The following is a 72,089-nucleotide window of genomic DNA, read 5'->3' as shown; positions in this document are numbered from 1 at the left end:
TGAGTTTCCCACCAGTAATTACCAGTTGAGGGGGTGTTCAAGTGGATTTTTCCCAGTCGTATGTTGGTATTTACGAAATCACGAGATGTTGTGAATGCAGCATTAGACCTGGGTTATCAGCAGTAACCAGCAGTACTTCGAACCTTTAATGTACTGTAATGTAGCAAGTGTCAAAGCTGTGTCCTGGAAAACCTTGGTAGTGCATGGGTGAAGAGCTGTGTCGCTTGTTTGAATTTCTTGGCTTTTTCTGCTTTTAACTTCTCAATTAATTGTATTCAATAACTTGTGTTATTGATTATGAAAATGGTGAACAAATGTGAACGGCAAAAGTTTCCTTGACCAATTAGTTTGTTTAATAATAACGTTATACTTACCTTTAATAAAAAAAAATATATATTTTAAAAAATTGACTAATACATTAAGAAACAACAAGCTAATATTTATTCTGTGCTACACGTCCGACAGCAAGGGTGAAAATACAGGTAGTGTTACATGACCCCATGGGCTGCTAACTCAGAATGTTCTCCCTGTATTTCCCACATTGTCCACTTGGGCAAGGTAGAAAATAAGCTGTACCATTCCCCACCTCTGTACTGGCTTCTCCTGCCACATCTGTTAAGTTATCAGAGCTCACAACAAATTATCTACACCAAAAATGATCTACTGCGTAAAATCAATGCTATTCTCTCATTCTTACAGATACAGACCATGAGACTCACTAATTTGCTAAATGTTAATAATACCCACACTAATTTCTTTAAAGATCATATCCTTGCACCTGCACATTGAATACTGCATGCTGACAAATCAGTAGGAGTTAAAGATAATGTCACTGACCTTGGTCAGTGCTGATTCTGTTGCTAGAGGAAGATTTGTGGAGGCTACTCCTGCATCACTAACCTAGCCTACATCTTTCTTTCACCCCCTGTCAGGGAGCCCACGTGCCTTGGTGAGGGAAGATATGGTCTTAGCCTGGGGGAGCAGTGGAGATGGCCTGGCAGTCTGTCAATCTATGGTGACAAAGGATGACAGGTGAATAGGTTAAGGTGAATGGGTACCTTTAATTGAAGGGGATGGTATGTTCAGCTTTGGAAGCTAATTCCAGAACCTAAAGGCTGAAGCGAGGTGCAAGGTGTGAAGCTGTAGGAATCAAAATGGCTCCAATATACAGTATACTATACAGGGGTCATATGCACAGGTCTTGAAGGAGGTAACACTCTTTCCAGCTATGTCACCAGTACATCATCACCTTGTTAACAGCGCCCTGACAGATATATTGATCTTTAACAGTGTGACACTTACAAATCCAAGATCTCATGCCCCTTGTCTCTGTATCACCTTATCAGATGTTCTCTCATTCTAATGGAGAAATACACAGGGGCTATGCATGGTTTTTTTGTGAATTCAATATACTAAGACTGAGTTGATGCAAACTTTACACAGAGGACGCTAATAAATATGAGGTAAAAACAATGATAAAAGGCTTTTCACCGAGGTTTCAATATGATATTGTCTTTGAAAGTGAAAGTGTTACCAGTATCTAACATGCCGGACGATTACAAACGTCATGCACCCATTTTTATTTTTGAAGGAGCACTGATAGTGAATTGGATATCTTTGAATTAATTATGGGTAAAATAAACAACATCTTCTACATTTCCAACTCAGGCATGATGCGCCTGGGTGTACGTTTTCTTAACAACTCATAAGGTAAATGGATTCCCCCTTCTTAAAAGACTAAAATTAGTTGCTTGAGGAAGGTGACAAGTGTTCTTCCATTTGTGGCCTGGAATTATTTATGTAAGAAGGGTGCAGCTAGTACAATGTCAGATGGTGAGGCTCAGACATTCAAGCACATTGAAGTGCCTCATGGTCAGTTGAAGGAATCCAAGAACAATTTCACAGGTTTATATTTGTCCTCAATGATAAAAAGGAGACAATGCCACGTCAACAAGATGTGGCCTAGGGTTATGCTTACAGTAGCTGGGACTCTTGGTGACAATGGAAAGGAAAGTGACCTTGCCTTGGTGAACAACTGAGGACAGCTGCAGTTGTCTTTCAATGATTTCAGACCATGCGAGAAGACTTTCTCATGTAAAAAGAATGTACTGCACTACTTATGGATTCACTATATCATGAGAACTCCTTCTTATAGGCTGACAGATATTGCACAAACATACTCAATTCAAGGGATTTCCAATGTAGCTCAGCTGGTAGAGCACGGCGCTTGTAACGCCAAGGTAGTGGGTTCGATCCCCGGGACCACCCATACACAAAAAAAAAAAAAAAAATTATGATCCAAGCACAACTATAATCCAGCTCTCCAAAAGAATGGCATATACTTTGTAGAGCATGGCTGCAACGCCAGGGTTTTTTATGTACTGTAAGTCGCTCTGGATAAGAGCTTTTTTATTAAAGCGTCTGCTAAATGGCATATTATTATATTATTAAACATACAAGATTGATATTTGTTGGAAACTGACCTATAAAGCAGGGTGCTAAAAAGGGCTCAAACTTTTCAAAATGTCGTCATATAGCCATCTCATAAAGTGACACTCCAAAAAGGAGTTATAGCAAAGGGTGATGCTCTAAATGCACCCTGGGTTTTTGCTCCCCGCCGTCCTCATCGATAGCCTGTTGTTACAACAAGGCTGATAGGTCTGAGGTACACACCTCTACTTCCAAATACAGATCTTCTAAAATAATTGGACTAATTTATTACAATAAATGGTCCATCTCCATATAGGGCTGAGCAACTCTCTTTATAAAGAGTGATGGAGACCAGGGGGAGACACAAGGCACCGGACATCCTGAAGGTAAGCACATAGAGGCAGTCTGCTGAGGATGGCAAAGATAATCATTACAGGACCTAACAATAGTCATAACCACACATAGCTGGTCAGTTGACTGATATTGGTATTGGTATGTCAGTTTCATTTTCAGTAGAGATTCTTTCTACCAAATGTATCCAAGGGGTGACCAACAACGGGTAAGAAACATAATCTTCTAAAATAAAGCTTCTACAACACGCCTCCTAGTGGTTTGCGTGAAGTCTTTAAATGCGTTTCATTAAAACTTTAACAACTTGCCAAATGTGTATACTAATGTGTTTCATTTTCTTGTCTGTACTCATTAATCTAGTCAACTTGTTTATGTTGCATAACACCTCTTTCCTATATAGTAATTACATGTAAATATTATGTTGTCGGTGTCGTCACTATCACAAGCTGTAGATTTCAGCTACAGTGGACCCAGAAACTTTTGGTCTGCTGTGAACCTCACGTTTTGGTTTATTTTCAATGTTCTTTCGGTTTACTGACCTTTATATTGTTCAGATAAACTCTTATTAATCTATGACTCTAAATCTGGTAGCCTACTGGTGTTCTGCTTTGACTCATGTATTTTTACTACCATACCCCGTTCAAAGGCATTTAAATCTTTTACTACCATACCCCGTTCAAAGGCGCTTAAACCTTTTGTCTTGCCCATTCACCCTCTGAATGGCACACATACACAATCCATGTCTCAATTGGCTTAAAAATCCTTCTTTAACCTGTCTCCTCCCCTTCATCTACACGGATTGAAGTGGATTTAACAAGTGACATCAACAAGGGATCATAGCTTTCACCTGGATTCACCTGGTCAGTCTATGTCATGGAAAAAGCAGTTCATAATGTTTTTTAAACTCAGTGTATATGGAGCATTTTCGGGTACTCGAATACTCAAACAAATAATAATAAGAGTACTCGAACAGTCAAAAAATGTCAAATGCCAATGCATCTCAAACCTGATACTTTGTGTAATATGCACATGTATGTATTCAATGTTCTGATCCACAGATTTAAGAATGGGGGACGTGTTGATGGCAGAGTTTGGGGTGGCATTAACTCAAACCTGGCACTGTGTGTAAATGATGTACATAAGTATGTATTAAATGCTCTGTTCAGTACAGATTTAAGAATGGGGGACAGTTTGATGGCAGAGTTTGGCGCTGCAGCTTCCTATCTGCGCAAGTCAGACAAGGAGCGTATGGAATGCCAGACTAGATGTTTATACAAGGATAACAATTATTTATAAACTAAATTGAGTTATACGCTTTACTGTTTACTATTATAATCCTTCTAACAAGAGACAACAAAGAGCAGAATCCTAACTTGAGATCTTTAACTTTCATGCAAATCTGGCATTACCTGTAAATAGTTGATTTGTTAAAATTCAACATTGTGTGCAATCTCACATTAAGATTGGTCTCAAAGTGAATACCTCTGCACCTTGAAAATGATACACATTTTTTTTATTTCCTCTTCTTTCCGACTATTACTGTGAAGGAGGACGACGTCCACGCTCAGAACCTGCCAAAGTTCGTTAAAATTGAGGACATGGTGATGTTCGCCTTCCTGCACGAGCCCCCTGTACTGTTTGACCTCAAAGAGCGTTACGCAGCCTGGATGATCTACAAAAGTAATGACCTGCCTGCTGATATCTCCATTAAATTAAACTCCCTCGTCTTCCACAGACCTACTCAGGGCCGTTCTGTGTTACTGTCAACCTATACAAGTGGCTGCCAGTGTATGATCAGTCTGTTGTCAATGCATACAGAGGCAAGAAGAGGACAGAAGCTCCTCCTCACATATTCTCTATCTCTGACAATGCCTACCAGTACTTGTTGTCAGGTAAAATATCACTTTTCCTTTTCATCTACAGAAATCAAATGATATTTGGATAATGTCACATTTACTGATACTTCTATTTCAACAGACAGGGAAAATCAGTCTGTCCTTATCACGTAAGTACATCAACCAAAGGTTATATCCATTTGAGACTATTTCAAATCAAGAGGAATTCTGATACGTCAACATTTGTATTTTCAATCCCAGTGGAGAATCCGGTGCTGGAAAGACTGTTAACACCAAGAGAGTCATCCAGTACTTCGCCAGCATTGCTGCTGTTAGTGGAAAGAAAAGTGCAGCAGAAGAAAAAAAGGTCAAATAGAATGCAAATGTTCATTATTATCGATCCAAAATTAAACATTCTTCATGGCTGGATGAGCATATGTTGACAAAATGTAATTTTTGTTCATAGAGTATTGATTTTCATTGCAGCATTTTAACACTGTATGGTTGTTGGTTTATAGGGGACCCTGGAAGATCAAATCATCCAGGCCAATCCTGCCCTGGAGGCTTTTGGTAATGCCAAGACCATCAGGAATGACAACTCCTCCCGATTCGTAAGTTTTGTCTTTGTTTGCAGTCAAATATCATTCAAATCTTATCATAAAGGTTAATCTTATCTGTTAACTTCAGTATTATAATTTTATTAGGATCTGCATTTTATTAGGATCCCCATTAGTTGATGTCATTACATTTTACATTGTAGTTATTTAGTAGACACTCTTATTTAGAGCGACTTACAGTTAGTGCATTTATCTTAAGATAGCTAGGTGAGACAACCATATTTCACAGTCGTTGTACATTTTTCCTCAATGAAAAGTTGTCACTCATGACGTCAGCTATTCTTTCTCAGGTCCATCAGCTAATCTCCCCTTTGGGAGTATGTGTGCAAAATAACTGGGTTTAGAAAGTATTTGTTTTATTTATAATACTTTCAGTGCCTGATTGAGCCTAACAGATATGGTTCCATTACACTATACGAGCTCAATCAAGCACACCTAAGGTATTCAAAAAGAAAACAAATACTTATTGGACCCAGATCTTGGGTGCTCCAGTGGAGGCTCTTGTCACGTTCGTTAAGGAACGGGTCAGACCAAGGCGCAGCGTGATATGCATACATGTTTATTTGACATGAATACACAACGACAAAACAACAAACGAAACGTGAAGTCCAAGGTACACAAACAACATACCTAACACGGAACAAGATCCCACCACCCACTAGTGCCAATAGGCTGCCTAAGTATGGTCCCCAATCAGAGACAACAAGCTACAGCTGCCTCTGATTGGGAACCACACCGGCCAACATAGATCTACACATAATAGAAACCCAACATAGAAATACACAACATAGAACATACACACCCTGACTCAACATATACGAGTCCCCAGAGTCAGGGCATGACAGCTCTTCAGAGGAGGAAGGGGAGGACCATCTTCTTCAGTGAATTTCATAAAAATACAAATTGTAAAACATTAAAAAAGTTATCCTTTTTAGATAAAACTATATTAAATATATTCACATCACCAAATAATTGATTGAGGTCCACAGTAGCCTCAATAGCACTCTGTAGGGTCGCACCATGGTGTAGCCGGAGGACAGCTAGCTTCCGTCCTCCTCTGGGTACATTGACTTCAATACAATACCTAGGAGGCTCATGGTTCTCACACCCTTCCATAGACTTACACAGTAATTATAACAACTTCCGGACGATGTCCTCCAAACAATCAGAGCTTTTGCAGCATGAAGTGACATATTGTCCACCCAATCAAAGGATCGGAGAATGTACTGAAAGCATAAGATACAGCTAGCTAGCACTGCAGTGCATAAAATGTGGTGAGTAGTTGACTCAAAGAGAGAGCAAGACAAAAGTTGAACAGTTTTGAACAAATTAATTTCTTCCAAAATGAAGGAGAAGCGAGAGCGAGAGAGAGAGAGAGAGATTTCATAATTTTTTATTCACTTTCAGTTTCACTTACTTAGCTAGCAAATACAGATAGCTAGTTTAACCTACTTAAAAAAATGTAAATGTAAATGTACTCAAACACCCTGCTCGAACAGAGGGATGCTATGTTAGCTAGCTGGCTATGACTATCCAACACAACACTGGAACTCTTCCAAGTCAAGGTAAGCTTTTTGTTTTACAAATGTATTGCCACCGGGGCCCACCGGTGTAAGTGCTAAACTGCTTACTGACTGTACACTGTAATGTTACTGCATGATTGTAGCTGGTTTACTAACGCGTTAGTTCTATTACCTATGTTGACTATGACTTTACTTTAGCTAATATGGTGACAACAATGTAGGCTGTGTGTAGCAGTTATGATATGGTTTGGCTTGGATTTTTTTTCCGCCTTGGTCACATACTGCTGATGTGTTGTGCATTGCGAATGGGAAAGGTGAGAGGAGGAGAGCGCATAGATGCGAGAAGGAATACAAAGTGGCTGCTATAAAAGTGAACTGTGTTTACGCTTGAACAGGGGTGTATTCATTCCCCCGATTCTGTTGAAAAACATTTCTAAAACAGAAGCAAACGAAATGGGGATAAACATACCTGAATTTGTCGAATATAAACTCTCGTTTGCAACTGTTGGACTAATGATTACACCCTAGATCAGCTAGATGCAGGCAAGAGTGTGCAAGGCATTATTGAATGTGTCACTGTCTGTCCGTGTCACCTCTAAGTTTTCTCTCCACCTGTGTACACCTACGTTGTAAACTTCCATTCATAGGCTAGGTTGTAACAACCTCATGATGGGTATAGGGAAAATTTGAGTATCATGTAGTAGCCTAAACCTATTGCTGTTACATTGAACTGGGTGAATAGAATATGAATGACAGTCATCCATAATGCTGTAATAGAAATAAGGCCATGCTCATAATATATATATATATATATTTTAAAATTGTCCTCCCTCATCTTAAACGGCACCGGCCACCACTGGAGTGCTCATTAATTTCTGCTTTGACAATACCTTACAGGGTCAATTCATCCGAATTCATTTTGGAGTCAGTGGGAAGCTTTCGTCTGCTGACATTGAGACTTGTGAGTACAATACTCAATTTGCTCAGCATTGAACAGATCTATTTGACAGGGAACACATTAATACCAAAACAACTTTTCCATACTTCTCAGATCTTCTGGAGAAGTCACGTGTAACTTTCCAGCTCAAGGCTGAGAGAGACTATCACATCTTCTACCAGATCCTGTCCCAACAGAAACCAGAACTGCTGGGTGAGTATTGAAACATCGAACTGATTAGGTTGCGGTTGATTCTGAATGAAACTTTTGTAGTTTCCAATTCAATTCTGATGATTCAGTGCAGCCAGCCCAGGCAGTGTGCTACCCCCATCCCCCACCGTAAACCACACAACACAATATAGAGTGATTTATGGCGTAACATTTCCTTTGAGACACATTCCAAAGTAAAGCCTTACGTAAGGCTAAGTTTGTCCATGATAAAGTTGCAATTATTTAAATGCCACACTGAGATCCATTGCACACAAAACAATCTCCACATTTTCAAAACATGATCAGGACTAATTTGCCGTCCTGTCTATTTATAAATAACTGTTTATGTTATGACCTATACCACAGCCCAAACACAAATTAAACTGTGCTGTTCAATTATTTTCAGAGATGTTACTTATCACCAGCTATCCCTATGACTATGCCTTCATCTCCCAAGGAGAGATTGCTGTAACTTCCATTAATGATGCAGATGAGCTAATGGCTACTGATGTGAGTAAAATACCGTAATTTTCGGACTATAAGCCGCGCCTTTTTTCCCATTTTTCGACCCTGCGGCTTATATAACGGTGAGGCTAATCTATGGATTTTTACAGCTAACGGCCACTAGAAGACCTCCTAAATCTATGGATTTTACAGGTTACAGTCCACCAACTTTAACTCTATGGGCTCTATGACCGGTCCGCGCCTCCCACCTTTAAGCGGCGGGCTCCAGCAGGAAAAGCTGGAGGCCGGAAAAGAGTGAGACAGGTAGCGCGTAAAAGTGGAACCGAGAGTGGTACGAGAGACAGAACGAGAGACAGAACGAGAGCAAGACAGACATTACGAGAGCGAGACAGTTTGTCTCTTTCCCGACAATCCCCTCTGTGCACGAACCCTTACATATGGTAATTAAACATTAAAACACCTGCGGCTTATAGTCCAGTGCGGCTTATATGTACACATCATTCAATTTAGCTGCTGCGGCTTATACTCCGGTGCGCCTTATAGTGCGGAAAATACGGTATATACATACTGTACATACGATAATTTTCCACTTGTATCCAACTCTTTCTCCAATACAAAACAATGGCCTTTTTGGAACTAGGATGCCTTTGATGTGCTGGGCTTCTCCCAAGAGGAGAAGAATGGCATTTATAAGCTGACTGGTGCCATCATGCACTACGGCAACCCGAAGTTCAAGAATAAGCAGCGGGAGGAGCAAGCAGAGGCAGATGGCACTGAGGGTGAGTGCTGAGGATTTAAAACCTCTCACTTCAATATACAGTTGAATCTGAAAAATCCTAAATTAGTTAGCATGCCTCTTCCAATCATAAAACTTTCCCTTTCTAGATGTCGACAAAGTCGTATATCTGATGAGCCTGAACTCTGCTGACCTAATCAAGGGGCTGTGTCACCCAAGGGTCAAAGTAGGAAATGAGTGGGTCACCAAAGGTCAGAGTGTCAACCAGGTGACTCTTTAAAAGAAATGTGAACATAAAACTTCTGTATAGAGTTGCTAATATTTTCATGCCTGTGATTCCCCATTGAACATGCTTTTTAGGCCAGGACTATGTCCGATCTGTGTCTAGGAAACTGTCCCTATGCATTTCTGTTGAGGCTATGTTTTGGTAATTTATTTTCTCAATATTTTGTAGGTGTACTACTCTATTGGTGCACGTTCAAAGAACATTTCCGAGAACATGTTCCTCTGGATGGTGATAAGAATCAACCTTTCTCTGGACACCAAGAATGCTCGCCAGCTCTTCATTTGTGTGCTGGACATTGCTGGCTTTGAGATCTTTGATATGAGTGTTTGATGTAAATTTGTTTTAAAAAAGGACACATCATGAAACAAATAATCTAAAACATCACAGCTGACAAATTAAAGTACCTGTGAACTTCCCTTCCAGTTCAACACCTTTAAGCAGCTGTGCATCAACTTCACTAATGAGAAGCTGCAGCAGTTCTTCAACCACCACATGTTTGTGCTGGAGCAGGAAGAGTATAAGAAAGAGGGCATCGTCTGGGAGTTCATTGACTTTGGCATGGACTTGGCTGCCTGCATTGACCTCATTGAAAGGGTTGGTGTCTTCAGTTGTGCAGTAGTTTATATGATGTGTACAGAGTCTTCTTTGAGATTTCAAACATTACAAGAGCAATCTTTATAAATGTGCTTCAACCAGAAATTATTCTGATATTTATTCACTATGCTTTTCCCTTAGCACTAATTTATTTTAATATATTCCTTCCACTAGCCCATGGGTATCATGTCCATCCTTGAAGAGGAGTGCATGTTCCCCAAGGCCAGTGATTCTACATTCAAAGCTAAGCTGTATGATACGCATCTCTGCAAAAATGCATGCTTCCAGAAGCCTAGGATTGTTAAGGGTAGACCAGAGGCACATTATTCCCTGGTTCACTATGCTGGCATTGTTGACTACAACATTGGTAACTGGCTGGTGAAGAACGAGGACCCCCTGAATGAGACTGTGGTCGGACTGTTCCAGAAGTCAAGTCTTAAGTTCCTGGCCAACCTCTTTGTGGGCTATGCTGGTGCAGAAGGAGGTACTATGTGTTTCTATCTGTAAAGACTACAAACCACTAAAATAAATAACAATCGCCATGATAGTAGTAATATTAGTATATTTGAATTGTTATTTCATTATCAAACAGCACCTGAAGAAAAAGCAGCTGGAGGAAAAAAGAAGAAAGGCTCTTCCTTCCAGACTGTGTCTGCATTGCACAGGGTAAATCTGAGCTTAAATCAATATATTTCAGATGTTTTCACATGGAAGATTATTAACAAATGTATTATATTTGCACTATATTTGAGATGCCAGTATGTGCTGGATTGGCATGTTCGCATTAAATGCTGTGGTGAATCGTGAGGTACTTGGAGACTCATTCTCTGATGGAAAATTCTACATTTGTCATACTCACAGGAGAACTTGGGTAAACTCATGACCAATTTGAGGTCTACTCACCCCCACTTTGTGCGTTGCCTCATCCCCAACGAGAACAAGACTCCTGCCATCACTAGCACATTAGAGGCTGCTGCCTATAGTCATAGACTAGAAATCACTGGCCACTTTAAGAAATTGAACACTTACGTCATTTAGCAGACGCTCTTATCCAGAGCGACTTACAGTTAGTGAATACATTTTTTTTTTATACTGGCCCCCGTGGGAAACGAACCCACAACCCTGGCATTGCAAACACCATGCTCTATCAACTGAGCTACATCCCTGCCGGCCATTCCCTCCCCTACCCTGGACGACGGTGGGCCAATTGTGCGCCGCCCATGAGTCTCCCGGTCGCGGCCGGCTGCGACAGAGCCTGGATTCGAACCAGGATCTCTAGTGGCACAGTTAACACTGCGATGCAGTGCCTTAGACCACTGCGCCACTCAGGAGACATGTCATTTTATGAACACTAGTCATTTTAATATTTTTTACATATCTTGCATTACTCATCTCATATGTATATACTGTATTCTATAATATTCTACTGTATCTTACTCCATGCCGCTCTGTCACTGCTCGTCCATATATGTATATATTCTTAATTATATTCCTTACTTAGATTGTGTGTATTGGGTATATGTTGTGAAATTGTTAGATATTACTTGTTAGATATTACTGCACTGTCAGAGCTAGAAGCACAAGAATTTCGCTACACCCGCAATAATATCTGCTAAACACGTGTATGTGACAAATAAAATGTGATTTGTATTTGATTTGGGGCCATGGAGAATCCTCTGGTCATGCACCAGCTGCACTGTAACAGTGTGCTGGAAGGCATCAGGATCTGCAGAAAGGGCTTCCCCAACAGGATCCTGTATGCTGACTTCAAACAAAGGTAGAAACATGCATTTCCTTTTTTATTTAAATTTTTGTTAAGATACCACATCTTCAATCCAAATGCTACCCCTGATGGCCAGTTCATGGACAACATGAAGGCAGCTGAAAAACTCCTGGGCTCTCTGGACATTGACCACACCCATTACAGATTATAACACACTAAGGTCAATTATTTAAATAGATGAAAAGCAATAAGACCTGTTGGACCAGGATGGAAAAACAGCAGCAATTACCAGGTCCAAGCAGTATATTACCAAAACACCACTGTCACGCCCTGACTCAGGGGACGCTTATAAGTTGAGTCAGGGTGTGTATATTCTTTGTTGTGCGTTTTCTATGTTGTATTCTAGTATGTGTGGATCTATGTTGGCCGGTGTGGTTCCCAATCAGAGGCAGCTGTCGCTCGTTGTCTCTGATTGGGGACCATACTTTAGCAGCCTATTGGCACTGTCTAGTTGTGGGATCTTGTTCCTTGTAAGGTATGTTGTGTGTGCTACCTTGGACTTCACGTTTTTATTGTTTTGTCGAGTGTTTATTGGTTTAATAAACATGTACGTATATCACGCTGCGCCTTGTTCTGTCCCGTCCTTCAACGTACGTGACAACCACGATCAGGTCAACCTGAGCAATGCCTCTTGAAATAACTGCTGATATACCACTGAACATGCTTACTACATATCATCTGTCTTTAGGGCAAATGGGTCAAGTCAAGAGATACAAATGTGTACTTGGTATAGCGCCACCATGTAGTAGATCCAGATCTGGCTACTTTATTTATTTTTATTTCACCTTTATTTAACCATGTAAGCCAGTTGAGAACAAGTTCTCATTTATAACTGCGACCTGGCCAAGATAAAGCAAAGCAGTGCGATAAAAACAACACCACAGAGTTACATATGGGGTAAAACAAAACAAAGTCATAAATACAACAGAAAATATATATACAGTGTGTGCAAATGTAGCAAGTTATGGAGGTAAGGCAATAAATAGGCCATAGTGCAAAATAATTCCAATTAGTATTAACACTGGAATGATAGATACTTAAAAGCATTTTGGCCATATGTTCTGTACATGCTTTTACAGACCTTGCCAAATTGTGTAACTCTTGGTTAACATGCTGGGTCTGAAGTTGTAAAATCAATTGCTCATTACAGGGCCACCCTGTGGTCAATTTGTGCCATTTTCCTACAGAGGCTAGACATCAGCAATCTAAACATGACTGCCAAGTTTATTTTTTATCTGGGGGATACCACATTCAAGTTATTTATGGTCAACTGGAAGAAAAATGCAATCCTACCAAATACACAACAAGCCAAGCACCACATTATGGCCTTTGTGTATCTTTAGGTGTTCTTCAAGGCTGGTCTCCTGGTTACCCTTGAGGAGATGAGAAACAATCGTCTGGCTCTTATCATCACTGGCCTCCAGGCCTGATCACGTGGTCTACTTGCCAGAATTGAGTTCCAGAAAATAGTTGAACGCAGGATGGAATAAGAATAGATCAAACTTCTTCAGGCAATATGGTGAAGGTGGAAAAGGTTGTGTAAAAAGCTAATTCTATTCAATTTCACAGGGATGCCTTGCTTGTGATCCAATGGAACATTCGTGCCTTCATGGGTGTCAAGAATTGGCCCTGGATGAAGCTGTACTTCAAGATCAAACCTCTGCTGAAGTCAGCAAAGACTGATAAGGAGATGGCCAACATGAAGGAAGAATTCCTGAAGCTTAAAGAGGCTTATGCTAAATCTGAAGCCTGTAAAAAGGAGCTGGAAGAAAAGATGGTGTCCCTTCTCCAAGAGAAGAATGACCTGCAGCTCACTGTCCAAACTGTGAGTAACTTTAACTGCACTACAGTTACTTTGCTGCAGTCACATCTTTGGTCCAAATGGCCTTTCTAGTTAGCTTTTAGCTTAGAGCTAACAAGAGAGATGGAAAAACAGAGAGAAAAGAGACATGATTTGCTAAATAGATTGATAGAAGCATTTAAATGTTTAAAGTAATGACTAAAGTATTCCACCCCGAAACTGTATAACTGTGTGAAATGTGTTAGAATCATAAGAATATAATCTAATGATGTGTGTAGCTTAGTTAGAACATTTTTGTGGCCTCTGTTCTGGGGGTGGCTATAGCCTGCATGGGAATGTTGGTACTCTGTGGATGTTGTCTAATCCCTTGTGTGAGAGGTCTTGTTTCTAGGACTCTGGAGAAAGCTGTGTCCCAGCAGATGGTGAGATACAGTCCGCTCCCGAATTCAGACCAATGGGATGAACGATACATGCCTCCAGTTTTGGTTGATGATGCAGAAGATTTTAATCCTGATGAACCTGCATTGAATGAGACCATTTTTAATGTTTAGTATGCTATCCTTTCAATTAAGATCATAACGAAAATCCTAACAAGAAGAGTTATGATTGGAAGTAGAGTTTGTTAGCATGATATGATTTAATATGATGTATTTTATCAAGAAAGACATTTATTGTATGTGTGTATTATTTAGTCAAAGGGTGGATTGATAGAAGATTTTAAATGTTTAAAGTAATGACTAAAGTATTCCACCCCGAAACTGTATAACTGTGTGAAATGTGTTAGAATCATAAGACTATAATCTGATGATGTGTGTAGTTTAGTTAGACTTAGAAATAGGACATTGTGGTCTTTTGCAGCTATACATGCAGGGGTCGGATGGGAAACCAGATGTCCCCACCTAGGGAGGGGAAGCGAGAGACTTGTAGACGATATAACCATGTAGAGGCCTAATGGAAAAATACAGCCTGTCTAAGCATGGAGTAGCCTATGATAAGAATTTGTGTGTGTGAATAAAAGGACTTGCTCTGCACTTTGGGGGCAGAGCGCTCTCTGAATAAAGAACTGATCATTGTATGCTGGGATTCTGTCTGTTTTCATAACTAGAGCCTTACAACCTCTAGGATACAGATGGAGTTATAAAATAGTTCAGTTTGAACATTGAGATAGAAATTCTTGTGACATAGATACATACAATCAGTGGAGCATTTTTCGATCATTTGTAGTGTCCAAATATTTTTCCACCAAACAAACTTCGGAACTTTGGAGAATTGTATATACTTACAATATATTGACACATTGACAGCAAGAAGACACTATTGGTGATGCTGAAGAGAGATGTGAGGATCAAGAGCACAATCCAGCACATATCATTGCCAAGCTGACCAAGGAGAAGAAGGCTCTGCAGGAGGCTCATCAGCAAACGCTGGATGACCTGCAGAGTGAGGAGGACAAAGTCAACACGCTGACCAAAGCCAAAGCCAAACTGGAACAGCAAGTTGATGATGTGAGTATGAAATAGGAATTTATAAAAATTACAACAAAATGTGTTATGTCCTCAAAATAGGCTACAGTAAATTGGTTACTCCGAATATTGTTTTATACATATTTTATCAGCTTGAAGGGTCTCTGGAGCAAGAGAAGAAGGTGAGAATGGGCCTTGAGAGAGCCAAGAGAAAGCTGGAGGGAGACTTGAAGTTGACCCAGGAGAGTCTAATGGACCTGGAGAATGACAAGCAGCAGCTGGAGGAGAGAATGAAGAAGTAAGATCACAACCCACAAAAATCGAATGAATAATTATTTTACAGAAAGCGCTAAAATGTGTCCTTTACTCATCAGCAAGGACTTTGAGATGAGCAAACTCAACAGCAAGATTGAGGATGAGCAGGTCTTGGGTGCCCAGCTTCAGAAAAAACTGAAGGAGCTGCAGGTATTTCAATAGCATTGTTGAAAAGGGAATATTTCTGTTGCAACTGTTGTGTTCTTACCAGGAAATCTGAAATCCCTCAATTTCAGGCCCGCATTGAGGAGTTGGAGGAAGAGGTAGAGGCTGAGAGAGCTGCTCAAGCCAAGGTGGTGAAACAAAGGGCAGATTTGGCCAGAGAGGTGAGACAGTAATAGAGAGGAGCAATAGTAATGTCATCTTTTTGTAGGCACTAACTCCGTCATGGCTCGTTGGCCAAAGCCTATGGGAAAAGTAATGTTTTTTTTGGAGTGTTTTTGGATAAACTGCAAAATAAGGTCTGTAGTAAACACAGGCTTAGGAGATCTTATACGTTTTGTTCTCTGAGATAATCTTCATCAGCTAACGTCACCTTTTGTGACTTATTAAGCATTTATGTAATCAAAACAAATACATAAAGCACATAAAGGCTTCATAATTCATAAAGGGCAGGTTAACCGACTGACATTATCTCATGGAACAAAACATATAAGATCTCCTAAACCTGTCTTAACCTCAGACCTTATTTTCAGCTATCCCAAACCCCAATATCTTCCCATTCATTTTGCCCATAGGAATGGCTGAACGAACCAGAGGTAACTCATTTCCGTTTTTTAGGACTACAAACTGGCGAGCTCTATAGATAACAATTAAATACAGTATCTGCTACCTGAGGTATGTAGAGGTCATATTAAAAGTAATTTGTCATATGTGTAGAACACCAGCCTGTTGAGACAGAAGAAGAAGCTAGAGGGCGACACATCCCAACTTCAGAATGAAGTGGAGGAGGCTGTGCAGGAGTGCAGAAATGCTGAGGAAAAGGCCAAGAAGGCCATTACTGATGCTGCCATGATATTAACATCAATCATATCTTTCTAGGTGAGAGAGCTAGAGAGTGAAGTGGAAATGGAGCAAAGGAGGAGCAGTGATTCTGTGAAAGGAGTCTGTGAATATCAAGGAGCTCACCTACCAGGTACATTATATACTTTAATTTGACAGGGCACAATTAATGCTCAGAATCAAATGTAAGATACATATAATGTTGTTTCCCTTCTTTTTGTCTGCAGACTGAGGAAGACCGTAAAAATCTGAGCTGCCTGCAGGACCTGGTGGACAAACTGCAGCTGAAGGTCAAATCCTACAAGAGAACTGCAGAGGAGGCTGTAAGTAACCTTCTATCATCCCACGGATGCATCTGTAATTCTCAAATTGTTTTGTTTGCTAGAAACTTCATTTATATAAAAACAAATTCACAGGAGGAACAAGCCAATGCCTATTTGGGTAAGTTCCGCAAGATCTAGCATGAACTGGACGAGGCAGAGGAGAGGGCTGATATTGCTGAGTCTCAGGTCAACAAGATGAGAGCCAAGAGTTGTGATTCCGGCTCCAATGTCAGTAAAGACACTTTTTCAAGTGCCCTAAAGGATCATTTGCAGACTTCCCATGAACTTTTGTGTCCCCATGCAGATGGCAAAAGTTTCAACTTTGAATAGCTTTAAGGCACATTACATAAAATAGCTATTCATATCGTTATATATGGGCGCTTACAGCATTATGGACATTACATTTGCACTCAAAATTTCAACTTTCATCTCACAGAATGGACAAACAAAAATGGAAATGAAACTTTTGATTTGTGTGTCTATAATACCTCTTGGTGGGAGTGTATACCCCAAAAAGCGGACTTCTAAATATTGGCATGTTGGAGTAATCAAGCAAATTAGTAGAGTTGTCGATGTTGCATGAAATGGACAAGCTTTGTGGGGTGAAAATATTAGCAAATGTCTGTGAGTTTGTAAGCAAATGTCTGTGAGTTTCGAAGGAAAGGCTTGGCTGAACACAAAAATAATTATTTTAAAAAGATTGTCATTTCCATTCTTACTTTAGAAAGCAAAAACGACCGTTACCAATGTTTCAACCTCCGTTACGGACGTTAGAGTCTGAAATAGACATTCAAATCTTAAATATGTCTTGATCAAAATCTATCAGAACACAATTGTTTTAATTTGGAATGTTTTAAAAATGTCAGCACAAGGCATAGTACCTTAGGATTACATAATTACAGGTAGCCTGAATAGTATAGTACGCACCACACCCTAATAGGTCATTATAAAAAATCTTTATAGATATCAAAATGAACCTCTATCAGTTGAATGTAGACACAAATATATATATTTTTAATGTAGTACCATTTTTTTGTATTACAATTGTCCAAAATATGCAAATGAGATAATATACATGTGCCTATACTGCCAGTCCACTTTTCTGGACACTGAATGAGAAGAAACAAAAACACTCCAGGACTATTCACATTGTTGATGAATACTGTTCTCATCTATCTATCTGAAAATAGTACTGCCATGTATGAGAAATGCATTTCATCATAAATCAACAATAGCTTCAGTAAAAGTCTAAAGAATACATCGGAGAACAAGCACAATAAATGTGGTGAATGTACACGCTTCTGAAGCTAACATATGATCCATTATTATCCATCACATCCACCACCGTTATGATTGTTATGGATATCATAACGCTAGAAAAGGATACTGACAATGAAAAGAGAGAAACCAATTGAAGAGTTTATTTTCAAAACGCTACGTCCACCAATTTTTCACATTTGTGTTTTTTCATCAGAAATGATTGCTTACCTTCATGTGTGTGTAAAATATTACTGTTCTCACATTTTTAATTCAAACATTTTCGATGTGAATTAAAATATGTTTTGTTTTTTTGCTAAGCATTATACTATACTGTATATCCATTGTTTAGCTGGAATGGAATGGAAGTCTAAGTCGATCTGGATAAGAGCATCTAAAGGACTATAATGTCAAATGTAAATATTTTACATACAGATCTCATACTACTGTGTTTAATAATTATAGAAAAATATACACTACCGGTCAACTTTTAGAACACCTACCCATTCAAGGGTTTTTCTTTATTTTTACTATTTTCTACATTGTAGAATAATAGTGAAGACATCAAAACTAAGAAATAACACATATGGAATCATGTAGTAACCAAAAAAGTGTTAAACAAGTCAAAATATATTTTATATTTGAAATTCTTCAAATAGCCACCATTTGCCTTGATGACAGCTTTGCACACTATTGGTATTCTCTTAACCAGCTTCACCTGGAATACTTTTCCAAAAGTCTTTAAAGAGTTCCTACATATGCTGAGCACTTTTTGGCTGCTTTTCCTTCACTCTGCGGTCTGACTCATCCCAAACCATCTCAATTTGGTTGAGGTCGGGGGATTGTGGAGGCCAGGTCATCTGATGCAGCACTCCATCACTCTCCTTCTTGGTAAAATAGCCCTTACACAGCATGGAGGTGTGTTGGATCATTGTCCTTTTGGAAAACAAATGATAGTCCCACTAAGCCCAAACCAGATGGGATGGCGTAGTGCTGCAGAATGCTGTGGTAGCCATGCTGGTTAAGTGTGCCTTGAATTCTAAATAAATCACAGACAGTGTCACCAGCAAAGCACCCCCAAACCATAACATCTCCTCCTCCATGCTTTACGGTGGGAAATACACATGCAGAGATCATCCGTTCACCCACACGCGTCTCACAAAGACACGGCGGTTGGAACCAAAAATCTCAAATTTGGACTCCAGACCAAAGGACAACTTTCCACCGGTTTAATGTCCTTTGCTCATGTTTCTTGGCCCAAGCAAGCCTCTTCTTCTTATTGGTGTCCTTTAGTAGTGGTTTCTTTGCAACAATTTGACCATGAAGGCCTGATTCACACAGTCTCCTGTGAACAGTTGATGTTAAGATGTATCTGTTTGTAACGGTTGGTGTGAGGTGTGACCCAGGTGCGGTGCAGGATAGACAGTAGGCAGTAGGCAGAGATGGTGAAACAAGTATAGGATACAAAATAACGGACTGGTCATGATAAAATAAAGGAGGAGCAAATGTCCAAAAACAGGCTGACAGCAAACATACGAAATACTAACTATGACTGAAAACAACAATGAAACAAGGAGAACACTTCTCAAGTACCTGTACATACATCTCGCGATCAGACACTGATTAGTACTGTTTGGCATCGAGAAACTGGCAGAGAAAACAGAGCAAGGGAACACAGGGAAGTGAGGGCATAAATACACAGGTTAACAGGTAGAGACACAGGTGACACCAATAGGATAATGATAAAAAAATAAAATAAAATAAAAATTATGCCATTTAGCAGACGCTTTTATCCAAAGCGACTTACAGTCATGCGTGCATACATTTTTACGTATGGGTGGTCCCGGGGATCGAACCCACTACCTTGGCGTTACAAGCGCCGTGCTCTACCAGCTGAGCTACAGAGGACCGAGGATTAGTCCAGACTGTGAGTGAGGAGGTGCCTAAGGTTGTCGGACGTTGACACCTAGTGGGTCACTCCGGAACTGCGACCCCCTCCTGTAACATCTGTTACTTGAACTCTGAAAATGATTTATTTGGGCTGCAATTTCTGAGGCGGGTAACTCTAATGAACTTACCCTCTGCAGCAGAGGTAACTCTGGGTCTTCCATTCCTGTGGCAGTCCTCATGAGAGTCAGTTTCATCATAGCGCTTGATGGTTTTTGCGACTGCACTTGAAGAAACGTTTGAAGTTCTTGAAATGTTTCGTATTGACTGACCTTCATGTCTTAAAGTAATGATGGACTGTCGTTTCTCTTTGCTTATTTGAGCTGTTCTTGCCATAATATGGACTTAGGGCTATTTTCTGTATACGCCCCCTACCGTGTCACAACACAACTGATTGGCTCAAACGCATTAATAAGGAAAGAATTTCCACAAATTAACTTTTAAGAAAGCACATCTATTACTTGAAACGTATTCCAGGTGACTACCTCATGAAGCTGGTTGAGAGAATGCCAAGAGTGTGCAAAGCTGTCATCAAGGCGAAGGGTGGCTATTTGAAGAATATCAAATATATTTAGATCTTTTGGTTACTACATGATTCCATATGTGTTATTTCATAGTTTTGATGTCTTTACTATATTCTACAATGTAGAAAATAGTAAAATAAAGAAAAACCCTTGAATGAGTAGGTGTTCTAAAACTTTTGACCGTTAGTGTAATCTGTATATTGATGTCACAAATGTTTCATTAAACAGTTCTTTATTAAAAATGTAGTTATTTGTTACATTTTGTGTAAAACCTAGCAGTACTACTTATTTCTCTGAGAGTGAGGTGGATATATAGCGTTTAGCAAAAAAAAACTGAAACCATCAAGTGATAGATTTTAAACAAATACATGTCTGTCATTGAACTACCCCATGCCATGTAAAAACACAACAATCGCTTTCATAATTTCTTAAAACAATAAAAACTAATTTACCAACATTTCTGAAAATGTATATATAGTGTTTTGGAAATAAACTCTTAAATTATAGACCATTTAAAACCTTGATGAAAGTTACCTGTACAGATAACTTTTCAAGATGATCCCATGTAAGTTGCATGTTGTACAAAAACTTTTCCTAAAAACGGTATGATGTTACATTTCCTATCCCAGTCACCCCCCTATCATTACAATATTGTGAACCATGCAAGCAAAACTCAAGACACTTCAATTTGGTCTCTACTGCTTCCCTAACATGTCATCTTCGTAATGAACACTGGGGGACAGCTGTGAGTGGAAAAACAAGGTCTGTGAGCTCTTTCTAAAAGCCATGAAATACGATTGACTATAAAGCCTTTTTTAAGACTTGGCATCCTACTCTGTAATGGTCAAAATTCATAAAATTTCCTACTTACACATTTCAAATAAATCCTGAACTCCAACATATAGGCCTTAAGGATAATTATGAGCATGGTTTCATTCGGAAATGAATATTTGATTATTTATAATGAATATCAATGCATGTTTATTCATTTGCAGCCATCAATGGTGTTCTAAAACTGTACAGGACAAGATCCAGTGAATTGTTTATTTACTGCTTATAGTCAGAATGGCTTCATGGATTTATGATCCATGAAAAAGTGTGGAAAATCATTGTATTTAAAATATAGTCAAATGATGTCAATAATAGGATAGGATCAACATAGCTGATAATGTTTTTTGTGAGGACTTCCCCTTTAATTGTGGCTAAACCTAGAATATTTGATTACTCCTTGAATGTGTGCCGCTAACAGCTTTAACAGTTGTAACTAATTTCTGTAATACAAACTGTACTGAAGAGCAAAATGTTTTTAGTGTTCATTGGACAATATTGCTCTTAGTGTTGGCTATTACACAGTAAATAGAATCAGATACATGTTTAGTATCTGTATGGGGACATTATGATGTTCATAGTGTATTCCATACCATAATACACATAGCTGTTGAAGTTTCCCATCATATATTTTAAGGACACAGTAATTAGCAAATTCCTTCATTTCATGTATGACGACAGCCTCTACATCAATAGCTTTGCAAGTATTTGATGTCCAACAGCCATACTATTATTGACATGAGATCTTTTTTTTATAAAGAATATTGAATAGGACAGGATCAAATATGAATTGGATTATTGTTCACAAACATTATTTCAAAATAATATCTTCATTTCAAAGGTCACTAATTGCGCAATGGCAAACAAAACTGTTTTTATAAATGATTTATCGTAAAAATGTGATTGTAAAACTTGGGGCTGTATTCAGAGCGGTCAGCGTTACAACGGGATTGAAATTTAAAGGCAATGTTCCAGTGTTAGCGGAGACTGCATTCACGGTAAACGCTGCATATGTCGAGTCAATCGGAAATTACCTTTACATTTCTATTGTGCAATCTGTAACGCTTCAGTGATACATATTGAATACAGCCCTTAGACCTAATTGCTCCTTTAAATGAAGAACAGTATTTAATAAAAATGTTTCCAGAATACACAGAAGTACATTTTCTCAACCTTTATCTATCTTCTTTGTCACAGAAAGGACATGATGAAAAGTGAAGCTCTCAGATGAAAATCTCCTGACTGTAGTGCTTTAGTTTATCTCTATTCTCCAAATCAAATGACATTTTATTTGCCACATGCGCCGAATACAACAGGTGTAAACCTTACAGTGATATGCTTACTTACAAGCCCTTAACCAACAATGCAGTTTTTAAGAAAAAAAAGAAAGAAAAAAAGAAAATAAAAAGTGATAAGTAAAAAATAGATAAGTAAAAAAAAAAAAAAAAAAAGCTAATAATTAAAGAGCAGCAGTAAAATAAAATAACAGTAGGGAGGCTATATACAGGGGGTACCAGTACAGAGTCAATTTGCGGGGGCACCGGTTAGTCGAGGTAATTGAGGTAATATGTACATGTGGGTAGAGTTAAAGTGACTATGCATAAATAATAAACAGAGTAAGAGCAGCGTAAAAGAGGGGGTTGGGGGGCAATGCAAATAGTCAGGGTAGCCATTATTAGTTGTTCAGGAGTCTTATGGCTTGGGGGTAAAAGCTGTTCAGAAGCATTTTGGACCTAGACTTGGTGCTCCGGTACCGCTTGCCGTGCGGTATCAGTAGCAGAGAGAAGAGTCTATGACTAGGGTGGCTGGAGTCCTTGACAATTTTTAGGGCCTTCCTCTGACACCGCCTGGTATAGAGGTCCTGGATGGCAGGAAGCTTGGCCCCAGTGATGTACTGGGCTGTACGCACTACCCTATGTAGTGTCTTGCGGTCGGAGGTCGAGCAGTTGCCATACCAGGCGGTGATGCAACCAGTCAGGATGCTCTCAATGGTGCAGCTGTAGAACCTTTTGAGGATCTGAGGACCCATGCCAAATCTTTTCAGTCTCCCGAGGGGGAATAGGTTTTTTCATGCCCTCTTCACGTCTGTCTTGGTGTGTTTGGACCATGATAGTTTGTTGGTGATGTGGACACCAAGGAACTTGAAGCTCTCAACCTGTTCAACTACAGCCCCGTCGATGAGAATGGGGGCGTGCTCAGTCCTAGTTTTTTCCTGTAGTCCACAATCATCTCCTTTGTCTTGATCACGTTGAGGGAGAGGTTGTTATCCTGGCACCACACGGCCAGGTCGCTGACCTCCTCCCTATAGGCTGTCTCATCGTGGTTAGTCATTAGGTCTACCACTGTTGTGTCGTCGGCAAACTTAATGATGGTGTTGGAGTCGTGCCTGGCCATGCAGTCATGGGTGAACAGGGAATACAGGAGGGGACTGAGCATGCACCCCTGAGGGGCCCCCGTGTTTAGGATCAGCGTGGCAGATTTGTTGTTACCTACCCTTACCACCTGGGGGCGGCCCGTCAGGAAGTCCAGGATCCAGTTGCAAAGGGAGGTGTTTAGTCCCAGGGTCTGTAACTTTGTGTTGGTTGTAACATTACCTGTATGACAAAGGTTTTCCATGTCTGGTATAGACATCAGGGTTGTTGTTGATTCCAGAACAAACAGAAATTACATAACAAAAAGGACATTTAATGTTCCATAATCTAAATTGGTTATTTATCTCAAATTTACTTATAATCAGTGGAATGCTGGACAGAAAGTGACTTGTTTTTAATTACAGTTTTATGTGATTCTGAACAGTGGACAAAACAACCCAGGTAACAATCAAAATATGACATTTTCCCGGGCATCATGAAAAATACACTACCGTTCAAAAGTTTGGAGTCACTTAGAAATGTCCTTGTTTTCCATGAAAACATACATGAAATGAGTTTGAATAGGAAATATAGCAAAATGCATAGGAAATGTAGTCATTGACAAGGTTCTAAATAATTATTTTTAATTGAAATAACAATTGTGTCCTTCAAACTTTGCTTTCGTCAAAGAATCCTCCATTTGCAGCAATTACAGCCTTGCAGACCTTTGTCCTTTTAGTTGTCAATTTGTTGAGGTAATCTGAAGAGATTTCACCCCATGCTTCCTGAAGCACCTCCCACAAGTTGGATTGGCTTGATGGGCACTTCTTACGTACCATACGGTCAAGGTGCTCCCACAACAGCTCAATAGGGTTAAGATCCGGTGACTGTGCTGGCCACTCTATTATAGACAGAATACCAGCTGACTGCTTCTTCCCTAAATAGTTCTTGCATAGTTTGGAGCTGTGCTTTGGGACATTGTCCAGTTGTAGGAGGAAATTGGGTCCAATCAAGCGCCGTCCACAGGGTATGGCTGTGCCCTGGACACCATATGTGAACTGATTGCCCCCCATCTATCCTCAGAGTTCGTACTGCTTGGTGACCTAAACTGGGATATGTTTAACACCCCGGCCAACCTACAATCTAAACTAGATGCCCTCAATCTCACACAAATTATCAACGAACCTACCAGGTACAACCCTAAATCTGTAAACATGGGCACCCTCATAGATATCATCCTGACAAATGTACCGTCTAAATACACCTCCGCCGTCTTCAACCAGGATCTCAGCGATCACTGCCTTATTGCCTGCGTCCGTAATGGGTCCGCGATCAAACGACCACCCCTCATCACTGTCAAACGCTCCCTAAAACACTTTAGCGAGCAGGCCTTTCTAATTGACCTGGCCCGGGTATCCTGGATGGATATTGACCTCATTCCGTCAGTAGAGGATGCCTGGTTGTTCTTTAAAAGTGCTTTCCTCTCAATCTTAAATATTATGCCCCATTCAAAAAATGCAGAACTAAGAACAGATATAGCCCCTGGTTCTCCTCAGACTTGACTGCCCTTGACCAGCACAAAAATATCCTGTGGCATACTGCATTAGCATCGAACAGCCCCCGCGATATGCAACTTTTTAGGGAAGTCAGGAACCAATATACACAATCAGTTAGGAAAGCAAAGGCTAGCTTTTTCAAACAGAAATTTGCATCCTGTAGCACTAACTCCAAAAAGTTTTGGGACACTGTAAAGTCCATGGAAAATAAGAGCACCTCCTCCCAACTGCCCACTGCACTGACGCTAGGAAACACTGTCACCACCGATAAATCTACAATAATCGAGAATTTCAACAAGCATTTTGCTACGGCTGGCCCTGCTTTCCACCTGGCTACCACTACCCCAGCCACCAGCTCTGCACCCTCCGCTGCAACTTGCCCATGCCCCCCCCGCTTCGCCTTCACACAAATTCAGACAGCTGATGTTCTGAAAGAGCTGAAAAATCTGGACCACTACAAATCAGCTGGGCTAGACAATCTGGACCCTTTCTTTCTAAAATTAGCCGCCGAAATTGTCGCAACCCCTATTACTAGCCTGTTTAACCTCTCTTTCGTAACGTCTGAGATCCCCAGAGATTCGGGTCGTTGTCATGCTGGAAGACCCAGCCACGACCCATCTTCAATGCTCTTACTGACGGAAGGAGGTTGTTGGCCAAGATCTTGCGATACATGGCCCCATCCATCCTCCCCTCAATACGGTGCAGTCATCCTGTCCTCTTTGCAGAAAAGCATCCCCAAAAAATGATGTTTCCACCTCCATGCTTCACGGTTGGGATGGTGTTCTTGGGGTTGTACTCATCCTTCTTCTTCCTCCAAACACGGCGAGTGGAGTTTAGACCAAAAAGCTCTATTTTTGTCTCATCAGACCGCATGACCTTCTCCCATTCCTCCTCTGGATCATCCAGATGGTCATTGGCAAACTTCAGATGGGCCTGGACATGCACTGGCTTTAGCAGGGGGACCTTGCATGCGCTGCAGGATTTTAATCCATGACGGCGTAGTGTGTTACTAATGGTTTTCTTTGAGACTGTGGTCCCAGCTCTCTACAGGTCATTGACCAGGTCCTGCCGTGTAGTTCTGGGCTGATCCCTCACCTTCCTCATGATCATTGATGCCCCAAAAGGTGAGATCTTGCATGGAGCCCCAGACCGAGGGTGATTGACCGTCATCTTGAACTTCTTCCATTTTCTAATAATTGCGCCAACAGTTGTTTCCTTCTCACCAAGCTGCTTGCCAATTGTCCTGTAGCCCATCCCAGCCTTGTGCAGGTCTACAATTTTATCCCTGATGTCCTTACACAGCTCTCTAGTCTTGGCCATTGTGGAGAGGTTGGAGTCTGTTTGATTGAGTGTGTGGACAGGTGTCTTTTCTACAGGTAACGAGTTCAAACAGGTGCAGTTAATACAGGTAATGAGTGGAGAACAGGAGGGCTTCTTAAAGAAAAACTAACAGGTCTGTGAGAGACGGAATTCTTACTGGTTGGTAGGTGATCAAATACTTATGTCATGCAATAAAATGCAAATGAATTACTTAAAAATCATACAATGTGATTTTCTGGATTTTTGTTTACCTATGATAAAAATTACAGACCTCTACATGCTTTGTAAATAGGAAAACCTGCAAAATCGGCAGTGTATCAAATACTTGTTCTCCCCACTGTGTATATTCATCCTGCCCTGCCTTTCGAAAGTATTTGAAAGCCAAGTTAACAAACAGATCACCGACCATTTCGAATCCCACCGTACCTTCTCCGCTATGCAATCCGGTTTCCGAGCTGGTCATGGGTGCACCTCAGCCACACTCAAGGTCCTAAACGATATTATAAACGCGATTGATAAAAGACAGTACTGCGCAGCCGTCTTCATCGACCTGGCCAAGGCTTTCGACTCTGTCAACCACCGCATTCTTATTGGCAGACTAAATAGCCTTGGTTTCTCTAATGACTGCCTCGCCTGGTTCACCAACTACTTCTCAGATAGAGTTCAATGTGTCAAATCGGAGGGCCTGTTGTCTGGACCTCTGGCCGTCTCTATGGGGGTGCCACAGGGTTCAATTCTTGGGTTGACTCTATTCTCTGTGTATATCAATGATGTCGCTCTTGCTGCTGGTGACGCTCGGATCCACCTCTATGCGGACGACACACAATACATCTGGCCCTTCATTGGACACTGTGTTAACAAACCTCCAAAGGAGCTTCAACGTCATACAACACTCCTTCCGTAGCCTCCAACTACTCTTAAACACTAGTTAAACTAAATGCATGCTCTTCAACCGAACGCTGCTTGCACCCGCCCACCCGACTAGAATCACTACTCTTGGCGGGTCTGACCTAGAGTATGTGGACAACTACAAATACCTAGGTGTCTGGTTAGACTGTAAACTCTCCTTCCAGACTCACATTAAGCATCTCCAATCAAAAGTTAGATCTAGAATCGGCTTCCTATTTCGCAAAAAAAGCCTCCTTCACTCATGCTGCCAAACATGCCCTCGTAAAACTGACTATCCTTGACTTCGGCGATGTCATTTACAAAATAGCCTCCAACACTCCACTCAGCAAATTGGATGTAGTCTATCACAGTGCCATCTGTTTTGTCACCTGTACGCTCTTGTTGGCTGGCCCTCACTACATATTCATCGCCAAACCCACTGGCTCCAGGTCATCTATAAATCACTGCTAGGCAAATCCCTGTCTTATCTTAGCTCACTGGTCACCATAGCAACACCCACCCGTAGTCTGCGCTCCAGCAGGTATATCTCACTGGTCATCCCCAAAGCCAACACCTCCTTTGGCCGCCATTCCTTCCAGTTCTCTGCTGCCAATGACTGAAACGAACTGCAAAAATCTCTGAAGCTGGAGACTCTTATCTCCCTCACTAACTTTAAGCGTCAGTTGTCAGAGCAGCTTACCGATCACTGCACCTGTACACAGCCTTTCTGAAATTAGCCCACCCAACTACCTCATCCCCATATTGTTATTTATTTTGCTAATTTGCACCCCAGTATCTCTATTTGCACATCATCTTTTGCACATCTATCATTCCAGTGTTAATACGAAATTGTAACTATTTTGTACTATGGCCTATTTATTGCCTTACCTCCATAACTTACTACATTCGCACACACTGTATATATATTTTCTGTTGTATTTTTGACTTTATGTTTTGTTTACCCCATATGTAACTCTGTGTTATTGTTTTTATCGCACTGCTTTGCTTTATCTTGGCCAGGTTGCAGTTGTAAATGAGAACTTGTTCTCAACTGGCTTACCTGGTTCAATAAAGGTGAAATAAAAAAAAATGGTATGGTGTTGCAAAATGGAGTGATAGCCTTCCTTCTTCAAGATCCCTTTTACCCTGTACAAATCTCCCACTTTACCACCACCAAAGCACCACCAGACCATCACATTGCCTCCACCATGCTTGACAGATAGCATCAAGCACTCCTCCATCATCTTTTCAAATGTTCTTCTTTGTAATCCGAACACCTCAACCTTCGATTCGTCTGTCCATAACACTTTTTTCCAATCTTCCAGTGTCTGTGTTCTTTTGCCCATCTTAATCTTTTCCTTTTATTGGCCAGTCTGAGATATGGCTTTTTCTTTGCAACTCTGCCTAGAAGGAGTCGCCCCTTCACTGTTTTGCGGGTACTATTTGATGAAGCTGCCAGTTGAGGACCTGTGAGGCATCTGTTTCTCAAACTAGACATTCTAATGTATTTGTCCTTTTGCTCAGTTGTGCACCGGGGCCTCCCACTCCTCTTTCTATTCTGGTTGGAGCCAGTCTGCGCTGTTCTGTGAAGGGAGTAGTACACAGCGTTGTACGAGATCTTTCGTTTTTTGGCAATTTCTCACATGGACTGACGAGTTTCAGAAGAAAGTTGTTTCTGGCCATTTTGAGCCTGTAATCGAACCCACAATTGCTGTTTCTCCAGATACTCAACTAGTCTCAAGAAGGCCAGTTTTATTGCTTCTTTAATCAGCAGAACAGTTTTCAGCTGTGCTAACATAATAGCAAAAGGGTTTTCTAATGATCAATTAGCCTTTTAAAATGATAAACTTGGATTAGCAAACACAATGTGCCATTGGAACACAGGACTGATGGTTGCTGATAATGGGCCTCTGTACGCCTATGTAGATATATCCATGAAAAATCAGACGTTTCCAGCTACAATAGCCATTTACAACATTAACCATGTCTACACTGTATTTCTGATCAATTTGATGTTATTTTAATGGACAAAAAAATGGCTTTTCTTTCAAAAACAAGGACATTTCTAAGTGACCCCAAACTTTTGAATGGTAGTGTACATCTTCAGCTGGTTGTAATTTGGTTGATCTGTCTTTACCTTAACCAGAAATATACAATTATTGGCCATTATGATGTCCCATGGCAATGATGTAAAAAAACAAGAATTGTTTTACATACATAGAGGCCTATATTTGGTTCAATTCAAAGTTAAGGACACATGGAGACAACTATCAGATACGATACTTTGAAATCTGCTGCTGTGCAGAGGGAAGAAAGCAAAAGGAATAAGCAAGAGATGAGAAGTAAAATGTAACATCAAATTGAGGAAAAACTTAGGCCTACAAGGAATAAAAAGACAGATAAAATAGAATCACTTTATGTTTCGCAGAAGGAACTTCAGTTGTAGCAAAACTATAGTAAACATATAACAGATGTACAGTAACAGCCAAACTGATGCCGGTAAAAAACTGTTAGTGGCTCTCTTGGTTTTAAGAGGTAAAGACCTGAAAACTACACCCTTAAGGAAGTACTATTACATATTGATTATTCAGTAGATGTGTACTTGATCCAAATTCATGTATTTCTCCCCTCTTGCAAGAGGTCTTTGGATGTTCAAGGATGTTCTTCTTACACCAGAGGTCAAACTTTCCAAAATTGAATGTGTCAAGAATAAACGTGTCATCCAAGTATTTGATGAAGGTGGTCTCAGGGCAGGTACTTCTATAGTTTATATTAGATTAGAGTTTTTTAATCACATGCACAGGGTCGCAGATGTAATTGCAGGCTAAAGTGAAATTCCTATGCTATGAGCTCCAACAGTGCAGGTCAAAAAGAGAAGTGAATGAAAACAATAATTAAAATAATAATATATACATATTTACAACTGTAAACAGGCCGTGGGAACAGGCCTTGGCTCGGGTGGCTGAGGCCCTTTATCTGCTTGGCCTTCCTGCAACACCTGGTGTTGTACACTCTTAGAAAAAAAGGTGCTATCTAGAACCTTAAAGGGTTCTTCTGCTGTCCCCATAGGAGAACCCTTTGAAGAACCCTTTTCGGTTCCAGGTAGAACCCTATTGGGTACCATGTAGATCCCATTCCCCAGAGGGTTCAACATGGAACCAAAAATAAATCTCCCTGGAACCAAAAAGGTTTCTCCTATGGGGACAGCCGAAGAACCCTTTTGGAACTCTATTTTTCGTAGAGTGTAGGTGTCCTGGAGGGCAGACAGTGTTCCCCCAATGGTGTGTTTGGCTGAGCATACCTCCCTCTGTAGAGCCTTGCGGTCAGCAGCAGTGGAGTTGTAGTGGAATCTCACAACAAAATGTGGTCAAGGGATGTGAATACTTTCTGAAAGCACTGTATGTCTCAAACCTTGTTCTAAAGGGCGCTCGGGCACCACCCCACCTGGCAGCAATGAGATAAAACTTGAATTGCCAAAATAATTATAATTACAAAATTGCCACAAAGCTGGTACTCAGGGAGGGATTGCACAGCTCACAGAACACACCTGATAATTCCTTATGACATGATTTCAGATCATGGTTAATGATGTTGTCTGGGCTAGTAGCTTGGTTCACTGATATTCGTTTGAAAACCCTATCAACATCAGATAAAGAAAATTCAACAGAACAGTTTAATGAGGTACAGTAGAAACATACATTTTAAAGTGTCATCAAAAATCTTACAGAACACTTCAGGTCAGGATTAAAACATAAGCAAATAAAGAACTATTGCACTGCACTTGACTTCGCACTGCGACCCTGATTCTGATTGCAGATATTGCAATATATCAGATATTGCCTAATTGTTATCTAAATGAGACTAACCTAGACAATAAAATAAAGTTGCTGAAACCCTATTCACAAAATAAGTGTGTAAACTGTGTTTATCCTCCATTACATCACAGAGACCATGCCATACTGTAAAGATGACAGTTCTAATACTAAAAACTTGCACAGTCAAAAAAAGTATTTTATTTGTGGTAAATGAATCCAATAAATATTTTAATTGTGTTAAATTTAATGCTACCAAAGAGTGTTAACTTCTTACCATCTCTTGTGTGTGGTCATGCTTGCTGTCCCTGACAGGAATTCTCCCAATGCAAGAGGCTGGACCTGCATCAGTGAGTCACATGGGGGGGAGATTGATGATTGATACAAATAAGGTAAATACCACACAGTAACTGCCTGCGTCCAAACAGGACACTTATGTCATCCTGTTAATTGTTAGTAAGGCATAGTGCAGCACTTTCCAACAGTCAGGAACACTAAAGGGAAAGCAAACTATATTGTGTAGTTTGCATGTTTGACCCCCTACAAAAGTAACACAGTGTGATTGATTAATTCTGCATAACTGTCTAATATTCAAAATCTGAAAATATCAGTGGGACAGAGTAAACAATTAGCATGTCAATGAACAAATGTAGCTAGCCACCTGGCCTGTCAATAAACACATGTAGCTAGCCACATGGCCTGTAGAAAGCTACAGTTGGGCTGATTGAAGTCTCCCTGTGCTCCAGCACAGGATTTTTTAAGTGCTGCAAAGTGGACACAACTACACTGTCAGGGGCATATTTCAAAACTATGCATTTCATTTTATAGCTTATTTTTAGATGACTGCAAACAAACTTGCCACTTGGCGTCACCCTGCGAGAGTTTTTCACATAAACCATTTTTATTTTCAGCAGCACAGGCATTTTGAAAAGTAACCTTTGACCCAGCGCATCTTTAGCTAGTCTGCAAATTCCTAATTCTGTCAGCTTGAAAATGTGTAAAATATATGTCTTGAAATCAAAATACACTGAGCGGTCTGTCGTGTGTAGATATTTGGTTTTTATTATTTGGTTCAGTGAAGGTAGTAATAATGTTCTCCACTTTCTATAGACAGATACCAAGGCTTTATATTGCAAATGGTCACATATGTTCCTAAATATTTTACTCTGCGACCTGGAATTGTTATTTGGGAGCACCAGTGCGCCTAGAAAACCCCCACCCAGATAATGATTGTTGTAATGATTAGGCTTCGTTGTACCTCAACCTCTGAGTAGTATAGAGAACAATTACTACAGAGAAAACGGCTTGTTTCTAGCTCAAACCGTTCCAAAGTTATGAGCCATAGCATTTTCTTTTTCTTTCTATTGACAGGACGCATTTTACATTCATAAACCATGTCATGGGCAGTTCTAAAACTACTCGCTTATTCAGGACATTTGCTTCAAAAGAAGCTAGGATTCATATAGGCCTAATGTAGGCTATATTATCAATCTTAACAATGTTTATTTCTGGTGCTCCTTAACCCTGTATTTTGTAATTGCCGACAATTCTTAGCATTAAAACACTACCTCTAATAATTTTCATTGTGCTCCTAAATGTATTTGTGTGCTCCTAAAATGTTAAACTTAGGAGCACATCAGGTCATGCTTATGAATTTGGAAATTGTCATCAGCTGACATGAGTTGAGTTCTCTATGACCTTCCAGTCAGAACAGGTGCATGGATATTCTAATGATAGTACAGTCTTTAAATCCCATCGGAGGGTCAGATTACATGTTTCAACAGCAGAACAGTGGTAAGGTGCCCAGCCATCATTCCTTCAGTCTGACAGACAGTGCTCATAACACAAGCAGACTGACGACGTATAAACAAAGGTTAAGCCTAAAATAGACTGTTATAGAAGTGTTATAGAAGTGAATAGAAGTATTCATATGTTTAGATGTAGAATAACAGCAGCTAACTAGCTACAGATGCGGTCAAATATATTGGCACCCTTGACCGGTACAAAGGAGTGCAATGGAGAAGAATGTTCAGTTTTTTCTAAACTGGTTGAATGGCTATTTTTAGGACCAAATACTAAACTTTGACTACTTTAATAAACATGTAAGTGAATTTGACCAAATACTTATGACACCTTCAAACAGGGAGACTAGACACATAAAGTACTTTCTTTTCTAAACGGTAATAGAGATATTTATGAAAATACCATCAAATAAAAGGTGACATTCTGTACTGTCGCCTCATATGAAACATTTGATCTCAAATCCAAAATGCTTGAGTATAGAGCCAAATGAAAAGTTTTAGCTTCACTGTCCAAATACTTACGTGGTGGAGTGTAGGTTCATGCAGGCATTTTTTTTATTCAAATCTACAAATGTTTCCCCTCCAATCACATATTAACACACACACACACACACACACACACACACACACACACACACACGACAGCTGGGAATTGGACCCCTAACAGTGTCATTGAGTAGCATGTGATATATTCAGCTCTGGAAGCTAATTAGGTAACACCACGGCTGAAGGTAGATCCGAGGTGTTAAGTTGTAAGGCACCTCTATGCCCCCTGCACAGGTCTTTAAGGAGGGGAACTCTCTCTGGCGATGACAACTACTTATTACCACCTTGTTGACAGCTTGTAGACAGCTTTACACTAATGCATTGACAGCTATCTCGACCTTTAAGAGAGTGTTACTACAAATCAAAGACCTTATGCCCTTAGGCTCAACTCCTTATTAAGTATTCTACATAGGTTACTCTAAACACATTAGCCATCACATTACACAGGTTATTATACCTTTTTCAAGAGGAAAGTACTCAGGAAATGTAATCACATGTCTCTATTACTGTACGAATGTCCTTGAGCTTCTCTATGCTCACCTTCAGTGAACATTAGAGGAGTCAAACTTTATTCCAAACATCTCTGATGAATAAATAATATGTGATGACATATGTCAATGATAATCATACTGCATTATGCTGTACATCCAATTACACACCATTCAAGTCCATAAAAACTGAAATAACTATCTGAATACAGGTTATGAAATTAAATCAGGATATTGTAACTTATCTTTCAGCATTTTGGGACTAATGGTACACTAAGAAAGTACATCCAAGAAGCTGTAAAGACCTGCTGCTTGCTATTGTCAATCCAAATCTACCTCAAAATAAGAAACTCAGAAGTAAAACAACATGGGGAATGCTTTCAATGCATCCTCTGTCCACCCTGGAATAGCCTGTTGTTACAACCAGCCTGATAGGTCAAAGAGGTATACACCTCTAGCCCCAAATACAGATATTTTGAAATAAGCTGTCTAATTTATGTCATGACATAGCCCATCTCCATATACGGCTGAGTAATAGTCTTTATAAAGAGTGATGGAGACCAGGGGAGACAGACCAGGGGGAGATACAAGGCACCGGACATCCTGGAGGTAAGCATATAGAGGCAGAGGAGGCCAAAGATAATCATTATAGGACCTAAAAATATTTATAACCACACATAACTGGTCAGTTGACTGATATTGGTATTTGTATGTCAGTTTCATTTTCAGTATAAATTATTTCTACCATACGTATTCAAGGGGTAACCAACAACTGGTAAGAATCATAATCTTCTAAAAAAATAAGTTCTACAACATGCCTCATAATGGTTTGAGTGAAGTCTTTAAATGTGTTTCATGAAAATTATAACAGTTTGCCAAATTTGTAATGCAAACATTTTGGTATCTGTACACATCAATCTAGTCAACTTGCACAGATGTACAGACTCTTTTGTTGATGAGTTTTCCTGCAATGCACGAAATGCTGAAGAGCTTCGTGATTTACATAATTTAACTGAAAACCCACACTAACAGACGGTTATATTAACAGTATTGCACTTTTCATGTAGCCTACTTTTGGCCAGCTAACAGCCTAACCACCGATCAAGCAACATTATGGACTAAACGTTACAATCCTGTTGCTACAGGATTGTTTTGCTTTGACAATATAGGTCAAATTAAGATCCTCCATCTGTATATGTTGCATAACACATCTCTCCTGTACAGTAATTACATGTTGTCAGTGTCATCACTATTTTAGGCTTATATTTTAAAGTTCTATTGTTTGGTCCATGACCATTATGCTATGGTACAATATACTACTCATATACAATATATATGTATACTTAGTGATACTAGCATACCATTTTACAATTAACTTAGGTCTTTAGTGGAAAATGTTTGGGACCACATTTTTATTTACATTATGCATTCCAAAACTGGTTCCATAGAGAACACTAATACAGCCCAGGAGCCCTAAAGTTGTTGATGTATTTAATGTTATTTAATATTAATGCTTTACACTGATATAAGATTATTACCACAATAATGCATGGTTCCCTTTGTCATTAACAGAATAAAAATATAAAACTATCAAAATGTGGTTGATATTGTAAAAAATACTGTAAAGTATGAATATCTAAATGGTTGTGCTTTCTTAAGTTTGAGAAATATTTGTCATGAGAATCCTAGTATACAACAAACCATGGCAACAGTGAGAGGACAGCCACATGTAAATCGGGAAGTTTAGCAAATTCAACCTAATAATAATAGATACATACCTGCACAGATTTAAGAATGGGGGACGCGTTGATGGTAGAGTTTGGGGCTGCGTTAACTCAATCCCTGTACTGTATGTAATATGTACATATGTATGTATTCAATGCTCTGTTCCTGCCTTTACAGGTTTAAGGATGGGGGACAGTTTGATGGCAGAGTTTGGCGCCGCAGCGTCCTATCTGCGTAAGTCAGACAAGGAGCGTATGGAATGCCAGACTAGACCCTTTGACATAAAGAGAGAGTGCTATGTGCCTGACCCTGAGGTTGAGTACGTCAAGGCCACAATCACCAGCAGAGATGGGGATAAAGTCACTGCTGATACTGAGTTTGGAAAGGTAAATATTTTGGTGAAAAACATTTCTGGAAATCATAAGATAATACATTTTTGCTATTAGGATAACTCTATGTTTTGATGAACTTTTATTTATTAACTGAATTGAGTTATGCGCTTTAATGTTTACTATTCAAATTATTCTCACAAGAGATAATAAAAAGCAGAATCCTAACTTGAGATCTTTAACTTTCATGCAAATCAGACATTACATGTAAATGAATAATTTGTGAAAATTCAACACTGTGTGTAATCAATCTCAAGTTAGGATTTGTCTCAAATGGAATACCTCTACACCTTGAAAATGTAACAAAACAATTTCATTTTATTTTCCTTTAGACTGTTACTGTGAAGGAGGACGACGTCCACCCCCAGAACCCGCCAAAGTTTGATAAAATTGAGGACATGGCGATGTTCACCTTCCTGCACGAGCCCGCTGTGCTGTTTAACCTCAAAGAGCGTTACGCAGCCTGGATGATCTACGTAAGTAATGACCCGTCTGCTAATATCTCCATTAAATCAAACCTTCATTCAATGCATGAAACTAAATCTGCAGCATCCCCCTCGTCTTCCACAGACCTACTCAGGGCTGTTCTGTGTCACTGTCAACCCATACAAATGGCTGCCAGTGTACGATCAGTCTGTTGTCAATGCATACAGAGGCAAGAAGAGGAGTGAAGCTCCACCTCACATCTTCTCCATCTCTGACAATGCCTACCAGTACATGTTGTCAGGTAGAATATACTTTCCATTTACATTGACATAAAAATGACATTTATAAATGACACATTTACTGATACTTCTCTTTCAACAGACAGGGAAAATCAGTCTGTTCTTATCACGTAAGTACATCAACCAAAGGTTATATCCATTTGAGGCTATTTCAAATTAAGAGGAATTCTGAGACATCAACATTTGTATTTTCAATCCCAGTGGAGAATCCGGTGCTGGAAAGACTGTTAACACCAAGAGAGTCATCCAGTACTTTGCCAGCATTGCTGCTGTTAGTGGAAAGAAAAGTGCATCAGATGAAAAAAAGGTAAAATAGAATGCAAATGTGTGCACCGCTGCTGCTAAATCGTGGCCACCACAATTTCTTTTGTTGACTTTTTAACTAACAATCACTAAAATAAAAACGAAATAATCAGGGAGAATCTAAAATTCCCAAAATGTCATGTCATGGGGCCCTCATTGATTTTTTAAAATAATGTTTGAGTCACTCAGATAGCATAAGAACAAGGCATAAGCCATGGCATAATGTGTAGAATTGTTGAAGGAAATTACCTTTAAAACTGAATAAATAATAATCTCAGCCACATGGCAAAATGTATAGAATTGCAGAAAATTTGCTTTGAATCTCTAAAACCACGCCATTTGCCACTCCCCCAACATTCTTCATGGCTGAATGAGAATATGTTGACAAAATAAAAAATGTGTTCATATAGATTTTTATTGCATCATTTTAACACTATATGGTTGTTGGTTTGTAGGGGACCCTGGAGGATCAAATCATCCAGGCCAATCCTGCACTGGAGGCTTTTGGTAATGCCAAGACCATCAGGAATGACAACTCCTCCCGATTTGTAAGTTTGGTCTTTGTTTGCATTTAAATATCATTTAAATCTTATCAAACATGTTCAACTTATCTGTTATCTTCTGTGTTTGAGTTTTATTAGGATCTGGATTTTATTTCAATATAATTACTTGATGTCATGACGTCAGCTAATCTGGCTCAGGTCCATCAGCTAATATTCCCTTTTGGGACTGTATGTGTACAACAGAGCTGGGTTTAAATAGTATTTATTTACTTTTAAATACTTTCAGTGTTTGATTGAGCATGCATAGTGCACCAGATAGGTGGGATTTAAACTTTTAGGACTATTCCATCAGTTCCATTACACCATGCAAGATCAATTATGTGTTATAAGGTATTCAAAAAGAAAACAAATACTACTTGAACCCAGATGTAATGTGCTCATTAATTTCTGCTTTTACAATAACTTCCAGGGTAAATTCATCCGAATTCATTTTGGAGTCACTGGGAAGCTTTCGTCTGCTGACATTGAGACTTGTGAGTACAATACTCAATTTGCCCAGGTTTGAACAGATCTCTTTAAACAGGAAAAACATTAATACCAAAAGCACTTTCCATACTGATCAGATCTTCTGGAGAAGTCACGTGTAACTTTCCAGCTCAAGGCTGAGAGAGACTATCACATCTTCTACCAGATCCTGTCCCAACAGAAACCAGAACTGCTGGGTGAGTATTGAATCATCAAACTGAGTAGGGTTGAGGTCAATTCTGGATTAAACTGAACATTTCTGATTAAATCCAATTAAATTCTTATGATGTAGCCAGCCCAGGCAGTGTGCTACCCCCATCCCCCAACGTAAAACTCACAACACAATATAGGTGATTTATGTTGGAACATTTCCTTTGTCCACGAGAAAGGTGCAATTATTTAAATGCCATTTAAGCACACAACACTGAAATTCAATGCACACAAAACAATCTCCAGCTGCAGTTTTTCTAAACTCGATTAGGACTAATTTGTCGACCTGCCTATGTATAATATAACACAATGCCAATGAACACAAATTAAACTGAGCTGTTCAATTATTTTCAGAGATGCTACTCATCACCAGCAATCCCTATGACTATGCCTTCATCTCCCAAGGAGAGATTGCTGTAACTTCCATTAATGATGCAGATGAGCTAATGGCTACTGATGTGAGTAAAATATGTACATACTATATACTGTATATCCAATAATATTCCAACCCCTTCTCCAATTCAAAACAATTACCTTTAATTCGGAACTAGGATGCCTTTGATGTGCTGGGCTTCTCCCAAGAGGAGAAGAATGGCATGTATAAATTGACTGGTGCCATCATGCACTACGGCAACATGAAGTTTAAGAATAAGCAGCGGGAGGAGCAAGCAGAGGCAGATGGCACTGAGGGTGAGTGCTGCACTTTTTCAATGTAAGTAGGTAAAGAGTTTAAATAGGAGGCCCGGGAGACAAGATCAAAAACTCGGGCCGGTACGAACCCCACAAATCACATCTATCCCGCCCAAAGCGTGTCTAAACTCGCCTCAATGTTCCTCCGTCTCGTCCCACTGAGCTTTTTAGTCCAGGACTAGGCCTAATCTGTTCTAGGAAACTGTCCCTATGTGTTTATGTTGAGGCTATGTTTTGGTATTTTATTTTCTTAATATTTTGTAGGTGTACTACTCTATTGGTGCACTGGCAAAGAAAATTTACGAGAACATGTTCCTCTGGATGGTGATAAGAATCAACCTTACATTGGACACTAAGAACGCTCGCCAGCACTACATTGGTGTGCTGGACATTGCTGGCTTTGAGATCTTTGAGGTGAGTGTTTGATGTAAATTTGATTTTTTTAAAGGACACATCATGAAATGATTTAACTAAAACATTACAGCTGACAAAATAAAGTAACTGAACTTCCCTTCCAGTTCAACACCTTTGAGCAGCTGTGCATCAACTTCACTAATGAGAAGCTGCAGCAGTTCTTCAACCACCACATGTTTGTGCTGGAGCAGGAAGAGTATAAGAAAGAGGGCATCGTCTGGGAGTTCATTGACTTTGGCATGGACTTGGCTGCCTGCATTGACCTCATTGAAAGGGTTGGTGGCTTCAGTTGTGCAGTAGTTTATATGATGTGTACAGAGTATTCTTTGAGATTTCAAACATTACAAGGGCAATCTTTATAAATGTGCTTCAATGACAAATTATTATTTTATTTATTCACTATGCTTTTCCCTTAGCACTAATTTATTTTCATTCATTCCTTCCACTAGCCCATGGGTATCATGTCCATCCTTGAAGAGGAGTGCATGTTCCCCAAGGCCAGTGATAATACATTCAAAGCTAAGCTGTATGAAAACCATCTGGGCAAAAATGCATGCTTCCAGAAGCCTAGGATTGTTAAGGGTAAACCAGAGGCCCATTTCTCCATGGTTCACTATGCTGGCATTGTTGACTACAACATTGGTAACTGGCTGGTGAAGAACAAGGACCCCCTGAATGAGACTGTGGTCGGACTGTTCCAGAAGTCAAGTCTTAAGTTCCTGGCCAACCTCTTTGCAAACTATGCTGGTGCAGAAGGAGGTACTATGTGTTTCTATCTGCAAAGACTACAACACACTAAAATAAATAGCAATCCACAGTATATGATAGTAGCAATAATAGTATATTTGAATTGTTATTTCATTATCATACAGCACCTGAAGAAAAAGTGGCTGGAGGAAAAAAGAAGAAAGGCTCTTCCTTCCAGACTGTGTCTGCATTGCACAGGGTAAATCTGAGCTTAAATCAATATATTTTGGATGTTTTCACATGGAAGATTATTAACAAATGTATTATATTTGCACTATATTTGAGATGACAGTATGTTGTGGATTGGCATGTTAGCATTAAATGCCACTGTGACTTGTAAGGTACTTGGAGACTCCTTCACTGATGGAAAATTCAACATTTGTCATACTCACAGGAGAACTTGGGTAAACTCATGACCAACTTGAGGTCTACTCACCCCCACTTTGTACGTTGCATCATCCCCAACGAGACCAAGACTCCTGGGGCCATGGAGAATCCTCTGGTCATGCACCAGCTGCGCTGCAATGGTGTTCTGGAAGGCATCAGGATCTGCAGAAAGGGCTTCCCCAACAGAATCCTGTATGCTGACTTCAAACAAAGGTAGAAATAATTATTCATTTCCATTCCAAAATAAATTCAACTGCTTACCTATTCAGGTGTTCCATTTTTGAAGATAATTGCTTTCTAATTTAAATTCAGATACCGCATCCTCAATCCAAAAGCTATCCCTGAGGGTCAGTTCATGGACAACATGAAGGCATCAGAAAAACTGCTGGGCTCTTTGGATATTGACCACACCCAGTACAGATTAGGACACACTAAGGTAAATTATCTAATGGTGCGTTCGTAACCAACTGGGAAGTGGGAATTTACCACATACGACTCTAAATAACCCACTTGAACTCCCCTCCAACTGGTAATTACTAGTGGGAAACTCGTCTATCATCCTGAGCTCCCACTTCTTGCATATGCTGACCTCTTGACGTCACCTACTAAGGAAATGACCACGAAAACAACATTTTCTGACAAAACATTACTTATAAAAAACAATCTATTAATATGGATGTTACTTTTAGTTTATGGATTACGCAGCTTGTAGGCCATTAATCACTTGGCGTTTCTAAATGAGTTCAAAGCACGTGCATCCAGCTGCTGGTATTTACGACTTCACAACTGGTAAATTCACACCTCCCACTTGGTTACGAAAGCAGCATAAATTGCAGGATGGAAAAGTAGCAGTAATTATGGGGTCTAAGCAGTATATTACCAATACTCCACCATCCAGCCAACCTGAGCAATGCCTCTTGAAATAACTGCTGCTATATGACTGATCATGCTTATCTCATGTCATCTGTCTCTAGGGCAAATGGGTCAAGTCAAGATATATACATTTATACTTGGTATAGGGCCTCAACGTCGTAGATCCAGATCTACAGTAGCAATTAAAAGCCTAGTGGCCATCCTGTTTGAGATGGACTTTCTGCTTTTAAAGACCTTGCCAAATTTAGTAACTCTTGGTCAACATGCTGGGTCTGAAGTTGTAAAATCAATTGCTCAGTACAGGGAAAATAGTGGTCAATATGTGCCATTTTCTCAGCAAGAAATCAGCAATCTAAACATGACTGCCAAGATTTGTAAATCTGGGGGATACCACATTCAAATTATTTATGGTCAACTGTCAGAAAAATACAATCCTACTAAATACAAGACGATCCAAGCACCACATTATCTCCTTTGTGTATCTTTAGGTGTTCTTCAAGGCTGGTCTCCTGGGTCTACTTGAGGAGATGAGAGACGATCGTCTCGCTCTTATAATCACTGCGTTCCAGGCCAGATCACGTGGTCTACTTGCCAGAATTGAGTTCCAGAAAATGGTTGACCGCAGGTAGAAATGAGAATAGCTTAAACTTTTGCAGAGAATATGTTATGGGTGAGGAATGGCTATATTAACTATATTTTATTACAATTTTGTAGGGATGCCTTGCTTGTGATCCAATGGAACATTCGTGCCTTCATGGGTGTCAAGAATTGGCCCTGGATGAAGCTGTACTTCAAGATCAAACCTCTGCTGAAGTCAGCAGAGACTGAGAAGGAGATGGCCAACATGAAAGAAGAATTCCTGAAGCTTAAAGAGGCTTATGCTAAATCTGAAGCCCGTAAAAAGGAGCTGGAAGAAAAGATGGTGTCCCTTCTCCAAGAGAAGAATGACCTGCAGCTCGCTGTCCAAACTGTGAGTAACTTTAACTGCACTACAGTTATTTTGCTACAGTCACATCTTTGGTCAAAATGGCCTTTCTAGTTAGCTTTTAGCTAAGAGCTAACAAGAGAGAGAAGAGACATGATTTGCTAAATAGATACATACAATCAGTAGAGCATTTGTCGATCATTTGTAGTGTCACCAAACAAACTTCTGAGCATTGGAGAATTCGACATACTTACAATATATTGACACATTGACAGCAAGAAGACACAATTGTTGATGCTGAAGAGAGATGTGAGGGTCTGATCAAAAGCAAAATCCAGCTTGAGGCCAAAGCCAAAGAGCTGACAGAAAGACTGGAGGATGAGGAGGAGATGAATTCAGAGCTAACTGCTAAGAAGAGGAAGCTGGAGGATGAGTGCTCAGAACTCAAGAAGGACATTGATGATCTGGAGCTCACTCTGGCTAAAGTGGAGAAGGAAAAGCATGCCACAGAGAACAAGGTAAACGCTTTCTTGTGTTGTTAAAACTCAAATTAATTAGTTTTTAGAAAGTGTAATGACAATGTTCTGTGTCCTTAGGTTAAAAACCTGACTGAGGAGATGGCAGCTCTGGACGAAATCATTGCCAAGCTGACCAAGGAGAAGAAGGCGCTGCAGGAGGCTCATCAGCAAACGCTGGATGACTTGCAAAGTGAGGAGGACAAAGTCAACACGCTGACCAAGGCCAAAGCCAAACTGGAACAGCAAGTTGATGATGTGAGTATCAAATAGGAATTCATAAAAATTACAACAAAATTAGTTATATCCTCAAAATAGGCTACAGTAAATTGGTTACTCTGAATATTGTTCAATATATATTTTATCAGCTTGAAGGGTCTCTGGAGCAAGAGAAGAAGGTGAGAATGGACCTTGAGAGAGCCAAGAGAAAGCTGGAGGGAGACTTGAAGTTGACCCAGGAGAGCCTAATGGACCTGGAGAATGACAAGCAGCAGCTGGAGGAGAGAATGAAGAAGTAAGATCACAGATCAAAACGTTTTTACAAAGTATTATTCAATAAAAAACACTAAAAATGCATATTCTTCTCAACAGGAAGGACTTTGAGATGAGCCAACTCAACAGCAAGATTGAGGATGAGCAGGCCTTGGGTGCCCAGCTTCAGAAAAAACTGAAGGAGCTGCAGGTAATTCAAGACAATTGTTGAAAAAATGTACTTGTTAAAGTTACATTTTGAATAGATAAATTTCATTCCTACCATTTCAGGCCCGCATTGAGGAATTAGAGGAAGAGCTGGAGGCTGAGAGAGCTGCCCGTGCCAAGGTGGAGAAACAGAGGGCAGACTTGGCCAGAGAACTAGAAGAGATCAGTGAGAGGTTGGAGGAGGCTGGTGGTGCTACTGCTGCCCAGATTGAGATGAACAAGAAGAGGGAGGCTGACTTCCAGAAGATGCGCAGAGACCTTGAAGAGGCTACTCTGCAGCATGAGGCTACAGCTGCCACTCTGAGAAAGAAAAATGCTGACAGTGTAGCTGACCTGGGAGAACAGATTGACAACCTTCAGAGAGTGAAGCAGAAGCTGGAGAAGGAGAAGAGTGAGCTCAGACTGGAGCTGGACGATGTGGTCTCCAACATGGAGCAGATTGTGAAGTCCAAAGTATGTGGTATCATTGAGCAATCTAGAAAATGTATGCTTTTTCTCAACATGCTTTTTAAAGATGCTAAAGATGCAATCTTGTGATGCTGTTCTGTCATTCAAAAACAAATCTGCTTTTAGACAAACTTGGAGAAAATGTGCCGCACTCTAGAGGACCAGATGAGTGAATACAGGACGAAAGCTGAGGAAGGACAGCGATCCATCAATGATTTCACCATGCAGAAAGCAAAGCTTCAAACTGAGAATGGTATATTAACAAAAAACCTGGACATTCACATGAACAGCCACAATAAATAACCAGATTAAGTAATATAATTTTAAATAATTTAAATTGCATGAAAACAGGTGAACTTGCCAGACAGTTGGAGGAGAAGGATTCTCTGGTCTCCCAACTGACCAGAGGTAAGCAGTCCAACATTCAGCAGATTGAAGACCTCAAGAGACAATTGGAGGAGGAAGTCAAGGTATTTAGACAAAGAATGCAGTGTCCTTTATCTAACCACATTTATCTTCCAGCATAATTACAGATCCTTTTTCAAATTTCCTTACCAGGCAAAGAACGCACTTGCCCATGCAGTGCAGTCTGCTCGCCATGACTCAGATCTGCTGAGGGAGCAGTATGAGGAGGAGCAGGAGGCCAAGGCTGAGCTGCAGCGTGGCATGTCCAAGGCTAATGCTGAGGTGGCTCAGTGGAGAACCAAGTATGAAACTGATGCCATCCAGAAGACTGAGGAGCTTGAGGATGCAAAGTAAGAATGTTTTCTTACTTTCTCTTATTTTTCCAGGCTATTGAACCTTGGCTGAAAGAGCGATACACAAATGTACATGATGAATAATACATGGATTACCTGTTATACAACCATTTGGACAGAAAAAAAGTCAGCTGTTCTGAAATGTGTTTCTCATCTATGCCAATCTAGGAAGAAGCTGGCTCAGCGTCTGCAGGATGCAGAGGAAGCTGTGGAAGCTGTAAATGCTAAATGTTCATCCCTGGAGAAGACTAAACACAGACTCCAGAATGAGATTGAAGATCTCATGGTGGATGTGGAGAGATCCAATGCAGCTGCTGCCTCTCTGGACAAGAAGCAAAGGAACTTTGACAAGGTAAGAAAAAAACATATGTAATACACAAGTCCTATTAGCCTTCGTTATAGTACATGAGGGGCGGCAGGTAGCCTAGTGCAGTGGTTTTCAACTGGTACGTTTTGGAACACTCACTTATAAACGTGTCCTTTGGAATGCACATGGAATTTTGGCTTGGGAGTACAGTGCTTCCAGAATGTATTCATACCCCTTGACTTATTCCACATTTAGTTGTGTTACAGCCTGAATTCAAAATGGATGAATTACATTTTTTTTCTCACCCATCTACACACAATACCCCATAATAATAAAGTGAAAGCTTGTTTTTAGAAATGTTTGCACATTTATTGAAAATTAAATACAGAATGATCTCCTTTAAATGAGTTTTAAGACCCCTGAGTCACTACTTTGTAGAAGCACCTTTGGCAGGGATTACAGCTGTGAGTCTTTCTGGGTAAGTGTAAAAGCTTTCCATACCTGGATTGTGCAACATTGCCCATTACTGTTTTCAAAATTATTCAAGGTCTTTCAATTCGTAGTTGATCATTGTGAGACAACAATTTTCAGGATGTTCAAGTAGATTTAAGTCAAAACTGTAACTCTGCCACTCTGGAACATTCACTGTCTTCTTGGTAAGCAACTCCACCGTAGATTTCAAATCAAATCAAATGTTATTCGTCACATGCGCCGAATACAACAGGTGTAGACCTTACAGTGAAATGCTTACTTACAAAATAAGTGTTAAGTCAAAAATAGTTAAGTAAAAATTACAAATAATATAATGAAAGAGCAGCAGTAAAATAACAGTAGCGAGGCTATATACAGGGGGTACCGGTACAGAGTCAATGTGCGGTTGCAATACCAGTCAGTGATGCAACCAGTCAGGATGCAGCTGTAGAACCTTTTGAGGATCTGAGGACCCATGCCAAATCTTTTCAGTCTCCTGAAGGGGAATAGGCTTTGCCGTGCCCCTTCACGACTGTCTTGGTGTGTTTGGACCATGATAGTTTGTTGGTGATGTTGACACCAAAGAACTTAAATAATAATAATATGCCATTTGCAGCTTTTATCCAAAGCGACTTCCTTTTTTTTTTCCTCACACCCCCCAGAAGCTTTCAACTTGCTCCACTACAGCCCCGTCGATTAAAGTCCCTGGCCACTCTGGATAAGCGTTTTCCTGTTTGCTTATGGCCTTATACAGTTCATTGAGTGTGGTCACCAGTAAAGCACCCCCACACCATCACACCTCCTCCTCCATGCTTCATAGTGGGAACCACACATGCGGAGATCATCCGTTCACCTACTCTGCGTCTCACAAAGACACGGCAGTTGGAACCAAAAATCTCAAATTTGGACTCATCAGATTTCCACCGGTCTAATGTCCATTGCTCATGTTTCTTGGCCCAAGCAAGTCTCTTCTTCTTATAGGTGTGCTTTAGTGTTGGTTTCTTTGCAGAAATTCGACCATGAAGGCCTGATTCACGCAGTCTCCTCTGAACAGTTGATGTTGAGATGTGTCTGTTACTTGAACTCTGTGAAGCATTTATTTGGGCTGCAATTTGAGGTGCAGTTAACTCTAATGAATTTATCCTCTGCAGCAGATGTAACTCGGCTTCTTCCTTTCCTGTGGCGGTCCTCATGAGAGCCAGTTCTATATCGTGGAGCTCCGCCCCATAGGGGAGCTCTGCTCCTATTGGTTTACCCACTGCCCTAAGGCAGCATCAGCCTGAGACAAAATTATGCACACACCTGCAGCCAATAGGAGTACAGGTGTCCCTATAAGAGGGGATGCCTCCCCTCAATCAGCCTCCCTTTATCTTCAGCGACTGGACTAGACTGAAGAAGCCAAGAAGACACGAAGAAAAGACTCAGGACAAAGATACGCCGTCGATTTTCCAGTTCATCGACGTCGTCCTAGAATGAGCACACCAGGAGATTTTCCACCCCCAAAAGCTCTTTACAGAGCTCAATGCAGATGCTCCTCCATGGCGGCCGGTGACTCCCACGACTTATGTTTCGTGTGTTTAGGGTCCCTGCATGCCAAAGAGGGCGTCTGCAGTCCCCCTAATTGCGCCTCCTGCGCCCTCCTTTCTGTAAAGGAGAGGAAGCAGCGTTGGGCGTTTTTTAGGGAGGATATCCCCCTAGAGGACGTGCTGTTGATTTTAGCCTCTGCTTCAGAGGCGTCATCTGACCGCGCAGACTCGGGACGATAGGGACTTTGAGGATGAGGCTGACATTCTAATGCAACAGTCAGACCCCGTCCCTCATACCTTTAAGCCCCCCTATCCTTTGGATAGAGAGAGGGCTGGTAGTTCCTATGACGACACGGGCTCTGAGAAATCAGAAGCCCTGTCCTTCGCTGCAGCATCTCTGAGAGCGGATTTTCCGGGTCTCATAGAGAGAGCTGCCAGACGGTTGGAGATACCGCTGCCCCCTATTCCCTCCGCCCCGGAGGTTGATTTAATGGAGGGCGGCCCGTACTCCAGGCCAAGAAGAGCGGCAGAGCCATTGGCTCCTGCCATGCCTTCATTGGCCAAATACGTCGAGGGCTCATGGGAGGCACCTTTAGCGGTGCGTTCGCTGGCTAAAACATACCTCCCATTCACTAGAGTGGAGGGAAGGTTCCAGGGCCAAAACAAAGGAATCCCCCAGGTTAGAGAGCGCCATGGCAGCCTATCTCGTACCGGGTTCGAGTCCTTGGCCCTCTTCCAAAAAAAGCCATGTTGCCATCTCAAAAGGACCGCCTCACAGCGCAGCTGTTAGAGAAGTCCTTTAATTTGGGAGCCCAAGCTGTAGCAGCAGCTAACAATATTGCCCTCTTGGCAGCCGCTCTGTCCCGTTTAACCACGGGTAAGACAGAGCTGGAGCCAGAGGAGGTGGAGGAGGCGTCCAGGATTTCTGGCGCCATCCTACACCTAACACAGGCATCGGCCGTCTGCTCGGGGAGGTCCATGGCCACCTCGGTGGTCGCGGAGTGACACCTCTGGTTGTCTTTGACGACCATGAAGGAAGCAGACAGGACGTCCCTCTTGAACGCCCCCCCTCTCTGACGACGGACTTTTCGGAGTCGCCGTCAAGGAGGCGACGGAGAGGTTTTCAAGACTGGACGAGGAGAAGAAGCAGTTGGCCAGACACTTGCCATTGGCAAGGAGGTTAGGCCCTGCGCCGTCACAAGGACCATCGACTTCCGCCCCCCAGAGTAGACAAGGGTCTACGGCGAGGCGGCGTATCCGGCACCAGTCGGCGGCCACAGGAGGCAGGAGAGCGGGCCCAGCCCCCCCAGTAGCCACGGTGGCCCCGTTGCAGCCGGCAAGGGAGGTGGTGAAGACGCCGACCTGGGCCCCCAAGGGAGGCCACAAGAGGAGGCGCACATGATGGGACGCGGGGGGAGCGGATGGAGGTCACGTCATCTTTGAACGCGACCACTGTTTCCCCCCACCCTTCGGTTGAAGGGATGGGTGATGATGCTTATGCTGTTGTTGATGTATGTAATAAAGAGTTGGCTCCACCTGACTTTGTCAAAAAAGAGCCCCTTTTCCATAATACGTCCGAGAGCGTTCAAATCTCACCCTCTTTCACCTACCACTCTAAACGCCGTTTAGCCCACCAGGGGTGCGTTGCTGAACAGGCAGTTAGAGTAGGTACACATAACACTTCAATAAGAAGTGCGTCACAGAGCAGACAGCAGTCTCTGTCAGATTCTGACATGATGACGCAGTCGCTATTTGGGGATGGCGCACTATCACAGACCAAGGTCTCTGTTAGTGCGATTCAGACCCATGCTGCGTTCACGGAGGGCCCGATTACCACGGTCACGACGGTGCCCAGTGTATCGGCGCCCCCCACTTCTCTCTGAACGCGCCATCACTCACCACACTGAGCGTAGTTCAGCCCACCGAAGGTGCAGAGCTGAACGCACACAGGAGGTGAAAGGAGAAAAAGATACCGAGACGCTGTCTTGGTATATCTCAAAGAGACCTCACATTACAGACTCCAAGGAGTGTTGTAGTGAGTGCCTCTCATAGCAGGCTACAGCCTCAGTCAGTTGACATGAGGACACAGCCACGGTTTGGGGATGGCGCACTATCGCAGACTAGGGTCTCGGTTAGTGCGATTCAGACCCACGCTGCGTTCACGGAGGGCCGGATTTCGAAGGTTACGGGAATAACTGACGTATCTGAGCCCCCACTTCTCACAGAACGCGCTAATACTCACACTGAGAGTGATTCAACCCACCAGAGGTGCAGAGTTGAACACACACAGAAGGTGAAGACTAAGAAGGTATCAAGGCGCCGCCTTGGGTTACCTCATAGAGACCTCATATTACAGACTCCTAGGAGTGTTGTAGTGAGGGGCTCTAATAGCGAATTGCAGACATCTACGATGACGCAATCGCTTACTGGGGATGGTGCCCTGTCGCAGGCTGTGGCCTCGGTCAGTGCAATTCAGACCCGTGCTGCGTTCACGGAGGGCAGGAATTCGACGGTTACGAGATTAACCGACGTTTCTGCCCCCCCTTTGGGTTCAGAACACACCAATGTTTCCTCTCCCTTTCATGGGAGGCCCGCCTTGGGCTGTTCCACCTCCTCAGTGTCGAGGAACAGCGGCGGCAAGGGCCATAGAGGAATACAGGTCCGTCCTACTGAATGTACCACAGCTTCGCGCTCGGCCACTTTCTCTGCATTGCTGGCAGTGGCAGCGAAGCTGCACCCTCTCACGCTGGCTAGAACAGACGTTGCAGAAGGGTTATGCTCTCCAATTCCATCGGACCTCACCCCCCGTTCAGGGGAGTGGTGGAGACGGTGATGAAAACGCCAGAAAAAGTGGCCGCTCTGGTTTCAGAGATTACGGAACTTTTGGCGAAGGAGGCGGTCACAGTGGTTCCCCATGAGCAAAGGAACAAGGGGCTATATTCGCCCTACTTCCTGGTGCCCAAAAAGACGGGGGGAATGAGGCCGATATTGGATTTACGCATTCTCAACGAGAGCGTAACCAAACGGCCCTTTCGAATGCTAACGACAAAACGTCTACTGGAATGTGTCCAGAAAGGAGACTTTTGTATGAGCATAGACCTAAAGGACGCGTACTTTCATGTGCCGGTACAGCCGCGTCACAGGAAGTTTCTGCGATTCGCCTTTCAAGGGGTGGCGTACGAATACACGAGGATGCCATTTAAGTACGCCCTGGCACATCACACATTTTCCAAGTGTGTGGAGGCGGCATTGGAACCGTTGCGTCGTCAGGGAATACGGCTATTAGCCTACCTAGACGACCTACTGGTTCTCGCCCTGTCAGCAGAGCTGGCGATCACTCACACAACACAGACAGTGATTCATCTCACACGTCTGGGGTTCGCTGTGAATTGGAAAAAGAGCGCCCCCTGGCCCAGTCATCAGATTGTCTACCTGGGGATACAGCTAGACACTGTAACGATGAGGGCTCGAATTTCGGACCCTCGAATGGTAGCCTTGTTGCTAGCCCTGAGGAAGTGTCGTCCGAATCACACGGTGACGGCGCTGTCGATCATGTCACTCTTGGGTCTCATGTCGTCAGCCCACTCTGTGGTTCCGCTGGGACTCCTGCACATGCGCAGGATACAGCGATGGTTCGCCCAACTAAGACTAGACCCAGTGCGTCAACGTCATCGGTTGGTGGTGGTTCCCCTCTCGCTCAGTGCAGATCTGAACTATTGGAGAAACTTGCGCGTTCTCACGCACGGAGTCCCGATAGGCAAAGTGTCCTCCTACATCCCAGTGTCCCGTCTCTGACGATGGGGAGGGACATGTCAGACCCAAGCGATAGGAGGTGTGTGGCCTCCTTCGAGTCGCCACATCAACCTTCTCCAAATTTGGGAACAGTTCGGGAGAGCCGAGGTGGATCTATTCGCGGCGATTTCAGCTTGTCATGAGGGGTTTGGCAGAGACAATGTCTTTAGCCACCCTCTAGTGAAACGTTTCCTTTTAGGAACGCGGCGGCTTAGGCCAACACCTAGAGCCACGCTTCCTCAGTGGGATTTGGCTTTGGTACTCGAAGCGCTATGTAAGTCGCCGTTCGAGCCATTGAATCAAATACCCCTCAAGATGCTGTCTATTAAGACAGCACTGTTGCTCGCTTTGACTACGGCTAAGCGTGTTAGTGATTTGTGTGCTCTTTCGACGAGACCCGACTGCCTAGCCATTAATGGCGATCTGAGCAGAGCGGTGTTACGTCCTAACCCGGCATTTGTGCCGAAGGTTATTAGGAGTTCATATAGATCACAGACCGTGGAGCTGTGGGCCTTTTCTCCTCCTCCTCATAGAGAGAGGAGTGAGGAAAGGCTCCATCGCCTGTGCCCGGTACGCGCCTTGGCGTGTTACGTTGAGCGCACAGCAGCGATTAGGTCATCGCCTCAGCTGTTTGTGTGTCACGGTGCGGCTGCACTAGGGAGACCACTTTCGAAACAGCGTCTGTCTCATTGGCTTTGTGAGGGCATTAAGACAGCTTACGAGGCAGCGGGGCGACAATTGCCTCAGGGTATCAGAGCTCACTCCACTCGTGAAGTAGCAGCTTCTACTGCCCTTTTCAGAGGAACAGGGGTAGAGGATATATGTAGAGCGGCGTCATGGTCAACACCGTCTCCATTTATCAGTTTCTATCTCTTGGATATGTCTTCTAACTCTTTGGCTCAGTCTGTACTCAGCGTGGCTGAAGGGAGACTTTGAGCTAAATGGAGAGGAATGCAGGACTGTAGAGACAAGGTCTCTATCAGGTCCGCTTCTGATAGAAGGACATATTTTTGGCATGACTCCTGACTGACAGGTTTCAGTACAGTAGAGGGCATGTATTGATCTGCCCACCAGTGATTCACTGGAGTGGGGCGGCATGATGAGGGATAATAGTGGTAACTTGGTTACGATGCTATTAGACCGGTCATGTTTATTTGACGGAATGTGATGTCATCTATCTGCTGGTTCAGATTAGTATGAATCATGTTCTGGGATCTGCCCACTAATCTCTGGAGTTCCATTGATTGAGTGAGGCGGCCTAACGTATACACAATGTAGAGTGACACGTTGTGTCATTCCATTAGTGGTCGGTAGTATTGTAACAGGATATGAGGTACCATCTATCTGCTAGTACAGATTAGTATGGCTTATATTCTGGTGATCTGCCCACTAGTCATTGGTGTTGCCATTGGACTAGGTGGGGCGGGTTTTTAACCGATGACGCAGTATATGGTGACACTTGTAAGGTTACAGTGGTCACAGTACTGCGGGACTTGGTTTGCAGCCATTGCTAGGCCTGACCTTTTCATTTCGATGGGAAGTGTTGGGCTCGGCAGGGAGTACATTTTGGGAGCGCTACGCTCCGCCTTAAACCAATAGGAGCAGAGCTCCCCTATGGGGGCGGAGCTCCACGATATAGAACGATTAGTTACCGGAGTGTAACTCCAGTTCTATGAGTGGAGCGGAGCCCCATAGGACTTAAGGCCCTGCCGACCCTCTCTAGTCTCGCTGAAGATAAATATCTCGGGAGGCTGATTGAGGGGAGGCATCCCCTCTTATAGGGACACCTGTACTCCTATTGGCTGCAGGTGTGTGCATAATTTTGTCTCAGGCTGATGCTGCCTTAGGGCAGTGGGTAAACCAATAGGAGCAGAGCTCCCCTATGGGGCTCCGCTCCACTCATAGAACTGGAGTTACACTCCGGTAACTAATCGTTTCATCATAGCGCTTGATGGTTTTTGCGACTGCACTTGAAGAAACTTTCAAAGTTCTTGAAATTCTCCGGATTGACTGAACTTCATGTCTTAACGTAATGATGGACTGTCATTTCTCTTTGCTTATTTGAGCTGTTCTTGCCATAATATGGACTTGGTCTTTTACCAAATTGGGCTATCTTCTGTATACCAACCCTACCTTGTCACAACACAACTGATGGGCTCAACCGCATTAAGAAAGAAGAAATTCCACAAATTAACTTTTAACAAGGCACACCTGTTAATTGAAATGCATTCAAGGTGACGACCTGATGAAGCTGGTTGAGAGAATGCCAAGAGTGTGCAAAGCTGTCATCAAGACAAAGGGTGGCTACTTTGAAGAATGTCAAATCTAAAATATATTTTGATTTGTTTAACACTTTTTTGGTTACTACATGATTCAATATGTGTTATTTCATAGTTTTGATGTCATCACTATTATTGTACAATGTAGAAAATAGTAACAATAAAGAAAAACCCTTGAATGAGTACAGTGAGGGAGGAAAGTATTTGATCCCCTGCTGATTTTGTACGATTGCCCACTGACAAAGAAATGATCAGTCTATAATTTTAATGGTAGGTTTATTTGAACAGTGAGAGACAGAATAACAACAACAAAATCCAGAAAAACGCATGTAAAAATGTTATAAATTTATTTTCATTTTAATGAGGGAAATTAGTATTTGACCCCCTCTCAATCAGAAAGATTTCTGGCTCCCAGGTGTCTTTTATACAGGTAACGAGCTGAGATTAGGAGCACACTCTTAAAGGGAGTGCTCCTAATCTCAGCTTGTTAATGTATAAAAGACACCTTTCAACAGAAGCAATCAATCAATCAGATTCCAAACTCTCCACCATGGCCAAGACCAAAGAGCTCTCCAAGGATGTCAGGGACAAGATTGTAGACCTACAAAAGGCTGGAATGGGCTACAAGACCATCACCAAGCAGCTTGGTGAGAAGGTGACAACAGTTGCTGCGATTATTCGCAAATGGAAGAAACACAAAAGAACTGTAAATCTCCCTCGGCCTGGGGCTCCATGCAAGATCTCACCTCGTGGAGTTGCAATGATCATGAGAACGGTGAGGAATCAGCCCAGAACTACACGGGAGGATCTTGTCAATGATCTCAAGGCAGCTGGGACCATAGTCACCAAGAAAACAATAGGTAACTCACTACGCCGTAAAGGACTGAAATCCTGCAGCGCCCGCAAGGTCCCCCCTGCTCAAGAAAGCACATATACAGGGCCGTCTGAAGTTTGCCAATGAACATCTGAATGATTCAGAGGAGAACTGGGTGAAAGTGTTGTGGTCAGATGAGACCAAAATCGAGCTCTTTGGCATCAACTCAACTCGCCGTGTTTGGAGGAGGAGGAATGCTGCCTATGACTCCAAGAACACCATCCCCACCGTCAAACATGGAGGTGGAAACATTATGCTTTGGGGGTGTTTTTCTGCTAAGGGGACAGGACAACTTCACCGCATCAAAGGGACGATGGACGGGGCCATGTACCATCAAATCTTGGGTGAGAATCACCTTCCCTCAGCCAGGGCATTGAAAATGGGTCGTGGATGGGTATTCCAACATGACAATGACCCAAAACACATGGCCAAGGCAACAAAGGAGTGGCTCAAGAAGAAGCACATTAAGTTCCTGGAGTGGCCTAGCCAGTCTCCAGACCTTAATCCCATAGAACGTCTGTGGAGGGAGCTGAAGGTTCGAGTTGCCAAACGTCAGCCTCGAAACCTTAATGACTTGGAGAAGATCTGCAAAGAGGAGTGGAACAAAATCCCTCCTGAGATGTGTGCAAACCTGGTGGCCAACTACAAGAAACGGCCCGCCACAAGGAGTCGCTAGAGCACGATGACCAAGTAAATCCCCCCCGGCCAATCCCTCCCCTAACTCGGATGACGCTGGGCCAATTGTGCACCGCCCTATGGGACTCCCATCACGGCAGGTTGTGACACAGCCTGGGATCGAACCCCAAGGCTGTAGTGATGCCACAACACTGCGAAGCAGTGCCTTAGTCCGCTGAGCCACTCGGGAGGCTGCAGAATGTTTTATCCTGTCAAAGTGTGCCATGATTCAAAAAAGGTTGGGAACCACTGGCCTAGTGGTTAGAGAATCTAGCCAGAAAACCTGGTGCGGAGTGAGCTGGCAGCCGTAGGATTGCTGGCATCATCCTACATCCTACCATCACCTGCCGTTGTGGCCTTGAGCAAGGCACTTAACCCCCTAACCCATTGCTTCCAGCCCTTGTGTGTCTCAGGGGGTTGGCTTGGGAGCATAAAGACACGTTTTCGTTCTCTGTAAGTTAATGGACAATAAAGTACTTAATCATACACTGTATTCAAACTACTTAAAATACCTGTATGATTTTCAGGTCCTGGCTGAGTGGAAGCAGAAGTTTGAGGAGTCTCAGACTGAGCTGGAGAGCTCCCAGAAAGAGGCCAGATCTCTCAACACTGAGCTCTTCAAACTCAAGAACTCTTATGAGGAGTCTCTGGATCATCTGGAGACCCTGAAGAGGGAGAACAAGAACCTCCAAGGTTAGAGCATAATAATTAATGGCCTATATAACTTAGTCAATAAAATATTTATATGTTATAGAGATCAGTTATCCCAAAAATATTCTGATGTACAACTATATTTTTCCACAGAGGAAATTTCTGACCTGACTGAGCAGCTTGGTGAGGGAGGAAAGAGCATCCATGAGCTGGAGAAGATCCCGTAAACAGCTAGAGCAGGAGAAGGCTGAGATACAGTCTGCTCTAGAGGAAGCTGAGGTGAGAATAGAAAACATTTACAGATTGTGAAAGTACCAGAATTTAACCAAGATTTTACAAACTATGGGTGGCTGTGTTCTCATAGGCCTCCCTAGAACATGAGGAGGGCAAGATCCTGAGAGCTCAGCTGGAGTTCAGTCAGGTGAAAGCTGACATTGAACGGAAGATGGTGGAGAAGGATGAAGAAATGGAGATGAATAAGAGGAACCAGCAGAGAGTTGTGGATACCCTGCAAAGCTCCCTGGAGTCAGAAACTCGCAGCAGGAACGAAGCTCTCAGGCTGAAGAAAAAGATGGAGGGAGATCTCAATGAGATGGAGATTCAGCTCAGCCAGGCCAACAGGCAGGCATCCGAGGCCCAGAAGCAACTTAAGGGTCTCCATTCCCATCTGAAGGTATTACTTCCACACCATTGAATTAAAAACATTGCTTGTGCATTCAGAAAAAGCCAAACCACACTGTGAAACAATACAATAAATATAGTAAAATCAATTCTCTCTACAGGATTCTCAACTGCAGCTGGATGATGCTCTTCGTAACAATGATGACCTGAAGGAGAACATTGCCATTGTGGAGAGACGCAACAACCTGATTCAGGCTGAACTGGATGAGCTGAGAGCCCTGGTGGAGCAGACTGAAAGAGGCCGCAAACTTGCTGAGCAGGAACTGCTGGATGTTAGTGAGAGAGTTCAGCTGCTCCACTCGCAGGTAAGACAGTAACATAGAACAATTAGTGTTCTCCTTAAAGCTGGAATCCTTAATGGTGAAACTGCCACGTCTGTTTGCGATATTACAACAACAAAAGTTACTGCAAATGACAAACACTGTTTTTTTCAGTTTTGATATCATTGCAAGCACGATAAAACAGCAGAAAATGTACTGTAACATGTTGTGTGACGCTCCTCTACTCTGCTTTGTCAACAAAACAATAACAATGGCGGTTGCCGCTGTTTCCCCTACTACGGATTCCATCTTTAAATGTCTGCTACTTGAGGTATGTAGAGGTAATATACAAATAATTTGTCATAAACATGTGTAGAACACCAGCCTACTGAGCCAGAAGAAGAAGCTGGAGGGGGACACATCCCAGCTTCAGAATGAAGTGGAGGAGGCTGTGCAGGAGTGCAGAAATGCTGAGGAAAAGGCCAAGAAGGCCATTACTGATGCTGCCATGATGGCAGAGGAGCTGAAGAAGGAGCAGGACACCAGTGCTCACCTGGAGCGCATGAAAAAGAACATGGAGCAGACCATCAAGGACCTGCAGCACCGCCTGGATGAAGCTGAACAAATCGCCATGAAGGGTGGCAAGAAGCAGATCCAGAAGCTGGAGGCCAGAGTATGTGTCTAAGCTACATTCTCTTCTATTAATTCAATGTCACATTTCATATTTCTAGTCATATTTCTAGCTTCAATATTGAAAGTACTGGTAACTAACAATGTAATTGGAAATGGTGTGTTAACGTTGATCATATCTTTCTAGGTGAGAGAGCTAGAGAGTGAAGTGGAAATGGAGCAAAGGAGGAGCAGTGATTCTGTGAAAGGAGTCCGTAAATATGAGAGACGCATCAAGGAGCTCACATACCAGGTACATCATAAACTTTAAGTTGACAGTGCACAATTAACTTTAAGATGCTCAGAATCACATGTAAGATACATATACAGTATTACTATTTTTTCCCTTCTTTTTGTGTGCAGACTGAGGAAGACCGTAAGAATTTGAGCCGTCTGCAGGACCTGGTGGACAAACTGCAGCTGAAGGTCAAATCCTACAAGAGAACTTCAGAGGAGGCTGTAAGTAACCTTCTATCATCCAACCGATGCATCTGTAAATTTCAAAAAAATTTTGTATTCTAGAAACTTTAATTATATTTAACATTTTTCACAGGAGGAACAAGCCAATGCCAATTTGGGCAAGTTCCGTAAGATTCAGCATGAACTGGATGAGGCAGAAGAGAGGGCTGATATTGCTGAGTCTCAGGTCAATAAGATGAGAGCCAAGAGTCGTGATGCCGGCTCCAAGGTCAGTAAAGTTACTTTTTCAAGAGTCCTAAAGGATCATTTGCAGACTTCCCTTGTACTGTAGTGTCCCAATGTACAGTGCCTTGGAAAAGTATTGATACCCCTTGGATTTCTTCACATTTTATTGTGTTACAAAGTGGAATTAAAATAGATTTAACTGTAATTTTTTGTCAAGGATCTACACAAAATACACACACAATCTATGCATACTCTGTAATGTCAAAGATGAATAGAAATGGAAGTGTTCAGCTCCCTGAGTCAATACATCTTTGGCAGGGATTATAGCTGTCAGTCTTATTGGGTAAGTCTTTAAGAGCTTTATACACCTGGATTGTGCAATATTAGCCCATTATTCTGTTCATAATTATTCAAGCTCTGTCAAGATGTTGGGGATCATGGCTAGACAGCAATTTTCAAGTCTTGCAATACATTTTCAAGCCGATTTAAGTCAAAACTGTAACTTGCCCCAATCATACAGCTTTGCATTTAGGCAAAAAAAGTATATTCCTTTGCTGTGTTTTTTATTTTTGTAGTATTCATTTTGTTCTGTATATTTGTATTTTTCTTCTATGTCATTATTGTGGAGTCACTACAATGTTGTTGATCCATCCTCAGTTTTCTCCCATCACAGCCATTGAACTCTGTAACTTGTTTTAAATCACCTATGGCCAAATGTTGACACCCCTGAGCTGTTTCATTCCTGTCCTGCAGCTCAGTTCAGAAGGACGACTTTGATGTGTCTGGATGGTTTAATACATAATCCACAGTATAAAATATTAACTTGACCATGCTTGAAGAGATATTCAATGTCTGATTTGTTATTGTTACCCATCTACCAATTACTGCACCTCTTTAGCAGGCTTTCGAAAAAGCTCCCCTGGTCTGTGTAGTTAAATCTGTGCTTGAAATTCAATAGTTGACTGAGGGACCTTGCAGATGTATGTATGTATGGGGGATAGAGGAAGGGTTAGTCTTAAAAAACGTCATGTCAACCCCTATTTCACAATGTTACTCCTGAAATGATTTAGGCTTGCCTAAACAAAGGGGCTGAATATTAATGCCACAACTATATTTTAGTATACAATTTGTATTAATAAAAAATCTAATTTAATCCCACTTTGTAACACAATAAAATGTGAAGAAATCCAAGGGGTATGAATACTTTCGCAAGGCACTGTACACGAAAAAAGCCTTAACTTTGATAAGCATTAAGGCATATTTCATCAACTAGCTATTCATATTATCATTATATATATTGTTATTCATAATTGATAACAATGCATGTTTATTCATTTGCTGCCATATATTGTGTTCTAAAACTATACAGGACAAGATCAAGGGACATTTTCATTGAATGCTAATAGTCAGAATGGTGTCATGGATTTATTTTCCATGAACATTTTGGCTAAATCGTTGTATTTAAAATATAGAAAAATGATATCAATAATACCTCCGGACGAGGACCAACATAGCTGATAATGTTTTTTGAGAGGAGTTCCCTTTTAATTGTGGCTAAATCTAGAATTGTTTTAGATCACTCCTTGAATCTGTGCGGCAAACAGCTTTAACAGTTGTAACTCATTTCTGTAATACTGTAGTTGAAGAGCAAAATGTATTAGTGTTTTTTTTATTCTTTAATTGGACGTTATTGCTCCTTTTAAACATTTGGTAAACTCTTAGAGTTGGCTATTACACAGTAAAGAGAATCAGATACATTTACATTTACGTCATTTAGCAGACGCTCTTATCCTGAGCGACTTACAAATTGATGCATTCAACTTATGATTGCCAGTGGGACAACCACCCAAATAAATAATATTATTTTTTTAATGGGGGGGGGTAGAAGGATTACTTTTATACTATTCCAGGTATTCCTTAAAGAGGTAGGTTTTCAAGTGTCTCCGGAAGGTGGTCAGTGACTCCGCTGTCCTGGCGTCATGGGGTAGCTTGTTCCACCACTGGGGTGCCAGAGCAGCGAATACATGTTTAGTATCTGTATGGGGACAGCATGATGTTCATAGTGTATTCCATACCATAATACACATACCTGTTGAAGTTTCCCATCATGGTCCTCTGTAGCTCACTGGTAGCACGCGCTTGTGCCCAAGTATGCACGCATGATGTAAGTCGCTATCGCTGCTCTATATATTTTAAGGACACAGTATATGGCAGGATAAAATATTTTCCTTTACACAGTAGTATTCAAATCTTCTAATAATCCATCTATCTTCTCTGTCACAGAAGGGAAAGGATGAGGAGTGAGGCCAAGAGTTGTGATGCTGACTCCCAGGTCAGTTATTTTAATGAAAATATTCATAATTTGTAAATTCCCTCGGTATGACAACCGCCTCTACCTCAATAGCTCTGTAAGTATTTGATGTCCAACAGCCATACTATTATTCACATTCTATATATATTTTTGAATATTGTATAGGACAGGATCAAATATGAATTGGATTATTGTTCAGAAACATAATTTCAAAAGCATATCTTGGTTTCAGTGGTCACTTTCTGTACTATGGCAAGCAAAATTGTTTTTTATAAATGATTTATTGGAATAGTTGATGGTAAGATTTACATGAAGAACAGTATTTAATCAGACATTTTTCAGAAAATACAGAAGAACATTTTTCTCAACCTTTATTTATCTTCTTTGTCACAGAAAGGACATGATGAAGAGTGAAGCTCTCGGATGGACCTTTCTGAAAATCTATTGACTGTAGTGCTTTAGCCTTTCTTTATTCTCCATGCAACATGAGAAGAATAAAGTCAATTTAAATTGCCACTCTGTGTATTGCTTGTAACATGTTACCTGTATGCCAAAGTTTTTTCCATGTCTGGTATAGACGTCAGGGTTGTTGTTGATTCCATTACAAACAGGAACTACATAACGAAAAGGACATTTAATGTTCCATAATCTAAATTGGTTATTTATCTCAAATTGACTAATAATCACCTGGCCCAGAGGCATGCTGGACAGAAAGTGACTTGCCCACTAGTACCTGCATCATATCAAATTGCGTATCTGTTGACATACTTACTGAAAGGGATCTTTCATCATTTCAGTGCTGTGAGTATTAGTTGTCCCTAGGCCTAATTGGGAGTTAATGCCATCATATGTCAGGATATATAGAAAATAAGTCTTTTTATACATTTCTAGAAAGATGTTTTTAATTATTTGATTCTGAACAGTGGACAAAACAACCCAGATAACAATCAAAATATGACTCCCGTATCCCGGGAGTCAAATCAAATCAAATCAAATCAAATAAAATTTGATTGGTCACATGCGCCGAATACAACAGGTGCAGACATTGCAGTGAAATGCTTACTTACAGCCCTTAACCAACAGTGCATTTATTTTAAACAAAAAAGTAAGAATAAACAACAACAAAAAAAGTGTTGAGAAAAAAGAGCAGAAGTAAAATAAAGTGACAGTAGGAGGCTATATATACAGTAAAATAAAGTGACAGTAGGGAGGCTATATATACAGGGGGGTACCGTTGCAGAGTCAATGTGCGGGGGGCACCGGCTAGTTGAGGTAGTTGAGGTAATATGTACATGTGGGTAGAGTTAAAGTGACTATGCATAAATAATGAACAGAGTAGCAGCAGCGTAAAAAGGATGGGGTGGGGGCAGTGCAAATAGTCCGGTAGCCATGATTAGCTGTTCAGAGTCTTATGGCTTGGGGGTAGAAGCTGTTGAGAAGTCTTTGGACCTAGACTTGGCACTCCGGTACCGCTTGCCGTGCGGTAGCAGAGAGAACAGTCTATGACTAGGGTGGCTGGAGTCTTTGACAATTTTGAGGGCCTTCCTCTGACACCGCCTGGTATAGAGGTCCAGTCTTGATGTAGTCATGAAAAAGACATCTTCAGCTGGTTGTAATTTGGTTGATCTGTCTTTACCTTAACCAGATTGCAAATAGACAATTATTGGCCAATACAATGTCCCATGGCAATGATGTCAAAAACAAGGAGAAATGTTTTACATGCATAGATGCCTATACCCAATAAAAGCAGGTACCTGATCTGTATGCAGTTACTAAAAGTATACTTGGTTCAATTCAAAGTTAAGGACACATGGAGAGAACTATCAGACAAGATACTTTGAAATATGCTGCTGTGCAGAGGGAAGAAAGCAAAAGGAATAAGCAAGAGATGAGTAAAGTAAAATGTAACATCAAATTGAGGAAAAACTTAGGCCTACAAGGAATAAAAAGACAGATTAAATAGAATCACTTTAAGTTTCGCAGAAGGAACTTCAGTTGTAGCAAAACTATAGTAAATATATAACAGATGTACAGTAACAGCCATACTGATGCCGGTAAAAATCCAAAGCTATTTCTTTCCCCCTCTTGCGAGCGCTTTTCCTCCTACAATCTTTCCACTGACCTGCACATCTCTCAAGATATTTTGACTTGCCCATGTGAGCGAGCCAAACCAGACAACTATACTAAATGTGATGACAAGCTCAATCAGACATTTATAAAAAGGACTGCAAAACGGATTGATTCACATTTAACCTTCTTAGCTTGTGCAAATACAGTATGGATTGAAATGTTTTACTACACTCGCCCACCTTTGGGTCCCAAGTTTGTTATTGAGCCGAGGTACTTGTTTGTACTCCTCCACCTATTTTATGCTCTGGTCTCTGGAGCTGAAGGTACCTTCCTAAAGTTGATGATGAGGTCTTTGGATGTTCAAGGAAGTTCTTCTTACACCGGAGGTCAAACATTCCAGAATTGGATGTCAAGAATAAAAGTTTCATCCAAGTATTTGATGTAGGTGGTCTCAGGGCAGGTACTTCTATAGTTTAGATTAGATGAGTTTATTAGTCACATGCACAGGGTCGCAGATGTAATTGCAGGGTGCAGTGAAATTCTTAAGCTCCGAGCTCCAACAGTGTAGGTCAAAATGAGAAGTGAATGAAACAATAATAAAATAATAACAATAGATACATATTTACAACTGTAACAATTATAAAAGTCTATTGGGGGTTGGGGCAGGGGCAGGGTAAATGCCATGGGGGTAGAATGTCAATAGGGGGAGCAGCATTGGGGGAAGTGAGAAGTCAATGAAACAATAATAAAATAATAATATATTAATATTTACAACTGTAACAATGATAGGATAAATGTCCATAGGGCACTAAAGAAACACACTAAAGTAATACTGCAAAAAAATGTGGCAAACAAATGAACTTTTGTCCTGAATACAAAGCTGAATCCTGAATACAAATGTTTGAAGTAAATTCAACACAACACATCACTGAGTACCACTCTTCATATTTTCAAGCATGGTGGGGGCTGCATCATGTTATGGGTATACTTGTCACCGGCAAGGACTAAGGAGTTTTTAGGATAAAAATAAACAGAATAGAGCTAAGCACAGGCAAAATCCTAGAAGAAAACCTGGTTCAGTCTGCTTTCGGGTGTGCCAATATATCCTCCATTTTATTCATACTATTTCATTCTTCCACAAGACATTTTCCCAACACAAATCTAGGGTTGCTATCCATGCCGGCTGGTCGTTCGTTCTATCTGTTCGGTTGCCAGAGACACGACCCAGTCTTTAAGTATTTTCATTCTGTATCTACGGACGTGACCCAGTCGTTCTTTCTAAATGTTCTATTGCCATGCTGGCCTGCAACGTTCTTATCCCTGCTCACTAGCTAGCCAACTACGGCTAACTTACAGTCACGTCAAACAGTGCAGCCAGAATAACAGCATTTGTTTAAGCTGTTTTCTAGTGACATTTATTTGGATACATTCATAAGAATGAGCTAATGATGCGCAATTTCACCTGGCATAGAACATGTGCGCTCTCGTTAGGACACTGTTGTTTAGAGGAACTAGCCAACAACACAGCTAAGACAATCACTTCAAACTGAAGCTGGAAAGATTGCAAACTAGCTGCATTTCGTTTCATTTGACCTGTTTTCTATTGACATTTCTTTGTATATGTCCATAACAATGATGCTGATTCATGATTTCGACTGGCTGAGAAAAGCTGCCTGCCTGTCACTCATACCGACTCCCAACACGTTCATTACTATGCGACAGCTGGAGATCAATTTCAATATTGAAACAATGTTGCAAATGTTGGTTTTTAACAAATCTCCGCTGTTAAAACCAAATGCTATAGTCTAAAAGAAATGGGGAGATAATGCTGCTTTTATAGTGGAGATCAGGTTTATAAATTGCCTGGCTGGGCTGATGAGACAGTGGATTGCGCATTGAGATGGAATAGAGTTAATAGGCATTTCAACATCATAGCTTTAACTGGTGGTAACTTGTGGAAAAGACACTGTCTGGAATTCGGTTTTAACCAATTAGCATCCAGGATTAGACCCACCCATTGTATAAAAGCAAATAAACAACTATTGCACTGCACTTGACTTTGCACAGTAACCCTGATTCTGATTGCAGATATTGCCTAATTGTTATCTCAATGAGACTAACAAAAAATAAAATAAAGGTGCATAAACCCTATTCACCAAATAAAAGTGTGTAAACTGTGTTTATCCTCCATTACATCACAGAGTCTCCGACTGTACACCGAGCCATACTGTAAAGATAAAAATTCTAAAACAAAACACTTGCTGTCCAGAGTAAAACATTAAATTTGATTTGTGGTAAATACAGTGCATTCGGAAAGTATTCAGACACCTTGACTTTTTCCACATTTAGTTACGTTACAGCCTTGTTCTAAAATTGATTAAATAAACAAATGTCCTCGTGAATCTACACACAATACCCCATAATGATAAAGCAAAAACAGTTTATTTTTAATTTTTTTGCAAATGTATTAAAAGAAATAACAGAAATACCTTTATTTACACAAGTATTCAGACCCTTTGCTATGAGACTCAAAATTAAGCTCAGGTGCATCCTGTTTCCATTGATCATCCTTGAGATGTTGCTACAACTTGATTGGAGTCCACCTGTGGTAAATTCAATTGATTGGACATGATTTGGAAAGGCACACCCTGTCTATAGAAGGTCACACAGTTGACAGTGCATGTCAGAGCAAAAACCAAGCCATGAGGTCGAAGGAATTGTCCGTAGAAAAAAATGTCTGCAGCATTGAAGGTCCCCAAGAACACAGTGGCCTCCATCATTCTTAAATGGAAGAAGTTTGGAACCACCAAGACTCTTCCTAGAGCTGGCTGCGCGGCCAAACTGAGCAATCAGGGGAGAAGGGCCTTGGTCAGGAGGTGACCAAGAACCCGATAGTCACTCTCAGAGTTCCAGAGTTCCTCTGTGGAGATGGGAGAACCTTCCAGAAGGAAAACCATCTCTGCAGCACTCCACCAATCAGGCCTTTATGGTAGAGTGGCCAGACAGAAGCCACTCCTCAGTAAAAGACACATGACATCCCGCTTGGAGTTTGCCAAAAGGCTCTAAAGGTCTCTCAGACCATGAGAAACAAGATTCTCTGGTCTGATGAAACCGAGATTGAACTGTTCGGCCTGAATGCCAAGCGTCACGTCTAGAGAAACCTGGCACCATCCCTACGGTGAAGAATGTTGGTGGTAGCATCATGCTGTGGGGATGTTTTTCAGCGGCAGGGACTGGGAGACTAGTCAGGATCGAGGAAAGATGAATGGAGCAAAGTACAGAGAGATCCTTGATGAAATTTTGCTCCAGAGCGCTCAGGACCTCGGACTGGGGCGAAGGTTCACCTTCCAACAGGACAACGACCCAAAGCACACAACCAAGACAACTCAGGAGTGGCTTCGGGACAAGTCTCTGAATGTCCTTGAGTGGCCCAGCCAGAGCCCGGACTTGAATCCGATCGAACATCTCTGGAGAGACCTGGAAATAGCTGTGTAGCGACGCTCCCCATCCAACCTGACAGAGCTTATCTGCAGATAAGAATGTGAGAAACTCCCCCAAATACAGGTGGGCCAAGCTTGATGCGTCATACCCAAGAAGACTCGAGACTGTAATTGCTGCCAAAGGTGCTTCAACAAAGTACTGAGTAAAGGGTCTGAATACTTATGTATTCATTTTTAATACATTTGAAAAAAATCTAAAAAACCTGTTTTTGATTTGTCATTATGGGTTATTGTGTGTAGATTGATGAGGGGAAAACAACTATTTAATCAATTTTAGAATAAGGCTCTAACGTAACAAAATGTGGGAAAAGGCAAGGGGTCTGAATACTTTCTGAATGCACTGTAAATCCAATAGATATTTTAATAGTGTACAATGTAATGCTAGCAAAGATTATTACCTTCTTACCATCTCTTGTGTGTGGTCATGCTTGCTGTGCCTGACAGGAATTCTCCCAATGCAGAGGCTGGACCTGCATCTGTGAGTCACATGCAGGAGAGATTGATGATTGATACAAATAAGGTAAATACCACACAGTAACTGCCTATGTCCAAACAGAACACTTCTGTCATCCTGTTAATTGTAAGTAAGCCATAGTGCAGCACTTTCAGTCAGAAACACTAAAGGAAAAGCAAACATAACAAACAAAACATATTCTGTGTAGGTTGCATGTTATCCTCCCTAACAAAACTAAGAGTGTGATTGATATAATTCTGCATAACTGTCTAATATTCAATATCTGCAAATATCAGTGGGACAGAGTAAACAATTAGCCTGTCAATAAACAAATGTAGCCCGCCTGGCCTGTAGATAGCTACAGTTGGGCTGATTTAAGTCGCCCTGCGCTGCAGAACAAAACAAGACTGCAAACAAACTTGTCGCTTGGCATCACCCTACAAGAGTTTTTCGCAAACATTTTTTTCTGCAGCACAGCCATTTTGAAAAGTAACCTTTGACCCAGCGCATCTTTAGATGGTCTGCAAATTCCTATTTTGTCAGTTTGTAAATTTGTAAAACATATCTTGGAATCAAAATACAATGAATGGTCTGTTGTATGTAGATCATAATTGTTAAGTGAAGGTAGTAATAATGTTCTCCACTTTCTATAGACAGATACCAAGGATTTACATTGCAAATGATTGTATGTTATCCCAAAAAATGTACAGTGAGACATGGAATATTAATTTGGGAGCATCAGTGTGCCTATAAAATTATTAGGCTTCGCTGTACCTCAGCCTCTGATTAGTATAGAGAATAAATCGAGAGCAGATTCGCGACCGTCATGGTTGCACAATTACTACAGCGAAAATGGCTTGTTTCAAGGCCAAACCGTTCAAAAGTTATGACCCATATTACAGGCACAACGTTTTTTTTTCTTTCTATTGCGGATTGGCGGGACGCATTTACATTCATAAACGTTCTAAAACTACTTGCGAGCCGCTTAACTTAAACAACCTTGTTCAGTCATGTTAAAGCATTTAGCTAGTTAATAACCTGGTAACTTTACCAGTAGTACTGTATGAGAAAATGTGGTGGAACAAAAATAAAAGAGATAGCTTCTTCAAGACATATGCTTCAAAAGTAGCTAGGATTCATAGAGGCCCAATGTAGGCTATATTATCAATATTAAAAATACAGTGAGGGAAAAAGTATTTCATCCCCTGCTGATTTTGTACGTTTGCCCACTGACAAAGAAATGATCAGTCTATAATTTTAATGGTAGGTTTATTTGAACAGTGAGAGACAGAATAACAACAACAAAATCTAGAAAAACGCATTTCAAAAATGTTATAAATTGATTTCCATTTTAATGAGGGAAATAAGGCTGGAATGGGCTACAAGACCATCACCAAGCAGCTTGGTGAGAAGGTGACAACAGTTGCTGCGATTATTCGCAAATGGAAGAAACACAAAATAACTGTCAATCTCCCTCGGCCTGGGGCTCCATGCAAGATCTCACCTCGTGGAGTTGCAATGATCATGAGAACGGTGAGGAATCAGCCCAGAACTACACGGGAGGATCTTGTCAATGATCTCAAGGCAGCTGGGACCATAGTCACCAAGAAAACAATTGGTAACTCACTACGCCGTAAAGGACTGAAATCCTGCAGCGCCCGCAAGGTCCCCCCTGCTCAAGAAAGCACATATACAGGCCCGTCTGAAGTTTACCAATGAACATCTGAATGATTCAGAGGAGAACTGGGTGAAAGTGTTGTGGTCAGATGAGACCGAAATCGAGCTCTTTGCCATCAACTCAACTCGCCATGTTTGGAGGAGGAGGAATGCTGCCTATGACCCCAAGAACACCATCCCCACCGTCAAACATGGAGGTGGAAACATTATGCTTTGGGGGGTGTTTTTCTGCTAAGGGGACAGGACAACTTCACCGCATCAAAGGGACGATGGACGGGGCCATGTACCGTCAAATCTTGGGTGAGAACCTCCTTCCCTCAGCCAGGGCATTGAAAATGGGTCGTGGATGGGTATTCCAGCATGACAATGACCCAAAACACACGGCCAAGGCAACAAAGGAGTGGCTCAAGAAGAAGCACATTAAGGTCCTGGAGTGGCCTAGCCAGTCTCCAGACCTTAATCCCATAGACAATCTGTGGAGAGAGCTGAAGGTTCGAGTTGCCAAACGTCAGCCTCGAAACCTTAATGACTTGGAGAAGATCTGCAAAGAGTGGGACAAAATCCCTCCTGAGATGTGTGCAAACCTGGTGGCCAACTACAAGAAACGTCTCACCTCTGTGATTGCCAACAAAGGGTTTTGCCACCAAGTACTAAGTCATGTTTTGCAGAGGGGTCAACATACGTATTTCCCTCATTAAAATGCAAATCAATTTATAACATTTTTGACATGCATTTTTCTGGATTTTTTGTTGTTATTCTGTCTCTCACTGTTCAAATAAACCTACCATTAAAATTGTAGACTGATCATGTCTTTGTCAGTGGGCAAACGTACAAAATCAGCAGGGGATCAAATACTTTTTTCCCTCACTGTATATTTTTCTGGTGCTCCTTAACCCTGTATTTTGTAATTGCTGACAATTCTTATCATTAAAACACTACCTTGAATACTTTTCATTGTGCTCCTAAATGTCTTTGTGTGCTCCTATATTCATTTTACTTAGGAGCACATGTACTCCTTGTAAAATATTTCAGCGTAGAGCAGGGGACTCCTGACTTGCTCTCTGTGTCCTTAATCAAGTCATGCTTATGACTACGGAATTGTCATCAGCTGACATGAGTTGAGTTCTCTATGAACTTCCAGTCAGAACAGGTGCATGGATATCCTAATGATAGTACCATCTTTAAATCACATAGGAGGGTCAGGTTACACGCTTCAACAGCAGAACAGTGGTAAGGTGTCCAGCCATCATTCCTTCAGTCTGTGCTCATAACACAAGCAAACTGGACAGCTGAGAATGAGGACCTATAAAGAAAGGTCGAGCCTAGAATAGACTGTTCAAGTGAATAGAAGTATTCATTTGTTTAGATGTAGTATAACATCAGCTAACTACACCCTTGCACTTTTCAAAGGAGTGTAATGGAGAATAATGTTATGTTTTTTCAAAACTGGTTGAATGGCTATTTTTACCCTGTAGGCACCTGCTACTTACCACAGGTGAGAAATTACACAGTAAACAAGAATCATTGAATTTTAAATAATTTAGTCCAGGCAATTTTTTTACATGGTCCTGTGCAGTTGTAAATCAAACAAATAAAGATGTAAACACCCCCCAAAAATAATATTTCAACTTATTTTAGAATAAATAGTGAATCACACAAGGGTGCTAGTATATTTTACCGCATCTGTAAAAGAGAAAAATCACCAGACAGAATGTCGGTCTGCATAGTTGGGGTCCATTCGTTCATCGTTTGTTCGCTTGCTGTCGTCGCGTTGTGTTATAGGGACCACCCACCAGGCGACTGGGAGGGCATAGACCCACCCACTGGGGTGCCAGGCCCAGCCAATCAAAATGAGTTTTACCCCACTAAAGGACTTTATTACAGACAGAAATAATCCTCAGTTCCGTCAACTGTCCGGGTGGCTGGTCTCAGATGATCCCACAGGTGAAGAAGCCGATGTGAAGGTCCTTGGCTGGCGTGGTTACATGTGGTCTGCGCTTTTAGTACAGTTGAACGTACTGGCAAATTCTCGTTGACGAACTGACTTGTTGGAAATGTGCATCCTATGATGGTGCCACGTTGAAAGTCACTGAGCTCTTTAGTAAAGTCATTCTACTGCCAATGTTTGTCTATGGAGATTGCATGGCTGTGTGCTCGATTTTATACACCTGTCACCAACAAGTGTGTCTGAAATAGCCGAATCCACTCATTTGAAGGGGGTGTCCACATACTTTTGCATTTATAATGTACATAAAGTGCTTTAATTTCTAAACGGTAAAACAGATAGGTATGAAAATACCGTCAAATAAAAGGTGACATTCTGTACTGTCGCCTCATATGAAACGTTTGATCTCAAATCCAAAATGCTGGAGTATAGAGCCAAACGAAACGTTTTTGCTTCATTGTCCAAATAAATATGTAGGGAAGTGTAGGTTCACACACGTGTTTTTTAAATTAAAATCTACAAATGTTTCCCCTCAAATCACATATTAATGCACACACACGACAGCTGGGAATTAGACCCCTAACAGTGTCATTGAGTAGCATGTGATATATTCAGCTCTGGAAGCTAATTAGGTAACATCACAGCTGAAGGGAGACCCAAGGTGTTAAGTTGTAAGGCACCTCTATGCCCCTGCACAGGTCTTTAAGGAGGGGAACTCTTTTTGGCGATGACAAACACTATATTATCACCTTGTAGACAGCTTGTAGACAGCTTCACACTAATGCATTGACAGTTACCTCGACCTTTAAGAGAGTGTTGCAAATCAAAGACATTATGCCCCTTGGCTCAACTGCAATATACAGAAATCGCTCTGCCATTTCCTGGTATCTAAAATTCTAATAGTTTGCCTAATTTCAGTTTAGTGAAAAAACAAGCAATGTGATAATCATCGTACCATCTAAACTGCTGTGAAATTGCTTTACAGCTGTTTGTAGCTGGTGTACAAAACTGAAAGTAAAAGACACAAAACCTTTACTTAAGAACAGGAAGCATAGATTTAGTGCCCATAGAACAGATCTACCACTTCTTAGACTTGCTTTCAATGAGAATGACAGATTTATAACACATATTTCTATCCCGAATTTAGTCAGGTCGCCCAAAAAGTTACATATTGCAGCTTTAAGTATTCTACACAGGTTACTCTAAACACATTAGCCATCACATTACACAGGTTATTATAACTTTTTCAAGAGGAAAGTACTCAGGAAATGTAATCACATGTCTCTATTACTGTCACCGAATGTGTCCGCCCCTGGCTCTGGGGACACTGTTATGTTGAGCCAGGGTGTGTAGATCATGTGTTTTGTTTCTATGGGTGCTATTTCTATGTTGGCCAGAGTGGCTCCCAATCAGAGGCAACGAGTTTCAGGTGTTGCTGGTTGTCTCTGATTGGGAGCCATATTTAAACAGTCTGTTTTTCATTCGTGTTTGTGGGATTTTGTTTCTAGTCGGTTGTGTTAGACCGTGAACTGTCACGTTTTCGTTTTGTTGTTTTTGATCGTGTCTCTAATAAAGAGTATGTTTGCCTGCAACGCTGCGCCTTGGTCCTCATCTCTGTTCGACGATCGTGACAGAAAATCCCACCACAACTGGACCAAGCAGCGAGTCGAGAGCCATCGCCAGGAAATCCCTAGCAGATCTCCGTGGCAGCCTCGACTGGGTCAAGCCGGAGTGAAGAGCAGAGAGAGTGGACTTGGGAACAATGGAGGAAGAGCTTCACTGGGTCAAGCCAATTGAGGAGCTGAATAGCGGGAGTTGGAGGCAGAAGAGCGAGAGTTGGGCGAGAACTATAGAGGCCTGGCCCACGGGGAGGAGAGACCCCAGAACATTTTTAGGGGGGCTCACGACGTCGGGGCAGCAGGAGGCCGCGAAGAGCCGGTCCAGCGGGTTGGCAGAGGAGGCCGCCAGGTTCACGGGGGGCCACTGGTCGAAGAGGGGATGGAAGGTGTAGAGGCACGGCGAGAGGTACTGGGGTGTGTTACCAGTCCGGTCCGGCCCGTTCCAGATCCCGGTGTAGGGCCAGTGGTGTGTGTCCCCAGTACGGTCCGGGTCTGTTCCTGCTCCCGCGCACCAAGTCAGTGGTGCGCTCGTCAGCCCGCTCGGCCCGTTCCTGCTCCCCGCACCAAGTCAGTGGTGCGCCGTCATCCGGCTCGGCCCGTTCCTGCTCCCCGCACCAAGTCAGTGGTGCGTTTCGTCAGCCCGGCTCGGCCCGTTCCTGCTCCCCGCACCAAGTCAGTGGTGCGCCCGTCAGCCCGGCTCGGCCCGTTCCTGCTCCCCGCACCAAGTCAGTGGTGCGCTCGTCAGCCCGGCTCGGCCCGTTCCTGCTCCCCGCACCAAGTCAGTGGTGCGCTCGTCAGCCGGCTCGGCCCGTTCCTGCTCCCGCACCAAGTCAGTGGTGCGCTCGTCAGCCCGGCTCG

The 72,089-nt window shown here is 41.7% G+C and overlaps 2 pseudogenes; both read left to right on the top strand.

Moving 5' to 3' along the window:
• Positions 1–3,960: 3,960 nt before the first annotated feature.
• On the top strand, positions 3,961–17,001 carry LOC121568669 (annotated as a pseudogene).
• An 18,899-nt stretch (positions 17,002–35,900) lies between these two features.
• On the top strand, positions 35,901–60,478 carry LOC123481324 (annotated as a pseudogene).
• Positions 60,479–72,089: the final 11,611 nt, after the last annotated feature.

Source organism: Coregonus clupeaformis, chromosome 7 (assembly GCF_020615455.1).
Source record: "Coregonus clupeaformis isolate EN_2021a chromosome 7, ASM2061545v1, whole genome shotgun sequence".
Classification (NCBI taxonomy): domain Eukaryota; kingdom Metazoa; phylum Chordata; class Actinopteri; order Salmoniformes; family Salmonidae; genus Coregonus; species Coregonus clupeaformis.
Note: the sequence above shows the minus strand (reverse complement) of the source record. Positions and strands in the feature narration are given on the sequence as shown.